The sequence below is a fragment of the Cupressus sempervirens genome, chromosome 6 (genome assembly GCF_028749045.1).
Source record: "Cupressus sempervirens isolate cs-2001-9-10 chromosome 6, ASM2874904v1, whole genome shotgun sequence".
NCBI lineage: Eukaryota > Viridiplantae > Streptophyta > Pinopsida > Cupressales > Cupressaceae > Cupressus > Cupressus sempervirens.
The window spans coordinates 24,205,189-24,277,277 of record NC_143123.1 but is presented as its reverse complement, the minus strand read 5'-3'; the positions used below and the strand labels follow the sequence as shown (position 1 = coordinate 24,277,277).

The 72,089-nt window shown below is 33.7% G+C and overlaps 2 protein-coding genes across 2 annotated transcripts; one reads left to right on the top strand and one right to left on the bottom strand.

The window, feature by feature from the left end:
* Window positions 1-38,733: 38,733 nt before the first annotated feature.
* LOC149550891 (phospholipase A(1) DAD1, chloroplastic-like) lies at window positions 38,734-41,074 on the top strand. Its single transcript, XM_089789591.1, has 2 exons — window positions 38,734-39,516; window positions 40,236-41,074. Exons 1-2 carry the CDS (start codon window positions 38,745-38,747, stop codon window positions 40,886-40,888), a joined length of 1,425 nt encoding a protein of 474 aa, XP_089645717.1. The 5' UTR covers window positions 38,734-38,744; the 3' UTR covers window positions 40,889-41,074.
* A 14,289-nt stretch (window positions 41,075-55,363) lies between these two features.
* LOC149550890 (phospholipase A(1) DAD1, chloroplastic-like) lies at window positions 55,364-60,323 on the bottom strand. Its single transcript, XM_089790015.1, has 4 exons — window positions 60,195-60,323; window positions 59,073-59,231; window positions 57,274-58,879; window positions 55,364-55,482 (listed from the first exon to the last, which is right to left on the bottom strand). Exons 1-4 carry the CDS (start codon window positions 60,321-60,323, stop codon window positions 55,364-55,366), a joined length of 2,013 nt encoding a protein of 670 aa, XP_089646141.1.
* Between the last annotated feature and the right edge of the window lie 11,766 nt (window positions 60,324-72,089).

Genomic DNA, 72,089 nt, shown 5'->3' with positions numbered 1-72,089 from the left:
TTAGGGTTCAAAAACTTGGTGACTACCATTCATCCAACATGAGTTCCACCCTCCACCATTGCTCGATTATCCCTACATTTCATATTCTAAAAATGACACTAATCTATGCCTAAGAACCACTCAATTGATGTTTAGTCAATGCAACATTTTCAGTTTCTCACTCAAATTTCTACTTGTCATCATATCACATATTTTCAACTGCCTTTATAGATAATTACAAATTTATTCCACCCATGCACCACCTTCCTTTCACTGTGTGAATGACCCCATTCTCCATTTGTATCTTTAATTCTAAAGAAGAAACTTTGGAGGGATTTCCTTGGCATTATAGTGGCCATTTCATGGGTAATATTTTTAAAATTAAGAAAACGAACTGTGTTATTTATAGAGCTATGTAAGTAGTTTCTTTGAATGATGTTTGGTTTTACAATTTTAGTTTTCTCAAATGTTTTGGTGCCTCTAAGTCATGATTTTAGGACCTTGTATGCTCATAATTTTTACATAATGCTCTCTTTTGGGTGGTTTCTTATAGATAGTGCTCTTGCAATGTCTAGATATTTTGGCAACGTGGGCAACCTATAAAAATTGACTAATCTAAAATTCTATAAACTATAATTTGTACTAAAATATATTGACAAACATCGCAATTCAATAAGATAATCTTGGAATAAAGGAATTTTAGAAGTTATTTAATGCATACAAAATTATTACAGCACCAATTTTATGTATATGTTTTCATGAGATTTCAAGGGTATTTTAGAATTAATGATCTCACATAAAGTTCCAAACATACGAATGATGTAACTAACACAAGTTGGTGTGATCAATCATCCCTATATCACCAACTTGGAAAATACTAAAAAACTCGATAAGGATAACATATTGCCCCACTGGCAATGAATTCGTCTATTGATCATTTATATGGGGTTATTCTTTAACTATGTTTTCATTAAAAAAATCTACATGGAATAAAAATGATTATATCTTAGGATTAATTCCTCCAAGTTATAGTAATGACACGTCTTGCTCTCTATCACCTATTTATTTGAGCATCTTCCTACTTTTTGGACCATAATATCAAAAACATATGGGCATCCTAATAAACTTTCATTTTCTAATGATCCTTTTATCAATATACTTATTCTCTTTGATGATTCTAATAATCAATTATATGATGATGATATTGAAAATGAAACTATACATATTAGGAGTAGGTCTAATGTTCTAATAACAAGAAAGATCCATGCTTGCATCTCTTTTTCCTATATGTCTAATATTAGCAATTGTTCTACTGACTCGGCCTACTTTACATTGATCACCAAATTGATTCTATATGTGATCTTGATGAGTACCTTGCGCATTTAGTTGCCTCACCACAAGTCTTCTTGTAGATGTATTTTAACTCTTGATCCTTCTTGTTACTTCAATCTATGCATCATCTTCAATAATCTTCTCTTTTCTTTTATTCATTAAATTTGAGCATTCATTGATAAACCATACTCCTTATTTATCCTTGTGAATTATCTAAATGACCAATAACTTATCTAGAATAGTAATATGCTCATACACTTATGCTTTTGATCTCAAATTCTTCGATTCCATTTATAGTTTCTTATTTTTTCCTAAATTCTTCTTTAGATTATTTTCATTCTTCCATTGTGCTCATTCATCTCTAGCTATTTTAGCACTCCATCTCTTATGCTTAAATCTATCAATGATAAATTTCTCAAATTTTGTCTTGATATTTAGTTATTTCTTTAGGTTTGCTACTTTTTCCTTTGAGTTCTTTAGTTCTTTTTCTAGATCTAAAAATTTATGTTTGTATTCCTTCAATTACTAACTAACTTCCTCATGTATTTCTTTGAGCTTCCTAATATGATATCTCAGCTTTGTTCAATACATGTATTTTCTTCCTTTGGGTTCTCCTCCAGCTCCTCATTTTTTTATTTGATATTATCAATGTCAATTGAATCATGATTTTACAATCTTCATAAGAGTAGGATCCTCCCTCCATCTTTTCAAACATCCAAGATCTCATCAAGTTCTCAAGCTTTATTTGCAAGGGACTAGGCTATGATACCCACTGTTGAATAGCATGAATAACTAATAGGGGGAGTGAATCAGTTAATCAACAACACTTTCTAAACCTTTTACTTTTTGGATAAATTTATATTAAAAATTAGCAATATCACCTTTTAATCTATTAATTAACCACATTAAAAATTCATAACCAAATGAAAACATGAAATATGTCATTACAAAGAACACCACAATTTATGTAGAAACTCGAACTAGGAAAAAATGTAGAGAAGTTAATTCTCATGAAATGGACACCAACTAATGTGGTTCCTACAAATGGTTTATTGTTGGTTTTTCCTACTTTTTGTGGCTAACTACCCTAAGATATGAATGTAGCTAGTTGCTAATACAAGTTTTACTGATAAAAGATGAATTAATAGAATGGCATCTAACTAGATGCATAAAATAGTTCCAATTAATAGCTCTTGGATCACTAGCAAGGTAGATCCAATATATATTCTCTATTTAAACTACTAAATGTGACTTAATATATCAGGCCTTATTTCTATAATATTCTACTTCAACCAGTTTACCACCAAACTTACAATGAGTCCTAAAAAAATAGTCCTCTAGCAATAAAAAAATGACTGTGAAGGATTATATTGAGGAGTTCTACAAGTTGACTATTCGGTCTAGTCATAGAGAATTGTCAAAGGAAAAGGTAGCTTGGTACATTAACAGTTTGAGATTCAATATTTAGGATGAGGTTGGTATACTGAATATTTCTTCACTTGAGGATGTTTATTAGTATGCCCTTAAGGCAGAAGATAAGTTGAAGAGGAAAAATCAAGGTAATGCTAGAGGGAAGGAGAAGTAGGATAACTCGGCACAAGCTAAACCAAGTGTAGAAGGTGAACCAAAACCTATTGATCAAAAAAGAAGGATAGGTGGAGGTGAGTTTCAAGGTAATTGTTTCAGATGTGATGAAGAAGGACATAGATATTTTGAATGTCTGCATGGTAGAAAATTTTTTGTTGTGAATGAGGTTGCAATCCAAGATAGTCAACCTAAGCAAGGAGAGAATTTGTTGGCTCGGTCAGTACTACTAGTTTGAAGACATTGGATTCTTGTCAGAGGACTATTTTGTTCAAGACTCATTGTAAGTTTGGTGGTAAAGTCTGCAAGGTAATTGTGGATGGTAGTAGTATGTATAACCTTGTTGTTGAGGAGATGGTTCAGAAACTTAGTTTGAAGAGAGTGAGATATCCTTATCCTTATAGGATTGGTTGGTTGCAAGGTGAGCATGCTTTGGAAGTGAGGGATCAATTCCTTGTTGATTCCTAGATTAGGCAATATAAGGATCAAGTGTTGTGTGACATTATGGACATGAATAGTTGTCATGCGTTGCTTGGTAGACCTTGGTAGTATGATTGTAGGGTTGTGCATGATTGTGCCAAGAATGTGTTTACTATTGAGAAAGATGTAAGGAAGTTTTTGTTGATTCCTTTGCAGAAGGAAGAGCTTGGTAGAAGATACATAGTATCACACCAGGTGGTATCATAGTGAAGGTTGTTCCTAAGTGTTTCTAGACCAAATGCCAAAGTTGTGGCAGTTTACACCAGGATCTTGGGTTGGAGGAGGTTGATCGTGTGGAGCTGATTGATATTTTGAATTGGTGGATCTATTGCTTAGGATTTACAAAAAATTTGGAAGATGCCTAAAAGAAGATTGGACCCTAGGGAAATAGATTATTTTAGTGATGTTTTGGAGTAAAGGATCTTAGAGAAGATTAGAGTAGAATTCATATCTGAGATTGCATTGATGAAGAGTGACATGATTGCCAAAATTATGAGTGCTTTAGATGGTGTACCTAGGCATGTGGGTATTGAAGGTTGTTATGAGGAAATTTTTGAAGACTTTGAAGTTTTTAGATCGAGTGATGAGGACAAAACTAATCATGTGGAGAAACCTATTGGAACTAGGGTTGGTCAGTTTGCTAGACCTGGATCTCAATTGAAGCTAAAGCACAAGATGGAGATTTCTAATTTCTTAGGTACTTTGACTCTCGAAGACTTGATTGATTGGATTGGTGAGTTAGAAGACTACTTTGAACTTGAGGATATTGAGGATCCACTCAATGTGAGGTTGGCACAAACTAAGTTGAAAGGACATGCTACTCTTTGGTGGAAATAATTGCAAAGAGAAAGAGAAGAAGAAGGTGAAATCAAGATCTCTAGATGGAGATTAATGGTGACTAAACTAAGGGCTAAGTTCATTCCTATTGATTATGAACTTGAGTTGTTTAAGAGGTTACAAAATTTGAAGAAGAAAAATATGACTGTGAAGGATTATACCGAGGAGTTCTACAAGTTGAATATTCAATCTAGTCATAGAGAATTTTCAAAGGAAAAGATAGCTTGATACATTAATGGTTTGAGATTCAATATTCAAGATAAGGTTGGTATGCTAAATATTTCTTCAATTGAGGATGCTTATCAGTATGCCCTGAAGGCAAAAGATAAGTTGAAGACGAAAAGTCAAGGTAATGTTATAGGGAAGGAGAAGTAGGATAACTCAACACAAGCTAAACCGAGTGTAGAAGGTGAACAAAAACCTGTTGATCAGAAAAAGAGGATATGTGGAGGTGTGTTTTGAGGTAATTGTTTCAGATGTGGTGAAGAAAATTTGTTGTTGTGAATGAGGTTGTAGTCCAAGACAGTCAAGTTGAGAAAGGAGAGAATTTACTAGCTCGTTGAATATCGGTTGGTTAAAAGACACTAGATTCTTGTCAAAGGATTAGTTTGTTCAGGACTCATTGTTAGTCTAGCTGTAAATTCCCCAAGGTGATTGTGGATGGTGGTAATACAGATAACCTTGTTGCTGAGGATATGGTTCATAAACTTGGTTTGAAGAGACTAAGACATCTGTATCCTTATAGTATTGGCTGGTTGCAAGGTGAGCATGCTTTGGAAGTGAGGGAGCAATTCCTTGTTGATTTCTAGATTGGGCAGTATAAGGATCAAGTGTTGTGTGATATTGTGGACATGAATAGTTGTCATGTGTTGCTTGGTAGACCTTGGTAGTATGATTGCAAGATTGTGCATGATTGTTGTAGACACCCAAAAATTGGCAAAGACCTAAATCATGCAATTCTGATCAATCAATGCAAACTAAATAGAAAATTAGAAGAAATACAACATACTTTCAAATCAAAAATCACATCAGGTCATTAATCACCTATCAAATCAACAAGATCTACATCAACTTTAAAGGATGAGAAAAACAATTCAAATTCATAAAATGAAATTCAAAAAAAGAGGAGGAAAAAGAAAAAAGCGTTGAAAATAAATAAGACATTTATTAAATCAATAAAATCATTTATCCTCACAAGATTGAAAATCTCCCTTTTTCATTTTAAAAGAATTAGAAATATCCTCAATTACCCTCAAAATCAAGTCTGTTGGACTCTTCCTCTTGGTCTCTTATGAGATATTTTCAGTTTCACTTTCACCCCCAATCAAAGATAAAAATATTGATTATTACCCCAACCCCTTCTGAAATCCTATAAATAGGAGGGAAATTTAAGAGGCAAGGGACCCAAGTTTTTATGCATCTACACTATAGGCACATTTGAACTCATCATTTTAGCATTTTCATTGTAGCAAGTTCATAGCATCTCAACATCATTTTGTGTTATTTAGCATCATTTATTTCATGTTAGTTCATGGCATGATCATTTCAAGAGCATTTCTAGGAGTTGTATTTCACATATAATCTACATTTTAGTCTTAGATCTTGCATGTTTTCATTGTAGATCTGCATTTTTAGCATACTCCCATTCTAGAACTATCACTAAGATGCTAGTCTAAGAGTTATTTTAGCAGTTGTAGTCAGGGAAACATGAGATGCTTGTAGAGATTACATTCTGATGATGATATCTTGGGTCTAGTATAGTTTTTCGTCAGTCTATTTGCATTCTACACTAAAGTTTCATGAATACGCGTTCTCACTGTGTACAATTGTGTCAAGAATGTGTTTACTATTGAGAAAGGTGGCAGGAATTTTTCCCTAATTCCTTTGCAAAATGAAGAGCTCGGTAGAAGAAACCTAAGTATCGACAGCCAAGTTGAGTTGGTAGATTCTAGGAAGATTGGAAATCGGTATGGAAAGAAAATTTGTAGCACACCGAGGATGGATGTGAAAAATAAGAAGTGGAACAAGGGATAGAATGTACAAGTTGAGGACTTGGAGGATATGTATGTGAGGAACTGATTTGGGATTTATGTGTTGAATCTCAAAAGATGTTCTTCTAGCTACTAAGAACATCTTTTCGAACCTAGGGTGTCTAATGTAGGAGCATCTTGAGCTTGCTTGCAATCCTACAAGGTTGGAAGTATTTTGGTTAAGTGTTGTGGACCTCAACATGGTCTTGGATCTTGGCATGGTTTGGGAACTCGACATACCCTATAGAGCTTAGCATGCTTTGGGAGCTCGACAATGCTTGGGAATTTACTAATGTGTAGCTTAGTTTTCCTGACACTTAGCTTAGTCTTGGTTCTTGTTGGTGTTGAATTGTCTATGAGCTGAATTTTGGCATTTAATTTATTTAGGGGCATTTAACTTATGTTATAGCCAACTTGTGGCTTAACATATATTTAATGTAAGGGATTTAATTTAGTTTTTAATGAATTGGGCCGACTTATGGCTTAGTTGGGTATAAGTAGGGGGTCTTGTAGAGTCTTTAGGCATTGTTAGGAGGATCTATCTTGGAGAAGAGGGTGTGAACTTTTAAGGGCTAGTAGTTGCAGCTTGAGGATCAAAGAATTGCTTGCTTGGTGGACCCGAGGGTACAAGTGTGGATTCTTCTTGGTATTCTTATCCAATTGTGGATATAGACTAGTTGGGATTGTGATTGTAAGTTGGATCTTGTGGGATCTTGTAGAATTGATATTGTAATTGTTGATTGTATTTGGCCCTAACCTAGAAGGCGTTACAACTTGGCATATTGCATGTAATTAGTTATTTTATGAATAAAGAGTTGTGTTTTGGTATTAGATATTGCATTCTTCTTAATTTTTATTGTGTTTCTGTTGTGTGGTTATATAATAGGGCTTTAGACATCTCCTTTGGGGATTCTCTTGCCTTGCACTGCTTCAGACTCCCACTATATCACCTTTAAATCATTGTTATATGTGTTCACATTATATTCCCCACACACACACCTTATAAACAATTTTTTTCCCTTTATTTATATAGTTATCTAAATGTACCTATGTCGATCACACCAAATATGTAATGGTCCCAATAAAAAAAAGATATTACAATCACAATTAATGCATTATCACTAATCCTAAATGCAGGATCGACTTAAGAAAACTTTACAACACACTACAACAAGACCCAAATAGGTCACACTTAAGATATGCAATGCATATTACATTTTGGTGAGAACATCAAAACACCACTTAACCAAGTCCAAAAGATGAATCCAAAAATAATTGGAGCAAGCAATAGATGAATCTCGATAGAATATGTCACGTGCATGATATAACTGATACACCAAAGCTAACTAATGAACTACACCATTATCCAGATATCAGAGATGCCTTGAGAAGCATTGTAATCATATCAATCACCAAGAATTGATAGGTAAGCTCATACAACACCATCAAAGCATAAAAGTGTACCAAAAAGTACAAGCTATTAGAAGAGCCATGTACACCTTTAGGCTTCCATAGAGTACCAAAATTGTATATACTAAACTTGTTGTGTACATTACTAAAACTCATTTGCATAACTAATAACCAATAAGTATATGTCTAAAATTGCCAACAACCAACCAATGCCACTAGGATGTTGGTATGAAGATTTTGACATCAATGATAACAAATGTCAACAAAATATCAATAAGTCTAACGAATAGTGAGTCTTATTTGATCACCAAAGTTTGAAATGTACTCTCACTAGAAACATTTGGAATTTTTTCTTTCATAGTGGCTTGTTATTCTTAGTTAATATCAATTATGAAAAAAGTGACTTACTATTGAGAATTTTTCAGATCACTCCATTGACACAATGATAATATTATTAATAAAATATCTCAATTTGGTGAAGTTAGTTTGTTGATGATAAATAATTAAGAGGAAAAATATGGCATAACACACAACTTTAGAGTAAGTGTCATGTAATTAATATTAAAAGGCACCAATAAAAGTGATCAACTGACGACTATGAATATCCTCCAAATTTCTAGGCTTGGCTTTGAGTTTAACATATGCTTTAATAGTGTTTCCTAGGGATTTTGATATATATCACTCTAATAAACTCTATAATGTTCTTTTAAAATCATTTCCTAGATTTATAAAATTCATAAGGAAATTGACCAAATCTAGGTATTTTGTCATTAAACATAGAGAAGATAGGCTCAAGATGACCTTTGTATATAAAAATGTTATTCACAAAAGAACTTTATGGATAGGGGAAACCTTATAGGGAACCACTCAAATGCATTGCTTCAAAAAAATTGATCATTCTAAATATAGCTCTTAAGCTTTGATAAATTAGATTTGTGGTTGTAATTGAATAAAGAAAAGTGATGTTTGGAGGCTCCTCAAAGACTTGATTTCCTTTTTTGAAAATTGATTATTTCAAAAGAATGACAAAGTCTTAAAAATAAGAAAATACATTACAAGCCGAAATATTTAATTTTTGAGCCCATATGACAATGATTGTCAACAATCTATTATTATTAATTCCTACTATGACAGGATACTATTGCATCTATTAGATGTCGTTATTAATTTTTAATTGACTAATCACATTGATTTACTTTTTAAGTACATAAATTTATTCTATGGTTTCAAACTTTTGACAAATTTGCAATTTTTGAATAATACTATCTATCTTTGTTCTCATTGGCTTAGAGGAATAAAAGCAAGATAAAAATTGTTTTTCAATAGTTTTAAATTACTAGAATGGGCTTTAGTTATTAGATAAGACAAAGTAGATCTATTAAATAAAAGTACTTGATAGGTGTCAGCCACATTAAATTATTAAAAAAATTATAAGCCATTTAATTATTTTATATAAATTGAATAGATCAAAGGTGTATTAAATACAATTGTACCATCACCAATTTGCAAGTGAATCAAATAATAATGGCATTCTACTAATGATATAGTAACATTCACGTGGTCTATAATATCTCATTTAATATTACTTTTACTTTTAATATTATCGTAATCTTAGTAAATTTTATTAATTGAAAAGGATTATTCATCAAAATATATATATATATATATCATATTTGAAAATGTCTAATTTCATAGCTATGCCTAACATGTAAATCTAAATGATTTGAAATAATATTATTGGTACTTTTAAAATGGTGGATTTTGTATTTATATTAATTTGAAATTTTTCTAATAACTGAATATATAATTATCATATATATAAAGAATTATATAAATTTTATACACATATATAATTTGTTGTAAGATGAAATTTTTTAATTTTAATAATATTTATAAAGTTATATAATATTTAAATGCATAATTTTTCAAAATAGTTGAAATTGAATGAATTTGTTTGATTTATTAAATGGTTTTTTTACATATTCATTTAAATTATAATAAAATAATAAAGTTATTTTATTTCAAGAATCAAAAAAATTAATTTTAATTCTAAAGTAAAAAACTAAAAGTTCTTAAATTTAGTCAAAGTCGAAGTTTAATATTTTCATGTTTTGTCATATAATTTAGAAATAATTAATTTTTATTTGTAGTCTATTTTTTTTAAAGAAAAAAGTGGAGAGAGCCACTAAATAAATATTATATATATAGCACCCTTTTTTCAAATAAATAATCACTAGTTTATATAGTTATATTTAATATTATATTTTATTATATTGTGTTATATAATGTAAACATTGAGTATATTGAATTTGAGATGATATTTATATATTTATTATTAATTTTTTTAACATCTTGTGTCAAATTATAATTAGATTTAATATATTAAAAATTATTTAATTTAAATATTATACAGTATTATGTAGACTAATATAAGACAAATAAATATTTTAAAAGGGTATAATTGATAATTGAACAAAATACAAAATTTACAAAAGAAAAGATGAAAAAGTTCCCTTCTAACATGTTTCATTTTATTATTCTATGCTTCTTTTTGTTTATTTGACAACAAATAAAGTAATTTGCAAACATTAATTTTAAGATTAAATATAGATTTACCTCTTTGAAGGCTTCTTAAAGAGAAATATAGCCACTGCATGTGTATAACCAGCCATTTGTCTGCAAGATCGTCATTGTTTTTGCATTACAAGTCATCTTTCAAAGTAGTTTCACTTCAAGATAAAGATACTTATTGGTTTACCCATACATGGTTTAAGGCATCCATATGCTATCTCTTCAAAATTAAGTCAGCGAAAACATGTTTCTCCTATTATACAATTATGTCAAACACAAGTTGTTTAAACACAAAAATAAAGTGTTCAACAATAAATATTTTATCGCATGCCTTGTATTTCTGTATAAACCTGGTTATAAGTGATTCTAATGAAATTTATACTTTTCCTCTCTTTCTTATTTAATTAATATGCTAAATATGTCCATCTCATAATAATATTATTCCATGTATTAGTTCAAAACCACTATTGCAAACACATTTTTCTCCAAACCACCTCCAACTTTGAGTTCAAAATACAATGCTTAACAACAACCCTTTTCGTCTCCACTCCACAAAAAAACAGCTACTACACATAAAGCAAGAACTATGACACTTTACATCTTTTCTTTAGAATTTGTTTCTATTCAAACAATTGTAATACCTTTCATATAATAAAATTTTGACAATTCTAACAACATTACTAATTATGCTTAACAGTTTGGTGTTTGATTGTTTTTCTTTTCTTGACGGTTAGGTTGTGTCTGTGGGAGTTGTCAATGATCTAGTTCCCCCTTCTTTATCTTTGTCTAGTTTTTTCCTTGCTCTCTTTCACATTGTAGAGCACATTGTATGTGGCCCCTTTGTTTTATCCTACTTTGTGCCCTTCAAAACTTATTTTCCTATCAAAAACATTACTAATTATACAAACCTAACATTATCCTCTAATAATATTAATAATAGTGTTAGTATTTGTAATTAAGATAAGAAATGTCAAATAATAATCACTCATAACACTATATATAAGTTTAATCCTATGTGGTTCTAAAAAGAGGAAGAAGTTTTTTAGTCAAAATCGAATGCCCCTTTAAGATTCAATCTAAGTGCACTCTGCAATATACTTGCACGAAGGACTTGATCGCAATAGGTGAAAGTCCCTGAAAGCGACCGCCGAAGATGAAGAAGACAAGTTAACAAAGTGACAAACCGCCCATGCATGGGCCGCTCGGAAAAGGAACAATACACTTGTGAAAAACGATACCACTTATCCTTTCATTTTTACTCCGTCTAAAAAGATTTACACTATCATTTTTATAATTGTATTATAATTTTTTTTAAATTAAATTATATAGATTTAAGTAGAGAAGTTGGAGAAGGATTATTAATTATTATTATTTTAATGTTGTTATTATAATTTGAGGTATTAAAAAGGTCATTGCTAAAATCTAATGATGAATATTTGCAGAATTTTGGTATAAGCTATGCAAATGATTAAGTGACTCACAAGAATAAAATATTATAGGGAATATAAATTTTTATTTATCAATTAGGCATCGTAAATTGTTAATTTGTTAGAATCATGAATTACAATTATACTACTTCTTAGAATATTGTTTGAGTTGTCTTGGATTGTGGGATGAAGTGGTGTTTTAATCACATTTCAACCCTTATGTTTATTCATATAACATGATTGTGGTTGATTTTTTAATATTTATCACACAAGACACTCAAAGTATCATATCTTATAATCTATATGGTCGTTGTGTCATACGATATTGTCCATTCTTCTATTAGCATGTTCTAAGTTGTACACATACATACTTCATCTACAAAATGTTTTCCTTTATTTATATGAGTATGTAAACATGCATATGTCAGCGACACCAAACATGTGATGGCCCCATTATAAAAATATATTATAATTACATTTAATGCATTACCACTGATCTTGAATCTAAGACTTAATTAAGAGCACTTCACAAAACACTACAATAGAAACCACAAATTGGTTGCACTTAAAATATATGCAATTCATATTCCATTTGTCGAGAACATCATAACGCCATAACGAAGTCCAGAAGATGAGCTGCAAAATAACTGAATTCGTCGATGGATGTATCTTGATAGATCTTGTTTAATACAAAATATAGTTGATACGTGAAAACCAACTGATGAACCATACCATTAATACTAGGAACTAATAGATAACTACATGCAACATAGATCACCAAAAGTATACAAGTGTACCAAAATATTAATCTATAAGAAGAACCATGTATACCTTTCAAAGAGTACCAATATTGTCCATATCAAACTTGTTTTAGACACAACCAAAACTCTTGTTACATAACTAATAGTCAACATGCACAAGATTGAAATTGCCAATTGCCAATAGCCAATCAATATTGTGAGGATGTTGGTATGAAGGTTTTGACGTCAATAACAAAAAAATCAGCAACAACTCAATAAGTCCAATACATATTGAGTCTTATTTGACCATCAAAGTTTGAAATGTGCTCTCATTAGACATATATGATTTACTTTTGAGAATTTTTAGCTCAGTCCATGTCTTAGACACGATGAAGATAACATTAATAAAATATCTCAATTTGAAGTGGCTTTTCATTATTAGTGACATATATGATTTACTTTTGAGAATTTTTAGCTCAGTCCATGTCTTAGACACAATGAAGATAACATTAATAAAATATCTCAATTTGACGAAGTTAGTTGGTTGAGAATAAAAGTTACTAAAAGGTAGAAGGTGACACAACTTTAGAGTAAGAGTCGTATAAATAAAGGAAAACATAAGCTGTTATGAAGTTATTTATGTATTAAAAAATTATAGAAAATACAATTTTTTGTTTGTCAATCATGCATTGTGAATTTGTTAATTTGTTAGGATCAATTTTAATTAGCCCACTTCTTAGGATATTGGAAACAATGAGAACAATCAAAATCTAGAAACAATGAGCAATGATACTTTGATGGATTGTATACCAAAATTCCAAATATATTTTTGTATTAAGGCCATCGCATGTTTGGTGTGGCTCACATATGTATAGATACTAGCATAAATAAAGGAAAATATTTTATATATGAGGTATGTATGTGTAGAATTTAGAACATGCTAATAGAATAATGAACAATATCATATGACACAACTGTCATATAGATTATAAGATATGATACGTGAGTGTCATGTGTGATAAATATTAGAAACTAGACCACAATCTTGTTATGCGAATAACTAATATTGTCCATACCAAACTTGTTTTATACACAACCAAAACTCTTGTTACATAACTAATAACCAACATGTACAAGATTGAAATTGCCAACAACCAATCAATATTGCAAGGATGTTGATATGAAGGTTTTGACATCAATAACAAAAAATCAGCAACAACTCAATAAGTCCAATACATACTGAGTCTTATTTGACCATCAAAGTTTGAAATGTACTCTCATCAGACATGTTTTGATATTTCCTCACTAGAAGTGGCTTTTCATTATTAGTGACATATATGATTTACATTTGAGAATTCTTAGCTCACTCCATGTCTTAGACACAATGACGATAGCATTAATAAAATATCTCAATTTGACAAAGATAGTTTGTTGAGGATAAAAGTTACTAAAAGGTAGAAGATGACACAACTTTAGAGTAAGAGTCGTATAAGTAAAGGAAAACATAAGCTATTATGAAGCTATTTATGGATTAAAAAATTATAGAAAATATAATTTTTTATTTGTCAATCATGCATCATGAATTTTTCAATTTGTCAGGATCAATTTTAATTAGCCCACTTCTTAGGATATTGGAAACAATAAGAATAATCAAACTCTAGAAACAATGAGGAACGATACTTTGATGGATTATATAACAAAATTCCAAATATATTTTTGTATTAGGGTCATCACATGTTTGGTGTGGCCAACATATGTATGTTTAGATACTAGCATAAATAAAGGAAATTTGTTTGTATAAGAGGTATGTATGTGTAGAATTTAGAACATGTTAATAGAAGAATGGACAATATCATATGACACAACCACCATATAGATTATAAGATATGATACATGAGTGTCATGTGTGATAAATATTAGACACTAGACCACAATCTTGTTATGTGAATAACTAATATTATCCATACCAGACTTGTTTTATACACAACCAAAACTCTTTTTACATAACTAATAGCCAACATGTATAAGATTGAAATTTCCAACAACCAATCAATATTGCAAGGATGTTGGTATGAAGGTTTTGACATCAATAACAAAAAATAAAAAACAACTCAATAAGTCTAGTACATATTGAGTCTTATTTGACCATGAAAGTTCAAAATGTGCTCTCATCAGACATATTTTGATATTTCCTCCCTAGAAGTGGCTTGTCATTATTAGTGACATATATAATTTACTTTTGAGAATTTTTAGCTCACTCCATGTCTTAGACACAATGAAGATAACATTAATAAAATATCTCAATTTGACAAAGCTAGCTTGTTGAGGATAAAAGTTACTAAAAGGTAGAAGATGACACAACTTTAGAGTAAGAGTCGTATAAGTAAAGCAAAACATAAGCTAGTATGAAGTTATTTGTGGATTAAAAAATTATAGAAAATATAATTTTTTATTTGTCAATCATGCATTGTGAATTTGTTAATTTGTCAGGATCAATTTTAATTAGCTCACTTCTTAGGATATTGGAAACAATGAGAATAATCAAAATCTAGAAACAATGAGGAACAATACTTTGATGGATTATATAAGAAAATTCCAAATGTATTTTTATATTAGGGTCATCACATGTTTGGTGTGGCCGACATATGTATGTTTGGATACTAGCATAAATAAGGGGGGGAAATGTGTATATGAGGTATATGTGTGTAGAATTTAGAACATGCTAATAGAAGAATGGACAATATCATATGGCACAACCGCCAGATAGATTATAAGATATGATACATCAGTGTCATATGTGATAAATATTAGAAACTAGACAACAATCTTGTTATGTGAATAGAAATAAGGGTCAAAATGAGAGTAAAACACCACTTCATCCCACAATCCAAGACAACTCAAACAATATTCTAAGGAGTATAATTGATAACTTAAGTTTTGATAACTTAGATTTGGGGTTGCAATTGAATAAAGAAAAGTGGTGTTTGGAAGCTCCAAGCAAAGAGTTGAGTTCCTTCTTTGACAACTTATTACTTCAAATGCATGATAAGGTCTTAAAAATGAGAAAAAAAATTATAGGCGAAAAGATTTAATTTCTGAGCCCATATAACAATGATTGTCAACAATTTTTTATTATTAGTTCCTGCTATGGAAAGATACTATTTTTTTTTTCAGTAAGAGGTTGAAGCCAAGCTTAAGTATTTATTATGTATTGTGATTAATTATTATTAATATTATTTATTAAGCTAAAGTAGAGTCAAACCAAAGAACTCCCAAATAAGAAGCTCACAATTTACCATTTTGTTGTAGGCTCTTTCCTTATGGTAGGATACTATTGCATATGTTAGGTACAACTATTAATTTTTAATTGACCAATCACATTGATTTATTTTTGAAATACATTAATTTATTCTATAGTTTGAAAATTTGATAGATTTATAGTTTTTTAATAATATTATATATCTTTGTTCTCATTGGCTTAAAGAAATAAAGGCAAGGTAAACATTAATTTTCAATAGTTTTATTATACTAAAATTGACTTTAGTTATAAGATGAGATAAAGTAGATCTATTAAATAAAAGTACTTGATAGATTTTAATTCTAAAGTAAAAATTAAGAGTTCTTAACTGATGGCGTGCAACGAGGGAGCAAGAGTAGGAGTAGGAATTATAGGAGAGATTAGATATTTGAATTCTGCCTCAAGCAGTTTTGTCCAGGACAGTGCAGAGAAGGGTTCAGGTGCCTTCCAGGAGGAGGATGACCAAGGGAATAATGTTCCCTATGGGAATGAGGGCCATGAGAATCAAGGAAGGTCCCAGGGAATGAGGCTTTGAAATTTGGTTGGACAAAGCTAGGCCCAGATACTAATCAGAATGTCCAAGACGTGGCTCTGAAAGGATGATGGTCTTCTCTCTTTGATATCAAGCCCAAGGTAAGTCTTCCTTCCTAAAGATAAAAGACATCTTGAACAAAGTAAAGGGGAAGTATGCAATAAAAATCTTGAATGAGCTTGTAGATCATAACATCGCTTCTATGGCATCCTCTCTGGTTAGGAAGTTCATAGGCCCAAGGTCGAATATTGACATTGTGAGGACCTATGTGAGAAACAAATGGGAGCTAAAAGGGCAGGTGGAGATTGTGGCTATGGAAAAGGGTTTCCTCTCCTTTGAGTTCTCATGCATGGAGGATCTCATGAGGATTCTATGTATTAGGTCCTAGTCCTTTGGACGTTCGAATCTAGCCTTGCAGAAATGGACTTCAAAGTTGGATCTCAATGACTCTTTCTTTGTTCAAGCTCATGTTTGGGTTCGTTTGCTTGAACTTCCAATGAATTTTTGGTATGAGGATTTTTTTGATGGCATATCAAATCATTTGGGGAGCTCTTATCCATAGACCCTATCATGTTGTCAAGGAGTCGGTTAACATATGCTAGAATATGCATTGGGGTTAGTAAGGGTAGAAATATGCCAAAGGTGGTGTATCTCCACTCTAAGATGGACACCCATATCCAGAAGCTAGATTTTGAAAGTTTCCCCTTCACTTTCTTTTGTTGCAAGAAGGTAGGCCATGTACCTAATATTTTCCCTAGGCTTGAAGAGGAAAAAGCCATGAAATAGATTCAGAGTAAACGTAAGGCCAAGGGAATAACAAAGGAAAAAATCAATAGTTTCAAAGAGGGAGAGAAAGTTTGGAGATAGAAGGAAAAAAACTAACCACGAACCTACTCTAGAGCAGCAATAGGAGGGAATGGTGGTTTCCCTAACATTGGTTGTTGATGGGGTCCCAGGGGTAGAGTCCGCTGGAATCGAAACTAAGGTTGATGAATCACAAAAGCTTATGGCTGAGAAGCAGCAGTTAGATTATAAACTAGAAGATTTGGATAACAAGTTGAAATCATGCCCTACGGGGGAAATCTTCCAAGGGGACCTCTCAAGGATAGCAAGTATAGACGCAGAAATAAAAGGGGAAATATCATATGTCCCCAATTCCTAAGATCTGGTAGTGAGTGCGGATGCAACTCAATCTTGCAGGCCTAACCCCATGGGAGTCGGTAGTCTCAGCTAGGGTATTGCCTCTCCTAAGAAGATCGCAAGAGTGGTGGAATTGGTTAGATCCTCTTCATTGGGTCAACTAAGTCGAATGGAGGCTCTATTTGTGAGTTGTATTGATGAAAGTCGGGGGAATGGACAACTATTACAAAGAAAAATAAGAGTTGTGACCCTTCACTGGTCTCCGCAGCTACAACTAGAAGTAGAGTGAAGGATGATGTTGGAGAAAAACCTAAGACTCTTGGGAGAAGTACTCATAGTCAAAATAGGAAAGAGGAGACTAGAAGGAATCTAGGGGATGGGAGCCAAAAGACCATCCAAGAGGCTTGCCTTGCAAAGAGGAAATGAAGGTCATATCCTGGAACATTTGTGGGCTAAATGGAGCCCACAAAGAAGAGGTAATAGGAAATATGTTAAGGGACCATAGACCAAGTTTCATCCTAACTCAAGAAACAAAATGAGAAAGGAGTCAGTGGAGAGAATCTCTTTCAGTAAAAGTTCGGAGGGTTTCGCTACGAATTCGGATGCGGCTTTGAGAGGTTTGCTTACTCTCTATAATTCTAATCTTTTCAAATCACATGTTTTATACAATGAAGGTAATATTCTCCTCATTCAAGTTAAAAATATTAAAAATAAAGAAATTTGGTATCTTTTGAATGTGTATGCTCCCAACACTAAGAATGGTAGGAGGAACTATTGGGGTAAAATAAAGAATATTTTATCTAGACTCCAAGTGGGAACTTGTATTATCATGGGGAACTTCAACACCCCTTTAAGGGATGATGAAAAATAGGGGGGCCTAGCATTAGATCTAGATAGTAGGCAGGACCTTTCTAACTTTATAAATAAACTGACTTCGCTAGATGTTGATCTTTAGGAAGGTCTCTTCACTTGGTCCAATAGGAGAGTAGGTAGGGATTGCATTCAATTTTGATTGGATAGGGCTCTTATTTATTTAGACAGGATGAATTCAAACTTTTGCAATCTATCTTTAATGGCCCAGATAGGATTGGATCACTCTCTTGTTTCTCTCATTTTAGGCCCCATTGCTATCAATCATAACTTCCCCTTTAAATTTGAGAGAATGTGGACTTCCCACCTAGATATTTCTCTTAGTATCTCAGAGTGATGGAACATCCACATAGAGGGTTCTACCATGTTCAAGGTGGCTAAGAAGCTGAAAAACAAAGAGGTTGGTGGAAGAAAAATCTATTCTAACAAAGCTTCACAACATAATTAGTCAAGAGGAGGCCTAGTAGAAATAGAGATCAAGGGTTGTCTAGTTAAAAGATGAGGACCGAAATACTAGATTCTTCCACACCCCGACTCTAAAACATAGAGTTCATAATAGAATTAGCAAAATCAAGCAGGATGGAAGTTGTTCTGGATGAGGAAAATGATATAGTTATTAACGCTATATCTTTCTTCTCTAATCTTCTTTTGAAAGATCCTAATTTGCTAGATCAAGATCAGCTAGAAATCATTTCAAATATCCTGGCTCTGATCCAACCTAAGGCGGATTGAGGCTATCCCTTCCCCTCTAGAAGTTGAGCAAGCTATCTTTTCTCTTGGAGCTGACAAGTCCCCAGGCCCAAATGGTTTCCCATCTTTTTTCTTTCAATTTTTTTGGAATGTGGTCCACCTAGATGTCACCAAAGCAGTTCAAGAGTTCTTTGGAGATGGGAGTCTACTCAAGGAGGTAAATGCCACTTTCCTTGTGCATATTTTGAAAGTGGTTGGGGTGGATTCAATGGACCAATTTAGACCTATTAGCCTTTGCAACTCATATTACAAGATTATTTCTAAAGTGTTGGCTTCAAGGATAATCAAGGTCCTCCCTTCCATTATAGCACCTCAACAATCTAGCTTTGTCCTGGGGCAAAAAATAATGGACTCAATTATGATTGTCCATGAAGTTATCCACTCTTTGGAAGAAGGTAAGAGAGAAGGTTTCCTCCTCAAGCTTGACATGTCCAAGGCTTATGATTGCATGGACTGGTCCTTTCTTTTCAAAGTTCTTCGAGCCTTCGGTTTTAATTTAAGGGTCATAAAACTTATAAACCAGTTGGTGACCACTACCTCTCTAGTTGTTCTAGTCAATGGCTCCTCCTCAGCCTTCTTCAAACCTTCTAGAGGGCTTAGGCAAGGAGATCTGATCCCACCCATTCTTTTCATTATTATGGCTAAATGTCTTGGAAGAATGATTTCTGCCAACATAAATTCTAGTGCTCTATCTAGAATCAAGCCTTCTTCTAGCCCCTTGTTTTTCTCTCACCAAAAATTTGTTGATGACACTATAATGAGAGAGAAATCCATGGTTGGTGAAGCTAGGGTGGTGAAAAAGATCTTGAGCTCTTACTCTGTGAATTGGGAAGCCTCCCTTATATATATTTGGGTCTCCCCATGGGCCTCAAACCCCCTGATTCTCTTTGGAATAGCCTAATTGATAGGTTTAATAAGAAATTGTTTGGCTGGAAAGGAGTCACTCTTAGCTAAGCTAGCAAGATTCAATTGGTCAAATCTATCTTTAGAATCTCCCAACTTATGCTCTGAGTCTCTATGGGATTCCCAACAAGTATGTTGATCATTTAGATAAGATCTAGAGGAATTTTCTTTGGTCAAGATCGGAAGACAACAAGAGATTTCCCCTGGTGTCATGGGAAAATATGTGACTCCAAAAATAGAATGGGGGGTTGGGTAAGAGAAAACTGAGACCTTTTAATAAAGCTCTCCAAGCTAAACAAATTTGGAGAATCTTTTCTAGCAAGGGGGACTAGAGGGACATCATGGAAGACAAATACCTTCGTAGACCTTCAATTAGACTTTTTTTCTTTGGAGGGTCAATTCTTAATGGATCAAATATATGGAATGACATTCTAAGAGCCAGAGAGATCACCAACACTAAGGCAAAATGAAGTGTTGGTAATGGGAAGGACACCCTATTATAGCATGAAAACTAACTGATCTAGGGGCTGCTTCACAATATTCCTGAATATGATAGATGGGCTTGTATTTGTATCCCAAGGTATGGCAGATATGTTAGTGATTATAGACAAGGCCAGGGTTGAAGGGATCTTTCTTCTATATCTGGGGATCTCAAACCTCTAATGACTATTCTCCACTCTGTGGTTTTCAATGAGGAGCAGGACCAACTAGTTTGGGAGAACACTTCTAATGGCATCTATTCGGTGGCTTTGAGGTACCAAGCTATTATGAGGCAAGATTCAAGATTAGACTAGGAAAAGGCTTGGTTCCTTGGTCTTATCCCTAAAATCAATATTTTATTGTAGCTTTTACTCTAGAATAGGATCTTGACTATAGACAATCTTAGTAAAAGGGGTCTTCTTATTCCTAATAGATGTGTCCTTTACAAAAACCAAGGTGATTCTATTGATCACCTATTTATACATTACTCCTTCACTAGAGAGGTGTGGTCTATTTTCACTCAATCTTTTGGGATGAGGTGGTGTGCTCCTATCTCAACTATTGAATTCTTCAGGCAGTGGGATGACTCTTGGAAGGGATCAGGGCTCCAAGAAATAAGTAAATGGTCTCTACCTCATTTTGGATGGGGTATTTGGAAGGAACACAATCTTCAGGGATGTCACCTTCCTGCTAATATTGTGGCTGGGAAAATTCAAAATGCAGTTTTGGAAAATTATATGTTTAATAAAGGATCTAACTCATTCGCAGGTGAAATTGGAAGCAGTTTTGATACTTAGAAAAGAAGAAAGGAATGTCACTAGTCTTTACCCCTAGAGGGCTAGCACAAAGCCAACTTTGATGGTACAGCCAAAGATAACCCGAAAGCTATGGGTAGTGGAGAGCTGATTAGAAATTGTCATGAGTATGGTAAAGCAACGGTTACTTTCCCCTTGGGACACCAAACTAATCACTGCATGAAGGCTTTTGCAGCCCTCCAAACACCCAAGTTGGCTAAAGAGATTGGGGTTAAAATCTTGTGGCTTGAGGGGGATTCAAATAATACCATCAAATGCCTAAGGGGTGAACACTCCCTATCCTGGAGTATAAATAATATGATGCAGGAAATGAAACAAATTTTACTTACTCTCGAGAGGGTCTATGTGTCACATGTTTATCATGAGGCTAATGTGGTTGCTGACCATATTGTCAATGAAGCGGTTAGTAGGAATATGTCACACAGATCACTAAGTGGTGAGGGGATTCTAGCGGCTGCTAAAATTTTAATTGAGATTGAGAGAATCTAGGGGAGGATGAGAAACATAAAGTGTAATAATGGAAGTTAATGTTGTCAATCACACTTTTAAAGTAATGAAAGCTTGGAATGGGCCGAAATAGAGTTATAATAATTGGGGGTTTTTGGTGTAGGAGCACCTCATAAAAAAAATTACTCTAAGGTCTTCTAGGCCTTTTCAATCTTTGATTCTAGCATATTTTCAGACTTTCTTGTTTAGTGACCCTATTGTGTGAACCCTTAAACAACTTTTGGTATTTGTATAAATTAGTTGTTTCATGAGGTCACATGGGTCTAGTAGTCTCCTAGGGTCTTGTTAGAAGTCTTAGGAGGTGTTAGAGTCTTTTAGAAGTTATGGTAAAGTCATAAAAGAAAAATAAGTTGCATAACAATAACAATAATGCAACATTTACACTATAACAATTATTTTTGTTTGTAATGATTCCCTCCAATGGTCACAACCTTCAAAATTTAGTTGGACCAGTTGGAGGAGGCTCTACATAATCTGTTACAGGTGGGTGGAAGAAACAAAATGTAATATTTTTCCTTGGAATCAATAAAACTACTATTTTTTCCTACAAAAATGTTGGTTTTATGTTCATTGTAAGGACTGTATAGATTAGGGTGGCTGGAGAGTCAGATTTTATTGAAGGTTGTTGAGTTACCATTCTAATGAGCCTACTCTAAGCTCTTGAATCATTAGGAGATAGGAGAAATATGGATTTTTGTTGAATTTGGTTTCAAACCCTAACTACCTAGGGTTTTGGAGGAAAATGGCAATATCTCCCATTTCTACCATTGGAAAAATCTAATTTTCAGTGGAATGGGAGATTTTCAAGTGTACTATAGGAATTTTGAGGTTTCAAGATAGGAGAAAATGGTGGCCATATTGTATAGGCAAGAATGAGTTGGTATCTTCATGTAACAACTCTGGTGCATTCTAAGACTTGCTGATTTGCATGCCTTGGGGTTTGAGCCAGTGGATGAAACCTTGGAATCCCTCTTTCCTTGTCCTAACCTAGATGTTCCATGCATTGGTTTGGTCCATTTCAATGAATTTTTGGTACTTCCTTTGTTAAAGTGACCTAATTGGGGCAATTAGGCATGTTAAGCATTGTTGTTTTAGGAGGCCAAAAGGTGACATCAGGACCTGCCTTTTTGGGAATATGAAAAAATCAATAAAGGGTGTCAGGAATGTTGATTTTTTCCTAGGGTCCTTTGGAGAAGTTTTCACTTATGGCACAAATTTCTTTGGGAAGGGCTACTAGGCTTGTTGTTGCATTATTAGGACATAATAGTGAAAATGGGATCAAATTGCTGATTGATTCTTTGTTCTTCTAAACACTTGTTCAACCCCTTAACATGTTGATGGATCCAAAATGTGTTAACCTACCATTTGAGGGTAAGATTCAAGTTTGCCAAGTTTGAAGTTGAATGGATTAGTCATGGTTCTTTAGTGTCATTGTTGTATAAAGGTGTAGAAGTTTGGGTGAGTTGTCAGTCCAATTGGATTGGTGTCAGTATAACTTGAGATTGTGCTTGTTAAACCCTTACCTCTGCATCAATTGGTATTAGAGCCTTAAGATCTCTAAGGCTTGAAGTTTTTCATCCTGTTAGAAGAAGAAGGAGATGGATTGTCATCAAGGATGACAAATGTTGAGATTGTGAAGTACTTAAGGGAAAAAAGAAAAAAGGAGATTGAGAAAAGAAGCAAGGATGATCTCAGAAATACTAAGATAATGCAAATGAGGGATGAGATAATCAGGCTTAAGGCAAAGCTTGGGAAGAGCAGTTTGAACTCTGGTGATCTTGAACAAGGGAGTGATGATAAACCCCTTTTGGAGGAAGAAGAAGAAGAATGCCCTCCATATCAGAGGCTACTTTTGAAGACTTTGAAGTCCATGAAAAGGAGATCCTTGGATGCTAAGTTTGATTTGCCCACTTATGATGGGAAGATGGATCTTGATGCTGCTATGGATCGGGTGAATGCCCTAACTAGTTTCTTTGATTATGAAACTATCCCTAAAAATCAAAAAGTGAAGATAGCCAAGTCAAGGCTAAGAGGGTTTTTGTTGGTATGGTGGAGCTTTATCCAAGATGATAGGGTAAAGATAGGAAAAAATCAGGTCTCAACATGGAAGAAAATGGTGGCCTTGCTCCGAGAAGCCTATGTACCTGTAGATTATGAAGTGCAACTTCGTAAAAGGAGGATGGGAGTGAGACAAAAGACATGGATGTCTCAACATATACTGAAGAATTCCACAATCTTGTGATGAAGTCTGGTATTGTAGAACCAGAGAACTTGAAGCTTGCAAGGTATTTGCAAGGGCTAAAATTGTCAATTCAAGATGAATTGAGCCTAACCACCATAACTACTATCCAACAATGTTTCATGTTGGCTTCCAAGGTAGAAGAGAGGTTCAAAAGGAGGAGTGAAAAAGGTGAAAGAGGCAGAGGAAGGAATGATAGATCAAGAACAAACTCTTGGAATAAAGGGAAATCAGATAAATCAAACAAGTCCTCTGATCAAGAGACTAAAGAGCAAGGAGAATCTAGTTCAAGGAGATATGCAAGAGGCAGAAGATTCTTTGGTAGGGGTAGAGGAAGATCAAATAGGCCTCCAAACTGTTACAATTGCAATCAAATAGGACATTACTCCAACAAATGCTTGGAGAAAGCAAACAAGAATGAAGGTGAAAGGAGAGCTCAACTTGTCCGTGAGGAAAGAGACCTTGAAGTAGAAAAAGGCATAGCATTGATGATGAGGCAAGCATTTTTGCAAATGCCACATACTCAAGAGCCTCCAAAAAGAAATTTTTTTTTTAGAACAAGGGTCAAATGCCAAGGGAAGGTATGTAATCTATTATTAGATTTTGGTTCCACTAAAAATTTAGTTTCTAAGGAAATGGTGCAAAAATTAGAATTAGTCAAGAATCCTCATCCTTTCCCCTATCATGTTTCATGGCTCACTAAAGGTCAACAAACCCTTGTGACTGAACAAACCATGGTGGAATTTTCCTTGGGTGACTTTAAGGATATTGTCCTATGTGATGTAGTGGAGATGGATGCTTGCCATCTGCTAATTGGCAGACCCTGGCAATATGACATGGATGCCACTTATAGTTGTAGGAAGAATACCTATACCATAACCAGGGATGGAAAAACTTACACCTTTAAACCCTTGCCTGATCAAAAACATGAAAAGGAGCTTTTAGTTGTTGTGGTGAATGAAAAGGAGACATTTGAAACCATTACGTAATCAAATCAGGGGTATGTGCTAATCCATAAGCCTAGGGAGGAAGCAAAGCCTAATAAAATTAAGCTAATCCCCAAAGAGGTGCAAAAACTTCTTGAGGAGTACCATGAGGTAGTACCAACTAATTTACCTTCTTCCTTGCCACCAATTAGGGATGTAAGTCATCAAATAGACTTTATTCACAGTGCTTCTTTGCCCAATAAAGCCCCTTACAAAATGACACCTACACAAAATGCTGAGATTGCTAAACAAGTTAGTGAATTGCTAGGAAAAGGTCTGATACAAAAAAGTCTGAGTCCTTGTGCAGTGCCTATTATTTTGGCTCCAAAGAAGGATGGAAAATGGAGATTTTGTACTAATAGCAGGGCAGTCAATAAGATCACTATTAAATATAGGTTTCCAAACCCAAGAATAGAGGATCTGCTTGACCAACTAGGGGGTACTTCATACTTCTCAAAATTGATTTAAAATTAGGTTATCATCAGATAAGGATAAAGCCAGGGGATGAATGGAAAACAATATTTAAAACAATAGAGGGTTTGTATGAATGGCTTGTTATGCCATTTGGATTAAGTAATGCGCCTTCAACCTTCATGACGTTAATGAATGAAATTTTTCAAGTCTACAATGGAAAGTTCTTGGTTATCTATCTTGATGATATACTAATATTTAGTTTTAGTTTGGAGGAGCACCTTAAACATTTAAGCATGGTATTCAAAAGGTTGCAGGAACATAAACTGGTTATCAACCTTGAAAAGTGTACCTTCTTGTAAAAGGAACTTACCTTCTTGGGATTTGTGATCTCTCAAGGCACCTTGAAAATGGATCCTTGAAAGGTTGAAGCAATAGTTAACTGGCATCCTCCTAAAACACAAAGTGATGTTAAAAGCTTCCATGGGTTAGACACATTTTATAGGAAGTTTGTGAAGAATTTTAGCCATGTGTGTGCTCAATTATTGGATACCATTAAAGGTGGAAGAAAGGCTAAGTTTGTGTGGACAAAACAAGCCAATGATGCCTTTGAACACCTTAAAATTTCAACAAGGTTTTCATAGTGAAAACAGATGCTAGCAACCTAGCTATTGGGGCAATCCTAAGTCAAGATGGCAAACCAGTAGCATTTTTCTCAGAAAAACTAAATGATGCCAAGAAGAAATATTCCACCTATGACTTAGAACTTTATGTTATGGTCCAAGCTCTTAGAAAATGGAGACATTATCTCTTTCCTAAAGGATTTGTAGTTTTCACTAATAACCATGCATTAAGCTACCTAAACTCACAAGACAAGTTGAATGTCAAGAACCTTAAATGGATGGAACAATCGCAGGCATATTCTTTTAGCATTAAACATAAGAAGGGTCAAGCCAACAAGGTGGATGATGCATTGAGCAAGAGGATCACCTTGGTGCAACAAATTCAACTCCAAAGCATTGGGATAAGTCCTCTCAAGGACCTTTACAAAGATGACACTAATTTTGGCAATATTTATCAAGTATGCACTACATTAGTGGGTAGGTATAACACTGACTTCTCTGAATATCTCATTCAAGATGGCTTACTTTTCAAGGGACATCAGTTATGTATCCCTAGGTTTTCAATGAGGGATAACATTATTAAAGAAAAGCATTATGGGGGAATGAGTGGTCATTTTGGTCTAGATAAAACATTGGAAGCAGTTAGAAGGTATGACCATTGGCCAAAGATGCAAAATGATGTCAAAAAATTTGTGGAGACTTGTGTTATATGCCAACAAGCCAAAGGAACATCTGCTAACCAAGCTCTTTACCAACCCCTTCCTATACCTTCTAGGCCATGGCAAGCTATCTCAATAGACTTTGTTATGGGACTTCCAAGGACAAATTAGGGCTATGATAATATTTTTGTGTTAGTGGACCGTTTTAGCAAAATGGCACACTTTGTACCCTGCAAGAGTACTCATGATGCATCACATATTGCACAATTATTCTTCAAGGAAATTATTAGAATCCATGGTTTTCTTGAGTCTATTATGTTAGCTAGGGATGCCAAGTTCCAAGGTCATTTTTGGAGAACCTTGCATAAGAAGTTGGGAACAAATTTGCAATATAGTTCTTTTTATCATCCTCAAATGGATGGGTAGACAGAGGTCATAAAAAAATCCCTTGGTAATCTCCTTAGGTGCTTGACAAAATAGTACACTCAAAGTTGGGATCTCTTGTTACCACAAGCTAAATTTTCCTTTAATTACTCCTTGAATAGATCCATAGGTAAAACACCCTTCCAAACAGTCTATGGCATGCATCCTAGGGGACCTATGGAGTTGAGGGAACTTCCAAATGATTTTAAAATCAGTGCTAAAGGGGAAGAATTGGCAGAGATGATAAAATAAGTGCAGGAATAGATCAAGGACAATTTGGAGCAATTAACACAAAAGTATAAAGCAATGGCAGATAAGAAGAGAAGGGAGGTTCATTTTAAGGTAGGTGACAAAGTATGGGCTTACCTAAGAAAGGAGAGGTTTCCTAAGGATCAGCACACCAAGCTTCAAATGAAGAAAATAGGACCATGCACAATACTACATAAGTTTGGTGAAAATGCTTATGAAATCACTGTCCCACTATCCCTTTCCATTTCTCCTATTTTTAACATTGCTAATCTAACTCCTTTTAAAGGAAATGCAGATATGATAGGTACCAATGATGAGGAAGAGTCACATGTTGATTGGTTGTAGGAACTCCCACCAAGCCAACCCCTTCATTTGGAGAAGATCCTTGACACTAGGATCTACAAGAAGACCAGGCACAAAACTTATTTGCAATACCTTGTCAAGTGGAAAGGTCTTCTTGATATTGATGCCACTTGGATGATAGAGCAGGACATCATCAAGCATGGTTACACTTTGGATCAACTAGCCTCAAGTGGGAACTTGAGTTTCAAATAGCACAGGCAGCATGGTGTAGGAGCACCTCATCAAATAAAGTAGTTTAAGGTCTTCTAGGCCTTTTCAATCTTTGATTCTAGCATATTTTCAAGCTTTCTTACTTAGTGACCCTATTGTGTGAACCCTTGCACAATTTTTCGTATTTGTATAAACCAGTTGTTTCATGAGGTCATAGGGGTCTAGTAGTCTCCTAGGGTCTTGTTAGAAGTCTTAGGAGGTGTTAGACTCTTTTAGAAGTTATGGTAAAGTCATTAAAGCAAAATAAGTTGCATAACAATAACAATAATGCAACATTTACACTATAATAATAATTTTTGTTTGTAATGGTTCCCTCCAACAGTCACAACCTTCAAAATTTGATTAGACCAGTTGGAGGAAGGTCTTCATAAACCCTTACAAGCAGGTGGAAGACACATAATGTAATATTTTGCCTTGGAATCAATAAAACTACTTTTTTTTCCTGCAAAAATGTTGGTTTTCTATTCATTGTACAGACTGTACGGATTAGGGTGGTTGGAGAGTTAGATTTTATTGAAGCTTGTTTAGTTACCTTTCTAATGAGCCTACTCTGAGCTCTTGAATCACCAGGAGATAGGAGAAATAAGGATTTTTTTTGAATTTGGTTTCAAACCCTAACTACCTAGGGTTTTGGAGGAAAATGGCAATATCTCCCATTTCCACCATTGGAAAAATATAATTTTCAATGGAATGGGAGATTGTCAAGTATACTATAGGATTTTGGATGTTTCAAGATAGGAGCAGATGGTGGCTATACTATACATGCAAGAATGAGTTGGCATCTTTATGTGACAACTCTGTTGCATTCTGAAATTTTTTGATTTACATGCCTTGGGTTTTGAGCCAATGGATGAAACCTTGGAATCCCTCTTTCCTTGTCCTAACCTAGATGTTCCATGCATTGGTTTGGTCCATTTCATTGAATGTTTGGTACTTCCTTTGTTAAAGTGACCTAATTGGGGCAATTAGGCCTGTTAAGCATTGTTGTTTTATGAGGTCAAAAGGTGACATCAAGACCTACTTTTTTGGGAATATGAAAAACTCAATAAAGGGCGTCAGGAATGCTAATTTTTTCCTAGGGTCCTTTGGAGAAGTTTTCCTTTATGGCACAAATTGCTTTGGGAAGGGCTACTAGGCTTGTTGCTGCATTATTAGGATAGAATAGTGAAAATGGGATTATATTGCTGATTGGCATTGATTCTTTGTTCTTCTAAAGACTTGTTCAACCCTTAACATGTTGATGGATCTAAAATGTGTGAACCTACCATTTGAGGCTAAGAGTCAAGTTTTCCAAGTTTGAAGTTGAATGGATTAGTCATGATTCTTTAGTGTCATTCTTGTATAAAGGTGTAGAAGTTTGGGTGAGTTGTCAGTCCAATTGGATTGGTGTCAGCATAATTTGGGATTGTGTTTTTTAAACCCTTACCTCTGCATCAATTTTGTAGCACATTTTCTGGATGATTAGTAATTGTTATTACTATTGCTTTATTGAGGATAGTGGCAAGTATAGTTTTTGTGTGAAAAACCAATGTTTGGATCTTTGCACTTGGAGAACACATAATTGTCGGTCTATTTTTTACAACAAAATGGTGGGGGAAGGCATCGTAGAGAGCTAGAGGGTGAAGTAGAGAAGTGGAAGAGGAGATTGAAGGTGTGGGAGAAGCTGAGGGAAGGCAGAATCACAACCTTCATTGAAAAAATTCATGGTTGGGATCCTAAGATAATTGACCTTATGGTTAAGTCCTAAAAAAATGGGAAGGTGAAGATAGATGGTATTGATTTCTAGGTCAATGAAGGGATCATAGCAGAGGTCATAGATTCTCCTAACTAGGGCATGAAATTCTATAAGGATAAGAAAATATCCCTAAATGTTGTGAGAGACTTTGTAGAGGATGCCAAGGAGTTGAAGGAATTAGTGAAGACTAGTGCCTACTATGAACCTACATCAATAAAGAAACTTTGAAGGTTTTTCCTAAGGGCGATTATCTCTTACAGTATGCTTAACACTAGGTATGATAGGATCTGTACCCACCACTTTAGGTATGGAACAAAAATCTCCATCCCCTTCTACCTTTTCTTCTCTACAAATAAGAGTATCATGGGTTTTAAGAAGAAAGTGTATGCTAACCCTACCTTCCATGAGGGTCTATTATTACTTATATATGAGCACTTTAAAGCTCAAACATGTGGAAGTGTTGTTGCCCATAAGGTGGAGTCCTCAGAGGATACATGAAGCTCTTTCCTTCCTTCTAATATAGAGGATAGTGCAGGGTTGCATTCGGATGACGATGAGGAGGTGGCCAAAATTATGAAGGACATGGGCAAGAAGAAGAATAAGTTTGGGAAAATAACAGAGTGAAGAATTAAGCATGAGGTCAACTCAGTAGAGGATTACAATGAAGAGAAAGGGGGGATGGAAATGGATGAGGAGGGAAATGTGAAAGAGGTGGGCACCAGTAAGGCTCGGGAAAGCAGGAAGGATGACAACCTAACTAAAAGGAGGGGTGGAGACAAGGAAGTAGAGACGGAAAATGGTAAATGTAAAGAGACCAAGCTCAAAGGTCAGGAAGAGAGTAGAGAGGAATATGGTTCAGAAAAAACCATTGTTACTCTTAGCGCAAAGGGAAAGAAACCGCATGGGGGAACTTTCAAACAAGCACAATGAAAATGGGTCTGGTTAGAGAGCATATTCATGCAGAGGTGGTGGAGGGAAGGGATGCTAGAATTTAGTTGGAGGAACTTATCGACCTGACTTTGGTGATATCAAGCAATAATATGAGGGAAATGGGGATGAACCTCCTAAACAACACCTACAACAGTATGGTGTATAATTTCCAGTCCATTAAATGGATTTTCCATGAAATAGAAGAGATAAAGTTTAGGATACAGGGATAGGAAGGGACAGAAAGGGGGGGATGGAAATGTCAGAATAAGAAGGCTAGATGTGAGGGTTACTGAAATTGAAAAAAGAGTGAAAATGATAGAGAGCTCTCTCCATAGATCGACTAACCATAGCGTCAACATGATCAAGGATTAAATGACAATATCATTTAGTTGCACTCAATAATGGAGGAAAGCAATAAGGGGAAGGAGGAAAAGGGCAAAGATGAATCTAGGGTCGTAGATGAAGATGACTTCTTGCAGGTTGGGAGCCTAAGCAAAAGAAGGATATTAGATAAGAGGAAGATGGAAGAGGAGGTGTCTCCGGATGATAGTCATTTGAAGATTGATGTGATAGAGACCATGGGAGAGCTAGAGCTCAAGAATGTGGAGCTAGTCAAAGAAACAATGCCTTGAATTGTGCTCTTGGTTTTTTGTTTGTCCCCTAGCTTTTGGTAGTTTTAATTTTGTTTAGTTTTGGTGGCCTCGAATGGCCTATTAATTTTTTTTGATTTGATGCTAGCACTAGACTTTATGTAGTATTTTGTTGTTAACTGGTGGGTTTCAAGAACCCCTATAAAAAACCTATTTTACTCAATCAAAAAACAGTTAAGAGTTCTTAAATTTACTCAAAGTCAATGTTAAATGTTTTCAAGTTTTTTTATATAATGTATAAATAATAAAATTTTATGTGTATTCTTTATAGTTATATTTAATATTATATTTTATTATATTGTCTTATATAATGTAAATATTGAGTATGTTGAATTTGAGATTATATCTATATATTTATTATTAATTTCTAACTACCTAATGTCATATTAAATTATAATTATTGTCATATGGTTTCTACCTTAATGAAAGATGCTTCAACAACTGTAGAAGTTGATGGGGAAGATCTAGAACATTCAGTCTATCTAGATCAATCAAGCAAGGATGTCCATTGGCTCATTCCCACTTTGTTATTGTTGCAGTCTCCTTGCATTTTTTGCATAGAGATCATGCTCTTTCCCTGAAAGTCAGAGGCCCCATTTTACCCAATGAAGATGAAATAGCAAACATACAATTCACTAATGATACTACAATTCTTTTTGTTCTTGAGGAAGAAAATATGGCTCATCTCATGACTAAGTTGGATATATTTTGTAAAGCGTCAGGGAACAAGATATCTATCAGTAAATCTATCCTGTTAGGTTGGGATGAGAATCCTCCAACCTGGTGTGGGAAATTTAATTTTGGTTGGGGGGACCAAATCACATAGTTAGATATCTTGGTATTCCTTTTGTAGTTAATCCTAATATTAATCATATGTGGAACTAGATAAAGGATAAGGTTACTGAGAAACTTAATAAGTGGAACATCACCTATTTAAGCATGGCTGGGAGGATTCAAGTCTACCAGAAAATTTTGTCATCATATACTGTGTATCTTTCATTTGCGTGGTTATTCAATGTGGGACAATTTTAGTATCTTCCAAGGGTTATTAGGAATTTCTTATGGTCAGATGGGAGAGGAGGTAAATCTAGACATGCAGTTAGATAGGACTGGTGTGCTATGAGTAAGGATAATGGTGGATTGGGTCTTAAAGATCTTAGACTTCAGGGTATTGCCTTAGAAAGCAAATAGATTGTGAAAGCCATTGAGGGTGATGAACCATGGAAGATCCTTGTCAGAAATAATATTTACAGTGGCTCTGCCAGTCGGGAAAAGTACTGGAAAGGACTGGATATACAAGATTTATTGGTTCTTGAGGTTAAATTTTCAGTCAAAGGTTCTAATGTCTTTAAATCCTTATGGAAGAATTGGAATACTATAAGACCCCTGTTGGGTCCTATTCAAAGAATGGAACTAGGCAAAAGATGGTGTGGGAGAGATTCCATATGGTGGAATTTTAAAAAAAGATGGTAAACCTTTGGCTCTTATGTAGGGATGTTCTACTAAAAAATGGCCACAAGAACACATTTGCAAGTTTTAGGATATCCTTTTGGATGACAGGATTATTCCTTGGAAAGATATTCAAAATAGGAACAACCTCCCTAATTCCCATTAGAGGACCTATTTCTCTACTAAGCTGACAATTGAGAGATCTTTGGCCTCATTCTTCTCCTGTTCCCTTTCTTTTGGTTCTTATCAGTTCAGATGGATTGACTCCACCCCCATCCTCCTTGTTAAGTCAAAGAAGATTTATTCTACCCTTACTACCAACCATTCCATCTTTGACCATCTTAACTCCTACTAGAACCTTTCTCTTGATCCGTTGACTTGGAAAAGATACTTAATGAAGCTCTGGTCGAACCTGACTGAACCTAAAATCTCTTGTTTTATTTGGAAACTGTGGTTTCACAAATTTCCTTTCAAGAAACTAGGAGGAGATCCTAACATTTGTCTTGTCAGCTAGCAATATGAATCTATCCTTCATGTATTTTTCTTTTGCCCTTTTTCTAAAGGTGTCTAGGATCTTTTTGTCTTCTCTTATGATGGAAACTTCAACATTCATAACATCCTTTCTAGGAAGATTTGCAACAATAAATTTTTCAATTTACTTTGGTCTATTTTATCTTTTCATATTCTCTGGTTAATTAGGAAAAGTTTAGGAATAACGATGTATTTTAGGGAAAAACTAGATTTCTTCCTGAGTCTGAAAAGAGACTCATAATTTTTGATGTTTTTTTATAGGTAACAACAATCTTCAAATTGAAAGAAGCTAATTTCCTAAAAATTCTAAGGGAAGGACAAGGGACTGTGGAACTAAAAGACTTGGCTCATGGATGTGCACTTCATTGTAAAAAGTTGAAGAAGTAAACATCCCCTTGCCACAACTAGTGAAGAAGCTGGAAGATGAAGCTAATTGGAAGCCAAAGAATTGGATTTCATCATTGCCTGGTTCACCTCTCATTTCTTCTCCGGTCAGATATGCCACTACAGATATTAGCAACGAGGAGGAGGAATGAATTCTACTTTACATCTGTTTTGATATATAGATATGATTGTAGTTATTGATACTATCTGATATCAATGTATCTCATGTAATAGGTTCTTTTTTGGATCTCTTTTTGGGGGTTGGAGAATGTTATTCTCTTATCTCTTGGGTGGATAGGAAGCTGATATTGTTTTCGATGTACTATTTTGTCTTTCTGATATGCAATAATTATAATTAAATTTGTCATCAATTTAATCTATTACAAATTATTTAATATAAATATTATATAGTATTATGTAAACTATATAAGACAAATAAATATTTAAAAATGGTATAATTGATAATTGAACGAAATACAAAATTTATAAAAGAAAAGATGAAAAAGTTCCCTTCTAACATATGTCTCATTTTATTATTCTATGCTTCTTTTTGTTTATTGGACAACAAAAAAAAGCAATTTGTGAACATTAAGTTTAAGATTAAATATAGATTTGCCTCTTTGGAGGCCTCTTAGAGAGCAATATAGCCACTACATGTATATTGTCAGACATTTGTTTGTAAGATTGCCACTGTTTTTGCATTACAAGCCATCTTTCAAAGTAGTTTCACTTCAAGATAAAGATACTTATTGGTTTACCCATACATGGTTTAAGATATCCTTATGCCATCTCTTCAAAATTAAACTGGGGAAAACATGTTTTCTCTGGTTGTACAATTATGTCAAACACAAGTTGTTTAAACACAAAAATAGAGCGTTCAATAATAAATATTTTATCTCATGTCTTATATTTCTCTATAAACTCGGTTATAAGTGATTCTAATGAAATTTTTACTTTTCATCTCTTTCCTGTTTAATTAATATGCAAAATATGTTCATCTCATTATAATATTACTCCATTTATTACTTCAACGACTATTACGAACACATTTTGCTCCAAACCAACTCTCATTTTAAGTTCACACTACAATGCTTAATTGACAACCCTTTTCATCTCCGCTTCACCAAAAAAACACCCACTACACACATGACATGGCAGGGACTATGACCTCTTACGTCTCTTATTTAGAATTTACTTCTATTCAAACAATTGTAATACCTTTCATATAATTAAATTTGACATTCTAACAACATTACTAATGTACTCTGCAATATACTTGCATGTTTATCGCAAAAGATAAAAGTCCCTGAAAGCGACCGCCGAAGATGAAAGAATTACAAAGAATTACACAGGTAAAGACAAATTTAAAATGTGACAAACCGCCCAAAAATGGTCCGCTTGGAAAAGGAACAGTACACTTGTGAAAAACGATGCTACTTATCCTTCCATTTTTACTACGTCTAAAAAGATTTATACTATATTTTTAAAATTGTATTATAATTACAAAAGTATATTATAATTACATTTAATGCATTACCGCTAATCTTGAATCCAAGACTTAATTAAGAGCACTTCACAACACACTACAATAGAACCCACAAATTGGTCACACTTAAAATATGTGCAATGCATGTTCCATTTGTCGAGAACATCAAAACACCACAACCTAGTCCAAAAGATGAGTTGCAAAATAACTAAAGTTGTTGATGGATGAATCCTAATAGAATTTGTTTAATACACAATATAGTTGATACATGAAAACAAACTGATGAACCACACCATTAATACCAAGAACTAATAGATAACTCCATGCAACACAGATCACCAAAAGCATACAAGTGTACCAAAATATTAATATGTTAGAAGAACCGTGTATAATTTTCAAAGAGTACCAATATTGTCTATACCAGACTTGTTTTATACACAACCAAAACTCACATTACATAACTAATAGCCAACATGTACAAGATTAAAATTGCCAACAACCACCAATCAATATTGCAAGGATGTTGATATGAAGGTTTTGACATCAATAACAAAAAAATCAGCAACGACTCAATAAGTCCAATACATACTGAGTCTTATTTGACTATCAAAGTTTGAAATGTGTTCTCATTGGACATATTTTGATATTTCCCCCCTAGAAGTGGCTTTTCATTATTAGTTATTATCATTATCACCAATATCATTTACTTTTGAGAATTTTTAGCTCACTCCATGTCTTAGACACAATGAAGATAACATTAATAAAATATCTCAATTTGATGAAGTTAGTTTGTTGAGGATAAACAACTGAAAGGTAGAAGATGACACAACTTTAGAGTAAGATTCGTATAAGTAAAGGAAGAAATAAGCTCACATGAAGTTATTTATGGATAAATTTTTTTATAGAAATACAATTTTTTATTTGTCAATCATAGGTCGTGAATTTGTTAATTTGTCAAGATCAATTTTATTTAGCCCACTTCTTAGGATATTGGAAACAATGAGAACAATCAAAATCTAGAAACAATGAGGAACAATACTTTGATGGATTGTAGAAACACACAATCAAAATCAAGAAACAATGAGAATGATACTTTGATAGATTGTGGAAACCTACTAGTAATTCTTAGGATATTATTTGAGTTGTGAATGAAGTGGCGTTTCATCTCATTCCAACCCTTATGTTCATTCATATAACAAGATTGTGGTCTAGTGTCTAATCTTTATCATATAGGGAACTCTCTCCTATCATATAATTTATACATTGACTTTGTTATTATATGATATTGTTAATTCTTATATTTTTGTATACATTGAACATCAACATTGCACACCTTGAGTTTCATTACGCTCCCCAATGTCATCTAAAATGCAAAAGCATACTGTATGTTGTCATAATTACATTGTAAGAATAAAACCATCAATAGATGTGACAATATGTCGTATTGCATATCTATAATACAAAATGTTGATGTGAAACTCCAACATAACCACTTCCATAAACTGATACTCATTACATGATAAATTGTAGAAAATTGACGTCTTTGATTTATCTATAATACTTTTTTTTTTAAAGAAACATAATACCAAAATAAATAAAAGTAAAATAACTTCAAACTAATATCTTAGAACAATCTCAAAATAAATATATTTAAAATATTTATTATTATTGTATCAATAACTTAAACAACTCCAAAACATAGATTTTACCCTTCACATTCATAGAAATGTTCCAACGCAAATATATAGGTATGTATATATATTTACAAAATAAATTCATACGCAATCAAATGACAAAAGCCTTACTCAAAAAAACAACAAGAGTTAAACGCATCAAGAAGTTGGGCTGCAAAATGCCCATTAAAAAAGATCCGAATCTTCAAAATATTAGATAGAAGATTCAATAATAATAATAAACAGCAATAAGAGTAGATTTTTCTGGAGAAAGGGACCCGAAATCCTCATAGTAAGATTTAAATAAAAAAGCAATAAAAGTAGACTTTCTGAGTAAAATGATAGATATGAAAGCAAATTAGTTCCAAACTAGGAAAAAACCCTCCAAATGTGGACAAAACTGCATCAGTTGCTTGGCCGTACAAATATCACATTACCGCCCCGCCAATATTGTAGACAAAAATGGCCAATAGCCTACCAACCTAAACTATTCTTGTCACGACGCGTCCCATCCTTATCTCGTGCTCTCTATTTTTTTTCCTCTTATTCTTGATTTGACCTCACCTTCTTTCCATCCATATCTTCCTCACAACCTCTCTTAGTTAAAATACAACTAGAATTTTTGGATTTGATTGTGAAGACGATATAAGGAAAATGAATAAACTTTTTATAAAATTAAATATATGTTCTTATGATCGTCTTAGTTATCTTAACTTTTTGCTTTGGGTATCAATAGATCATAAAAGTTATGCTAGATTTTGACACTTTATTTGTTGTCTTCTTGGATGAGCTAGATGCTAAAAGCTAAGGTTTCGACTTCTAGACCGTCCAACACCTAGTGTCATTTGGAAATAGACCCCTAGTTTGACAAGACCCACTTATTCAAAACTACCACTACTTTGGACAAATATTTGAATAGTAGTAGACATTATGGTCAACAAATCTTCAATAGTAGTGTACAAATGAACCAATCACAGAGCAAAAAAGTTAACAAAAGTCGACAATGATACATAAAATAAACCAATCGTTATTGGTACATGCGAGATATAATTAAGTCGACAAAAAATGAATAGTTATTAGAGGTCACTATGAGAGAAACAAAGTCATTATTGACTTCCTATATTGACCTCCTATCACTTATTGGGTCTCTTCTCATATTAAAATCTGACCATGAGTTATTGGGTCTCTTCTCCATGTGAGATTTAATTAAGTGAACAAAATATGAATAGTTATTGAAGGTCGCTATGACAAAAACATAACCTTTATTGACCTCTCCTATCATTTATTGAGTCTCTTCTCCTATTATAAATCTGACCTCCTATTAGTTATTGGATCTCTACATACTAATCCTATTATAAATCCATAAAGAAATTGCTAGAAAAAAAACCGCTCGTTGAAAAGCACCACCATTTGTAAACAAATGTTCCACTTGTAATACACAAAAATTTGATCGTGGTCCACAAATCTCTAACAATGGTGTACAAATGAACCAATCATAAATAATAAATAATAGAAAAAACTAGAAGTGATCATCCACCTACATAAAGAGAACAGTTATTAAAACGTATAAAATTATTTAAATGACGTCACAGTGACAAAAACATAAGGATTATTGACCCTTGTTGGGTGGAAAATGTGTACTCAACATTTCTGAAAACTCAAAAACTTTTAATGTTTTAGATTTGTATGAAAATTAAACAGGGCCAAAACGGACTTACTAATCTCCACTTACACGACGTTTGTACGCTGGCTTGTCAACATCACCGGCCAGTTTTGAAGCTGGCGGGAAAAATCAGAAAAATCTCCGGCGACAACGATCGCTCTGTGATTGGATTCCACAGAAATAAATCAGAGGAAGAACAGACCAAACTGTACATCGTCAAACTGCCCTGAAGCCTTGACTCCTGATTAATGATTAGGTGCGGCGGGAAGAAATAAGACCGGTTAAGCGCCGGCCACGGAAATATGACGTCACCCCCGAAAAGCTCTTATTTAAAATCGAATGGCTCAACGATCTGACTCAATCTGTTTATTAGGGTATAAAAATTTCATGTTTGAATGCAGGCCGCGAAATCCCCATTCTGCGCTGTTAAATCTTTCAGCGGCAAAGAAATCGATGGATTCAAATTCAAATTCAAAATGCCCGTTTTTTCAAAAAGGCCGCCGTTTAATATACAGCCGGTTTCTCTGAGCAAAAAAGATTCAGTCTTTAATGGACTTCAAGTGTTGAAGAACACAGCTGATAAATTCTCAAAGCATTGGTTTAGCGGCGACGAGAATTCACATTCCGGCAACTCGGTCGAACATTCCGGCGACGTTCCGAGCTCTCCGAAGCAAATGCTTGGGGCGAAATGGCCGGAATATGCCGGAAGGAACGACTGGAAAGGACTTCTCGACCCGTTAGACGGCAATTTAAGGAGAGAAATTGTAAAATACGGCGAGTTAGTTCAGGCGGCTTACACTGCCTGCGATTTTGACCCCCAGTCGAAAACGTATGGGCAGTGTAAATATTCCGAGGAATCTTTGCTGTCCGACGTGGGACTCCAAGGGACCGGGTACAGAGTGACTCAGCACATTCACTCCACGTCAGCCATCGAAGTTCCCCCATGGCTGACATCCATCGTGTCATCGTTGTCACATTGTGACGCCACGTGGATGTCGCGGAGGACGAGCTGGATTGGGTATGTGGCGGTCTGCGAGGATGACGTGGAAGCAGCGCGGCTCGGCCGGAGAGACATCGTGGTGGCGTTGAGAGGGACGGTGACTCCGCTAGAGTGGCTCGAGAATTTACGAGACCTTTTGACCCCGGTCATGTCGACTTCATGTACAGGTCAGCTAACTATGGAGATCATGAAGAACATATGTTGAAAATATTGTAAAAATCTGTTGTATATCTAGGATTTTGAAATTAGGTCAATGGTGCATTTTGTAGAGAGCTTAGCTACTAAGCTCTTTATAAAAAGTCCAAAAGATTTCAAAAAAATACGCTGAATTTGTTTTTTTGCAAATTTACCAAAACTTTGTGACTCTTTTTTGAAATATGGAGATCCTATTTATGCTTCAGGGTAAGATTGTGTATGATTTTTTAGCATCAACATTTTGGATTGTACTCGATGATCGAACATCAAGATTAGAGAGCTAAGAAGAATAAATAGAATGCCATGGATTGTGGAAATCTATTATCAATAATATGGAGATCATGAAAAATAAATGTAAATTTTTTTGCCAAAATATAGTGAGTTTTTTTATTGCAAAGTTTTTATTGTTTCCACCACAAAATATGAAGATTATAGAACAAATATTTGAAACTTTTGCCAAAAGTTGTGTTTTGAGATTTTGAAAATTTGGTCAATGATACATATTATTTTGTCTTTATAATGAAAAAAAATCAGTGTTTTATTTTGTACACAAAAAGACAAAATAAAACAATGATTTTTTTTCCAAAACCATAAAAATATAATGATCTGTTTGTAAATTTATTTATTTTTTTTCCACCACAAAATATAGAGATGAAGAACATATGTTGAAAATTTTGCAAACATTTTGCAGGGGGCTTACGAGCGTCGAAGGTCCAAACCGGTTTCTGGAATCTGTACACGTGTCGAGATCCCAACGGCAGGAGCGCCTCGGCTGACGTGTTAGATGAAGTGGAGAGACTGGTGAAATTATACGCGGGAGAAGAAATAAGCATCACGGTAACCGGTCACAGTCTCGGAGCAGCTCTGGCCCTTCTAACCGCCTATCAGGTCGGCGCAGCCGGTTTCCGTTGCAGAAATCACCGGCGCGTGCCGGTGTCAGTTTTCTCGTTCGGTGGGCCACGTGTCGGAAACGGGGCTTTCCGGCGGTGTTTGGAGGAAATGGGAGTCAAAATTCTCCGGCTCGTCAACACGCGGGACATTATAACGAAAGTTCCCGGCGTTGTCCTTGAATTTTCCGGTGCCTGGATTTCCCGGTACCTGGATTTTTGGTGTTACCGGCACGTCGGAACGGAGTTGAGAGTGAGTAATAAGAATTCTCCGTATCTGAAACGGGAGGCGGACATGGCGTGCTGTCATGATTTGGAAGCTTATTTGCATCTCATTGATGGATTTTTCAGCTCCTCCGTTCCGTTCCGTAAGAACGCAAAGAGAGATATTTTACGGTTGCTTGTGAATCAGAAATCCAACGTTTTGCTCAAAGCGGCCGCCGGAAAAAAGTCGTGAGAAAACAGACGACGAGAAGCCTCGATTGGACAGAGATTTTTTCATTTTCTCGTCTGTATTTCCTGTGTAAATTGTTTGCGGGATAAAAATTTTGATTTGTCACGCGAGAATTTTTTTCCCTTTTGTTCGTCGAGGGCGTATAATTATCATCGCCTTCAACAAACAAAGGTTGTCTGTGAATATATAATTAATGTTTCTGACCAAGACTGGACTCCAATTTGGATTCTTCTATAATCTTGCAATTTTCAAAAATGTTTCTTTAACGGCATGAATCTATCACAGTCGATGAATCTTTCACAGTCACGATATCAATGAGCATCGATTTTTAAATTTGATATTTAAAAGATGATTACAGAATCAAATTCAGAATTCGCAACGTTTATACAATTCACCGAAAATTTTACTATTTGCGTGAAATTTATTTTTAAATACATGGAAGATCTGTTCTTAATGTTAATTTAGTTGATTTATTTCTGTAAAAAATGCATCAGATGTTTTATAAGGTACGTAAAGCTAGGATTTTTTTAGCTCTGCCTTCTGTTAATTTCAGGGGTCGTGAACTTTCTGTTTAAAAAACTTTCTGGTTTGAGATGGAGAAAAGGAATACAGAAAATATGATCTAAATCTTCATTGTTTATTTTCAATTTACAACAATTTATTAGAGATCGTTGTATAGCTTTTCTGGTTATTTAAATTATTTTCAGTACTTCTAGAATCTTCTTTTCCTATTGAAGGATGAGAGTTTTTCAATAATTGCTGATTGTTGATTGAATATGACCCTCATCATTATCCAATAAAACTTCTTTAAAGTGTGAATATATTTTTATCTATGATTGATTTAGCGAATGTTTAGTAATTATTTTGTGTTAAAAAAATTATTGATTTGGATTATAAATTTTGTGGTTGAGCTTTCTAATAAGACCCTCATCATTATCTAATTAGTTCTTTATAATTAATTGAACGTATTCAATTTTCTTGATAGAATACAATTCTAATTATTCAATTAGTTACGTGAATTGTGTTATTTAATTAAAATTATTATTCATAAGTACCATTAAAAGTTATTTATCTTTATCTTCTATAGTCTATCTTAGGTAAATAAATCTAATTATGTATTTATCTAAGTCTTTTATTTTCATCCCAAAAATTAAATAAAATTTTATTTATTTAATTACCTATTTTCTACACTAGTCATCCTTATAGGTACTCCAAAGTACTTTTATTTTATGAACATAATCTTCCCAAATGAAATCCCCATCACTGATTTTTCTTTTTGTAATCCTACTTTCTCCTTCTTACCCAACTAAAAGAAGATAGTGTCCTCTCATCATCCCACATCTCTTTGCCATTCTAAAGCATTGATATCATCTTTTCATTCAAATCATCAAATTTTCAAATAAATAATAGATGTCATCTTAAACAATACAATAACATTTGAAAATACAACCCTATGCTACTAGTGAGAGCACTCACATATAACCATTCGTTCATCCATGAGTACAACTAACCCATCTAGGTGTACTAAGAATTAATTATGTTCTTGTACTTAATCATAAGGGCTTCTTTTATTTTGGTTGGAATATATTAATATCAATTAAGCTTGTTTTGGTTTTCCAGAAAAATATCATGTGTACACATCTTTGGTAGAGTTTTTTTTAAATTCTGACTACTATTTTTTATTTGCACACACAAACTACAAGGGACAATCAATTTATTGAGAACAAGTATCCATACCTTTCATATATTAGATAAATGAGGCTACTACAAACTTTAGCTTCATCTATTTATTTGATGAAACACAAGTCTTCAATGTGTAAACACTTCATTCAAACTCACAAGACTTCAAGATTATAAAATACAAGTCATAGGGGCCTCCAATGCAATTCAATTAACTCTATGTTCAAGATGTTTAAGGGCACACATGATAGTGTGACACGATGGCATCCTATAAGGACAAAGAATAAGGATTCTCAAGAAATAAAGGAGAAATATTTTGTAGGAGAATTGAAATTCATGGAATCTAAAATGCAACCGAATAAGAACTTCACTAAACTATGATAAACAAAGTAAAGATATGTTAAGAACAAATTATATTATGAAATGACAAGGAAAGCACATAAATCACCTAGGACACCATATGAACTTGAGACTCCAAAATTAAACTAGTGACCTTTATATAATGACAAAAAGAATCCAATATATCATTGTCTAAGAAATGAATGAAGAAATTGTGCGAAGAAACAGTTGTGCAGAGCCAAATGAAAATATTATTGTGAATGTGAGAGTGTAAGAAGTGCTATCTAATTTTGTGTATGCAAGAATGAAGTTTTCAATATGAAAGATTTAAGAAAGATGAACATCAAAGATAATGTGTATAATTATCGTAAGCTTAACGAGAAAGAAGAGTTATGCAATGTGGAATTGTATATAACATAATTTAGGACATGAAAAACATAGACCAATTTTATAAAATCCTTTAAAATTCTATGTCATTCTAAATATATAATTTCGTCAATGGGCCCTTGGCCTACCAATGAAGTTGAAAATTTCTTTAAGAGCCCACTAAGGATCAGGTCTCGCTAAGTGCGTGGCTCCAACGTTGAAAAGGATGAGGTCGGAAGTGTGCCTACAAATATTTTGTAAAGGACCTCTATAAATTTTTTGTATATAATTTCACACCCATGCTAATACATATGTCAACCATTTTACATTAATTATCACTAGACTTATCTATTTAAAACTCAACCAAAAAGGAAACAAATCCATCCCTAACAAGTTCTCTCTTAGTCTCAACCTAAATAGCTTTTAGAAATATGTATACTTATGTACTGAATACCACACCTTTATCAACAATTTCTTTGGTTTTTTATTATAGCTAATCAAGCCTAGATTATTTATTATTATTATTATTAGATTAATTTATTATTATTATGTGTTAATCTCAAATAGATTCGAACCCAAGTCCTCTCCGATGTATTATAAGCTCTTGTCTATCTTTGTGTAAAATCTTAAATGCTCATTTACTAGTAAATTTAGGTGGTATAGAGAAAATCAGACACTATATAGAAGCCGTCACCATCGTGAGCCGGAATGCGTAATTATTCATATTTACATCATAGGCGGCTTTCCCAACTGCGAAAGTAGCACCCAAAAATATAAAATTTTCCAAGGGGAAGAAATAGAATGGTCCCCACTTTCAACATCGCCAACAATGTAGGAAATGATTGTCCTGGCAATCTCATAGACTTCGACCCCAATAAAAACTTGCAATCAAAGTCTCCTGAAAAATAAGCTTAAAAATATGAGCCATCATTACTATTACAGCTTCCTTTTAATCCACATCTTTCCATCTTCTCCACAATCATACAGACGCTCATGACACGTGCCAAATGATGAGTAAGGTCACCACCTTTCATGTTTTAGTCAGCACGTGATCATTTTGAGGCCCCTTAATCTATCACAATTCTAAGTCCTCTCGGCAGATTGTACTTACTAAAGTTGTCAAAAAGTTCCAAGTTATCTTGTAATGGCCCTGTCACACCAACTTTGGAGAGCTTATCAACCAATGGATTAGCATCTCTCAGAACATGGGAGATTCTAAATTCATCCACTTCATCCAACAATGTGCAAATTTGTTTAATATATTTGTTTAGGTACCACATGTACATTCCCCCTTTGAGGATCCCATTGACCACAATATGAGAACTCCCTTTTAGATGAAGATTCTAGAACTCATGTTTGATACCTATTAAGACTTCTTCGGTTGGCATCAAACATTTTGTCTGATTGTTGGTTCCATCTACTACATGCTTCGCCCTTATTGTAGTAAGACTTCATTCTACATTTGTTACTACAGTTCCAATTATTGATGGGCCTAGGTTCCACTTTGATGTGCCATCAAAATCAATCTTGGTCCATCCTTTCATCTAGGGGACCCAACTGACTTTTACAATTTCCTTCGAATATTGAAGAGAATGATCCCTCTTAGGCCCATTATTGGGCCAGGCCAAGCCTAATTAACCTATTATTATGCAATAATCAAAAGTAATAATTGTTTTTTTTTTCTTTTTAATATAAGCTAGATGTGTGTGTGTGTAAAAATTGCACCTCCAGTCATAAACACAAGACCCCAATAATTCATTAGATTCATGGTTAGTAAAATTAGATAATTAGACAATGTGAAAGAAACCATGATAAAGTGACCTATCACCTTCTAGTCAATAGGAGTATGATGCTCTCAAATTTTGAAGCTTTTTCAATGACTATAGATGCTACTAAAATGAAGGATTTAATATTAATACAATGCAGTCCATTTTTTTGGATTTTTGTATGTAATAGTATGTATGAATCTAGACGATTGAAATAATGATACATGTAATCTATATGAACCCACTAAAAGCAATGATCTCAATAAAAGTGACGCACAATATCTCTAGAGATAACTCGACAAATTATAACTTTACTCTTCAACTGAACATAAGAATTGAAGGTTAGGAAGCCTCCTTTTATAGGACCCAATGATGAGTTCGAGTTGGGTTCACACATTGAACCTCCCATTGATCAAATACCTTAGGATGTGGAAGCACAAATTCCTTTCCTTGATTGGGAATGATAGGAGAGTTGACTATCAAGAGTTAGATTGCTTAGTTAACTAACTCTCTTTTTATAGAAATGATGCAATATTTCCATTGACTTGCTTTTAAAATTTATGCATGGCCAAGTTAACTCTTTTATTTAATTTTTAATTTCATGTTATAGAATTGAACTTAACTTTTCACTCAAACTGTATTTTTGTATTGTTTTCATCAATTTTAGAATTTTGGAGGAGATAACTAAATATTGTTATTTAATATGATTTACTCAATTATTGAATATTTACTTTAATAACAAATATTTTTAGAGTTTTAATTCAATTTAATCAAGTTTAATTAATCTTTCATGTGTAACTAGAAAATGGATTCAATTTAATTAATTTGCTAGAACATTGAATTATATTTATTGATTTAGGAGTATTCATTGTCAATTAATGTTGATGTTTAGGAATTGATTTATTTTTTGAGGATTATTGCAAGTTAAAGATTTTATGCAACTTGATACCCAAATTACATTAAGTAGTAGAAATAGACTACCTTTTAATTAGGACTTTTGATTATTTTCGATCAATAGTTGACATTTGAGATTAGGGGATTTGTTCAATTATACCATTTTTAGATTATTACACTAGATTAAGTTGGGATCTATATTGCTATTTTTGATGTTTTGGTCAAAGTCTCTTTAGGGATGTTGTAGTTTTGACAAGCTCATCAAAACTGGAATGACTTTTTTTTGTATGTTTTCATGTGATATATTCTTGATGCATTGGCAATTACTCCTCTTGATTATGGACCCATGTGTTCGCTTAATACTACATGCTTTTCCCTAATTGAAGTAATACTTCTTTTTGGATTCCTTGCTATAATTCTAATTCCTGATGGGCTTGGGTTCCCTTTGATACACCATCAAAATTAATCTTGATTCATCCTAGATCTAGGGGACCCAACTAACTTTTACAATTTCATTTGCAGATTGAAGAGGATGATCCCTCTAAGGCCCATTAATGGGCCAAGCCTAATTAATCTATTAAAATTATACACATATCAAAAGATTTTCTTTTTCTTTTTAATATAAGCTAGATAAAGTTGGGATATATATTGATGTTATTGATGATTTGGTTGAAGTCTCTTTAGGGATGTTGTAGTTTCAACAAGCTAATTGAAACTAGAATGATTTTTTTTTTGTATTTTTTCATGTGATATATTATTGATGCATTTGATAGTTGGTCAATACTGTGGATTATGGACTCCCTTTTGCTTAATTTGTTCAATGAAAATTAATTTTGTCTTGTTGTCTCATGCTTTGACATTTAACTTAGTTGACCAAGTTCTTAGTCTTGCAAATTTTTATGATGTAGCATTTTTTTTGTCGAAAGTTGAACATTTATACTCCTCCATTTTTAAATCACCTTTTGATTTTGATATTTTCTACACTCAAATTGTAGATTGGGGAGAGTAAACTAATATGAAGAATAATCAATCTTAATTTGAGAGAACAAAAGTTGAACGAAAAATAATTTGAATGAAAGTTGAAACTCACGAAATCTAGAATGCAACTAAGTGACAACTTTAACATAGAATAATAAACAAAGTAAAGATATCCTATATCAAATTACAATATGAAATGACAAGGGAAACACATAAATCACCAAAGACACCAAATGAACTTGAGTCTATAAAACTAGAGTGATGACTTTTATATAATGACAATAAAATTCCAAGATATCATTCTCTAAGAGAGGAATGGAGAAAATACAAAGAAATTGGTAATTAGAGCTAAATGAGAATGCCATTGTGAGTGTAAAAGTGCTAAGAGTGCTATATAAATGTAGAAACATTTATAAGATTCATAAAATTGTATGCCACTCATACTATATAATCATTCTCATGCTGCTACATATTTGTCAACTATCTATTTTGACAATAATTATCATGAGATCAATCTATTCAAAACTTGACCAAATGGAAAACAAATCCATGCCAAACAAGTTCTATCTTAATCTCACCCTAAAAGCTTCTAGAGATGTGCATATTTTTTACATCTTTGTTCACAAACTTAAATGTTCATTTATTATCATTTAATTGGTATAGAGGAAATCATACACTATTTAGAAGCCGTCAACATCATGAGCTAGAACGCGTAAATATCAAAAAAAAAATGGGAGGTGGCGAAATAAACATATTCACGTCATATGTGTCATTCATAACTGTGAGTCACTTTGTGGACAACTTGTTGAAGTAGTCCAAAATATTAATGTCTAAACAAATTTTCCAAGTTGGAAGGAATATAACTAAGCAAAAATAGAATGGCCCTAGTTTCAACGTCACTTGGAAGATTTCAGGACGATTTCAAGACGATTTCAAGACGTAGTACCTGTAATCTCATGTATTACAAATTTGCATTTTAGCTTCAGCATTTTAATAATAATAAATAATAAATCTATTATTTTACACCAATAAAAAAAATTATGTTTTTTTTTTTCCTTTTTTAATAAAATTTTGATATATGTTTCCTAATTTCATCTATTATACAAAGTTTTACATTATATAATTGTCTTCTCTTATTATTTTCTTATAAAAGATTTGTATGAGTGTCTTAGTTAATTTATATTCTTATAGTTAATTTATATTCTTATTGTGCAACTTTTATGTTATAGTTAATTTTCACATATACAAGATTTTCTTATTTATGGGGGAGTGTTTTTGTTTGACATTTTTAAATTTACTATAACTTAGTGATTCAAAATAGATCTTTAAATCAATCTAGATAACTCGATAAAATTTATAGCCAAGATCCTACAACATAATGATAACTTGCGAGTTTCTTATGTGAGAGGTCTTGGGTTTTAGTCCATTTAAGACTAATAGATAATAGTAATTAAATTTTATAATAAATAATAATTAATCTAAGCTTTCGTACATTATCTATCAAAATCAATAAAATCTCACATTTTTAAAACATTTGCAAACCTTTTATGATGAAATAATTGAACTATACATCTTTGTGAGGATACCATCTTAGTGATTTGTATATTCTACAAAATCTTCAATATTACCAAGTACTTTTACTAATATGATAATTCCATGAAAAGGATACAAAGATTAATTTCATTGTTTAAATTATTTCTTGTTGTAGCAAGGTGTAGTAGATAATTGCAGTCAATAGATATTCTTATCCACCAAGGCATATTTTTGACAAGTTGTACAACCAATTCCACCAATTTTTCATCACACTTTTATCATTTAGCAATATTGTACTATCTTGCTTCAATCTAGGTATGCATTTTTGGTTTAACTATGTTTGTAATCTAGTGAGAGACACCATAAATCTCACCATCAAAATAATTTTAGTAAGATCCCTATTAATTATCATAAATGACTTTTTTGCTAGAAAATAAGACATCAACTTTTATATTTTAGATTATTAAATGAATTGATTAGGTCGATTTGAAAACAAGACATTAATTTTTATAATTTAGATTATTAAATGAATTAATCAAGTTGGTTATTTGGGGATATAGATAGTTTTCATGTTAAAAAAAAAAGCTTCAAAAATTCATGACAACACAATAGATGATTATCATATTGAACCAATACAAATATCATTTTTGTTCTATGATATTATAATCAATAAAAAAATCATATTATCAAGATGACTCATGTTAATCTCGAAGCATGACTTCAAATGTGTTGTGCAATGTGGGGGTCATTTTCATGATTTTTTTTTCTTCATTTTTATTATTTTTATTTCATTTCATTCATATTTATATTGGACACTTGAAAACACTATAAATGGTGTTTCCACTAGTATTTTCTACCTTTGTGTCTCAAAAGCTTGCTTGAGCATCTGAGGAAGTGAGTTGTTATCCTATTTGTAGATTTTGGGCCATGTAGAACCAAGCAACTTAATGTTTTTTTTGTAGATGGAAATATAAATTTGTTTATTCTATTAAAATAGTTTTTCATCCCACATGCATTATATGACAAAAATGAAACGAAGAAGGGGACTACAAATAATGCTAAGGATGTTTCGTATCAAATTCATGTCATGTAATTCTATTCTCAGTTTAAATAAATAAATTTATGACATAATTACTTGAAAATAATATGATTTATGAAAATAACTTGTATTGAATAACAATTTTAAAAATTTGAACTTAAAATTTATTAGATATAATAATAAAAGTAAAGAATTTGTTGATACAATAAAACTGAAATAATGTATCTAATAATATTTTATTATTTTTTAATGTTTTGTTATATGACTACTGTCTTAAATAAGTCTATCGACTTAAATATATTTTTTATTAATAATTATTTGAACAATTAATGTATAGTATTCAATGGATGTATAGTGTTGAGTTGTGATTATTAGAAATAAAACCTATTAACTTTAGCTAGAAGAAATATAAAAATGGATATATTCAATAATTGAATCAATAGTGTTCAAGTAGAGTAATTCTCAACACTATTTTATTCTTTTAAAACATATGTGCCAATTAAAAACAAGTATGAAATTGATTGTATTATGGTACAATCTAAAAATTTGGTAACTAAGAAGTTGAAAGGCATATCTCATAAGAATTTTCAAAGAAAATTATAAGAAATCTTTTGAAGGTCTTTTAATTCATGAGATTTTAATTCTTTGAATTTATATTTATCAATATGAATTGAACAATATGACTTCTTTTTTTATTGAATAAAGCGAAAAGAATAATATAAAAAAAAGTCAATCAATTGCTCCAATAGCTCATACAGTAAATAGTAAGATCAACAACTAACTAGCTCCAAAGAGCTATAACCAAACAAAAAACATTACAGACTGAATTTTAACATTTGTTGAAGTTCCTTCGAGAAAAATACATATCTTTTGAAAAGCTACAACAGCTAGTATTTAATTTTGTCAAGCTGGTTACTAATCTTCAACTGGGCCTTAGGTCCTCCCTGCAAAAGGTTACATAAAAAGGTCATCTAGAAAATGATGTCAGAGTAAAACTAATTTTTTTTTCCTTCAAGATGCATCTTAGAATTAGAAAATAAAGCCCTACATGTACATTTCCAAATGTTAAGTAATATGATTTTATGCAAATAATCAACTGCAATATTACTTTTAAGATTAACTCCTAAAATAGCTTCCTTCCAACTTAAAGAGTGTTCGACGATAGCTAGAAGAAAAGTGAAGACAACAATCCACTTTTTCTTAGCCCATATACAATCCCAAAAGAGATGTTTTAGATCTTCCTCTCATAGACAAAATGGGCATTTAGCAGGTTGGATCATCAAACATCTCAGCCTACACCTATTGGCAATTTGAGATGTAAAACTTTCTAGGCCAAAAGTTGACCATTAGCCTCAACTTTAGAAAGCTAGCTCTGGGCACTCAAATTATGCCAAGTGCTTTCATTGAATTTGTAATTCCATTTATTATTAAGTCTTGGATTTAGAGGCATTGGTAGCACAAGATTTAAATAGACTTTTCTGAGGGGAAAGTGGCCAAATTGATGTGTAGACAGTCACCGCCAGTCCTTTGAAAAGTTGCATTCTAATGGAGTGCATATTTTCATAGCAAGCTCAATAGGGACCAATGATCTAACAAATATAATAAATTTTTTGAACCTGTTATGCAAAAGAAAACTATGTTTAATGGTTGTCCAAGATGCCCAATCTAGAGAATTAAAGTCCCACAAATCTTTGAACTGACAAACTCGTTTCTTAAAAAGATAATGAACATGTTTTTGAAAAGCTATAGCAAAAGGTTGTTCATGATATTGAACCAATTTGTTCCACCAAATAGAAGAATCGCTAAAATTGAAACCATGCTGCAAGGAAGGATTTCTCCAATTCAAAAACTTGCAAACTGACTGCCAAGCTTTCTAGATAGACTGCAAAGGGAAGGAAGCTTTAATTTGAAAGGAAGGGGCCAATAAAATTTTATCCACCCATCTGACCAATTGCCATCTTTTATAAGCAGATGCATGAGAAATACAGAACCAAACTAGCTTCTTCCAAGGTTCCTCCCAATCAATAATTCTAATTATCCACTTGGCAGCCAGGCAAACCCCTTGAGTTTGGGGGTCCAATAAGCCTAAGCCACCCTTAGATTTAGGTTTAATACAATGCAACCATGAAGTATATGTATAACCAGCATTATCGCTCCACTTAGACCATAGAAAGCATCGAACAAGTTTAGTAAGATCATTATAACATATTTTAGATGACATCCAACATGAGGAATAATAGACATGAGAAGCCAAAATAATACGATTCACCACTTGAATCTTGCTAGCTATAGATAAGTATTTATTTTCCCACACATATAATTTGGATTTGAATTTGTTAAGAAACCAATTCCACATATCAAATAAAGGGACACCTAGTCCAAAGGGAATGCCCAAATAATGAGAGATTTGGCCATGTTTTATTTGCTTCCATTATTTAGGAAGCCAAGAAGAGATTGCATCTATATGAGTCATGATAAATTCTATTTTATGATGTGCTAACTTAGATCTAGAGATTTCACAATAGAGATTGAGCACCTCCAAAGTATTAGATATCTTAGCTTCAAAATTTTGGAGGAAAAGCATACTATCATCATCAAAGTGAGAGTTTAATACCACCGAATTATCGGGGATGGAAATACCCTTAATAAGATTCATTTAGTTATACTTTTGGAGCAAATAATCTAGAGCATCAGTTGTAAGCACACAAAGGAAAGGGGATAACAGACAACCTTGTCTCATAAAGCGCTACAAAGGAAAGGGATTAAGTAATTCCTTATATTTATTATCAGTTGAGCATTGGCATCAAAAAAGAGCATTTCAACATGCTTGCACAGCTTAGGACCAAACCCCAACCACTGTAACATTTTAAGAATAAACCTCCAACGCATTCTATCATAAGCTTTGTCAAAATCCAACTTCATAAGGATAGTATTCTGGCATGAGTGTTGAGCCCAGTCTATTGTTTCCCATGCTAGAATCAGATTGTCAAGAATAAACCTCCCACCAAGGATACCTATTTGTTTTGGTCTAACAATGTTTTGAGCCACTAGTTTGATCCTGGTAGCCAAGGCTTTAGCAATAATTTTATATGAAGTGTTTAATAAGGAAATAGGTCACCACCCAGATATAGTGTCCTCATTTTTTCCTTTAGGAATGAGTTTAATAATGCCTTTATTGATATCAACTCCTAATGAGCCAACCTCCATAGCCTCTAAATAAAGAAGATACAAATCATCCTTGATATATTCCCATATTGTTTGGTAGAATTCTATTGGAAGGCCATCATCTCCCGGGCTTTTATTGCTTGGCATAGAAAAGACAACATGTTCCAATTCCTCTATGGTAATGTTTTGATCCAAATATTGGCTATAGTCCTTATCCACTTTCATAGGAATGTGATCTTTAACATTGTCTTCCAATATTGATTGGACATCTAGCCAATTATTATCCTCTTTAAAAAGAGCCTCATAATAATTTTGAAACATATTTTTAATCTCCTCAGGCCTCGAATGGAGAGTGCCATTATCATCTCGAATAGCACCAATATGTTCCTTTCTATACTTATAGTTAAGAAAATTAAAGAACTATTTAGAATCCCTATTCCCCTCCTTGGCCCAATGTAATCTTGCCCTGATTTTAGCACCTTGGCCCCTTTAATTTTCCATTTTATAAATTTGGGCTTCCAATGCCGCTATAGAATTTTGTAAGTTTATATCGCTAGGCCTGCCAATTAATAATTTTCTATCATGTTCAAGTTTTCCTTTTAGAGATTTTTCTTTGTGTTTAAATTGCCATGCTATCCTTCTACCAAAAGCATGAAGAAATTCAACACACTTGAGAATAGCCTAATTCCACCAATCTTGTTGAGAAACTTGCCTGTTGGCCTTAGGGATGGACTTCCATAATTTGATGAGAGTAGCAACACAGGAAGGATTCTTTAGGTGAGAGATATTGAGTTTGTAAGATAGCTTGGAAGTCTCAATATCCATAGGAGTACTTGAGACAGAAAAAATAATGGGAAAATGATTGGAGAGAGTGCGAGTGCAGTCTACTCTAATCGATAAACCAACAACATCCTGAACAATATGAAGATTGGGAGAAATATAAAATTGATCAAGCTTGTTGAGTTTTCTCTTGTCACTGAATTTGCAATTCGACCAAGTGAACCAATTATTGTCATGGGTAGAGCTTTTGTCATGGATAGGATCTATCACCCCAATGGAATTATGACATAGAAACCACTTATCAAATTCCTCAATACTAAGTTTAGAATGGTTGGGCCAACTATGATTGTTTTGGAATTCTACCATGTTAAAGTCCTCGCCTATTACCCAATCAACCTGGGGGAGGTTCCTAGCCATCTAGTCCCACAACTGACCTCTATCTTTGGAGAAATTTGGATCATAAACATAGCATAACCCAATAGGCTAACCATTAATGAAGGTGAGAACCCACACACAACTATGAGAAGGATCCTCACCATGGTTAATGACAAACTTACGGATCCAAGGAGCCAAACCAATAACAACACCACCCCTACCTTCACAGTGAGAAGTCTGAAAAAAGAAAGCATCTCTCCAAACATTAGAAAGGGAAGAAGAGAAATGGGGACCACTAATTCTAACCTCCTGGAGCAAAACAATATCAGGTTTCCATGGTACTATAGCATCTTTGACACCATATTTGTGGTGAGAAGAGAAATCCCTCTGACATTCCATGAAAAAAATTTGAAATTCATGTCAATGACAAAGTGGAAGGAACATCTTCTTGTGGCAAGGCCTCAAACTTATTCGCTAAAGCTACAAAGTGATTGGGAAATCTCGAATTAGGCATGGCATTAGGTAGGGACCTAGATCTAGGCCTCTCCAAAGGACCCGCTAAAGGAATGGTTGAGTCCTTAGGAGTAGGAGATTTAGATCTTTGCCTAGGAGAAGGGGAACCAAGAGAAGGGTGAACAGATGAACTAGAGGTATGATGGGATTTGTAAGCCACCTGTGTGGGATGACTTGTCTTCCTACTAGAAGGTTTAGGCTACTCAAGTTCCTTTATCAATTTTTTTTCCAGCCATCTACCTTAACAACATCTTTATAAGGGGATGCTGTAAGAACATCATCTTCCTCCATGTTAGTGACAAAAGGATCTCTAGTATGCTCTTTATCTTGGTTGGTACCTTTAGGCAAGGAGAAATAAATGATTGGTTCATAACTTGAGGTTGTCCAAGCTGTGATGAAACTTGGGTATGGCTCATTCAGAGCCTTCTGGTAGGACAATCCCTAATTAGATGCCCTTCTTGACGACAATAAAAGCATGCATTAGGCTTGTTCAAGTAAAATAATGGTTGTAGAAACTCAAAGCCTGGGCCAATGAGCTTAATGTTCTCTGGCAAAGGATTAGTTAAGTCCATTTCAATGCATACTCTTGGGTGCACCCTTAAGCTAGCAAATTTATCAGTACTATTCTTACACTAGATGACCCTACCAAGCTAGGCAACAATTTTGTTTAAGAAAAGTCTAAAGGTAAGATTTAAGAAAGGAAGCTCCACCCACATTGGATAACGTGACCTAGAGGGCCCTTCTGGATGAAAGTCCAAAGTCTAGGCTTGCAAATAGCATATTTGTCCACATATAACCCATGTCCCATATTGCAAAATGGCTTGGACATGTTCTATGTGTTTGAATTTACAAGAGACATAACCCTTACCCAAGCCTCTCAAAGCTTCAATCTCCCATCCCCTATTCTCCCAATTCATTTTGGCCCATTTATAGAAGTCAACTTCAGATGGAACCCCCCTTAAGAAAAATAAAATAAATGATTTCTCTTGGCAATCAACACTGCTATCGATAACATCATCTAGAAGGAAAAACTCGAGGGTTTTACGTGGATCAACACAGAAAGGTCCTTAGTTTGGGAAGGCTCTTTGTCACCATGTTCTCTTGGGACCTTAGGAAGCGAGCAATCATTAATGACACTTCTCGTTTCTTTATTTTCGAGTTCCTTGAGCATGTTAGGCTGAAACCCGTTAGGCTTGACGCATCCAAATTCGTTAGCAACAACCCCACAGTTCATGGAATCAGAACCAATGACAACTGAGGCATCCCCAACGTTTGCATGGCCGCCTCCCTGAGCTTCATTTTTAAGCCTCATCTCCCAGAGGAAAGGAAAATGCAGCCCCAAACAACCACAAAAATGCCCTAGAAGAGAAGACCAGAACAGTTGTCCTCGAACTTGACCTCCAGTTTAGGTTATCCTTCAAAGACTTAAAATATTACAAACATTGATAGTCAAGTTGTTGATTGTAAGTTTACACCATCACCTCATATAAGTATCACTCAATTGAATAGTTAAGAACATTAACCAATTTGTATTGATCATAATTTTACTTTAAATTATTAAATCAAATGACATTTAAATCTAAGAAAGAACAGTTATCTTATTTATACTGATCATATTTTTACTTTAAATCATTAAGCTAACATATTTCTAAAAATATTTCATAAAATATCCAACAATATCTTTGAGAACATAAAATATGCTTTAAAAAATTAAATGCTTCTCCCATCAATATTAATCATAGTTTTATACATATAAAGAAAAACTTTGAGAACAAAAATTTGCTCTTTATAATTTAGAAAAGAGTAAACAATCATCCCATAATATTATCATAATTATACATTTTATCATTAAATCAAACCATATTTAAAAATGTTCCCTAAAATTTACTCTTCATAAAACACTAAATAATATCACGAATGATTCATAAATAAATTTCAGTTTTCGTTAGAACAGTTTTTAAGACCAGTAAATTTGCTAATTTTCATCTTCGAAGTTACAGAATGATTTTTATTTATGAAAATCAGGATTGAGACTAAGAATAAGAACAAAGGGAAAGAAGAATATATATTTTATAGCTTAATAAACCACCCATTTGTTTTTATACATTTCTCTCTAAATAACGTAGTTTCTTACTGATATTTCTTGATTCTTAAGCTTTTAATTCTTACATAGTCCACAACTGCTTTTCACAAAAGCAGGAATTTGACTGACAAGAAAGGCAATCTGAATCTTTTATATATTTCCTACATTGTGCCATTGGACCGGGCAAAAATTCGATCCACGACACTTGGTTGAAGTAATCGTACTTACAAGTATAAATATAAACAAAGATTTGATTGGAAACATTTTTTTGATTGCTGGCTGTAGAAATCACTTAATCCTCTGAATCCTGCTGGACAACTTTTTAAATGTGGTTGATATTGTAGATATGAAATGTACTCGGGAAGACTAACTCTAGAAAGTTTTTCACAATTAGAATGAGACTAGACTAATTGGTGACTATTGGAAGCTATTGGGGAAACGATCTAGTGATTGTGCACCTTGACAATTGTGGGTGTCAAATTAGTAAGTGTAGATATCAACAAAGGAGTTCTATAGTTGTACATCTTAACAATTGTGGGTATCAAACTAACGAGTATGAATATGAGCAAGAGGATCTAGCAGTCGTGCATCCTGAAAATTGAGGGTATCAAATTAGCAATAGTAAAAAGAGGATCTAGAGGTTGTGCACCCTAACAATGATGAGTGTCAAGTGGATCTAACGGTTGTACATCTTAATAGTTGTGGGTATCAAATTAACAAAGTGTAGGTATCAAATCAACAAGAGGATCTAGTGGTTGTGCATCCTAACAGTTGTGGATATTGAATCAACAAGTATCGATCGACAACTCCTATCACAACCATTAGAATATGTTCAAATACTAGCTCCAATTTGATCAATCGTGATGACAACTACTCTTGGCCGCAGCAACCAAGACATTGGATTTCTGATTGACAAGCAATCGAAGAATGTCTCTCTTTGCAGACGAACGAAACGGGACGGAAGAGCTTAGGAAGCCATCGACAAGGTGGAGATAAGCCTCAAGATCATGACAACAGGCCATATCCGCATCGGGCTTCAAATACGGAGAATCCTTATTATTCAAACGGAGCTCCGTTCCAACATGACAATAACCCCCGTTCCGTTTCACTCTCTCCAAGACGCCCGGTACTCTGGTCACGACATCCTGGGTGTTAACCACTCGCAACACTTTAACACCCATCTCATCCACCTTCGACTGGAATGCCTGGTTACCAACCCGCGGCCCGCCGAACGAAAACACTGTCACCGGCACCTGCCGGTCATTTCCACAACGGAACCCGGCGGTGCCGACGTGGTAGCCGGTCACCAAGGCGAGAGCTGCTCCAAGACTGTGCCCAGCAATGGTCACACTCACTTCTTCCCCCTTGTACTTTTTCAAAACTCTCTCTATTTCACCCGCCACGTCAGACAACAGGCTCCGTCCACGTGGACTCTCACAAGTGCATAGATTCCAAAACCCACTTTGGACCCTCGCCTCCCTATCCACGTCAGCACGAGGGCTGTACACGTCACGGAGATTCTCGACCCATTCGAGAGGGGTCACAGTCCCTCTGAACGCCACGACGATGTCCCTTCTCCCGAGACGCTCAATCTCCCTCTCGTCCTCGCAAACAGCCACGAATCCCACCCAGCTCGTCCGACGTGTTAGCCGCGTGGCGTCACCGGAGACCCAGGAGGGGACTTCGACGGCCGACGTGGCGTGCACGTGGCGGGTGACTGTGTACCCGGATGTCTGGAGTCCCACGTGGCGCAGCAGCGATCTTTTGGGGTGTTTGCAAAGGGCGTAATCTGAGGAGCTCGGGTCGAATTCACAGGCGGTGTAAGTCGCCTGTACAAACTCCCCATATTTGATGATCTCTCGCCTTAAATTTGCATCCAACGGATCGAGAAGCCCGTTCCAATCGTTGCATCCTGCGTATTCCCTCCATTTCGATCCAAGCTTTTCTTTTGGACTTCCAACTGACTCAGAGACTTGTACAGGATTCAAAATTTGATTTTTGGGTGGCCAATCAAAACTTAAATCTTTGGAACATTCATCGCCAAATGTACTGACAGTATTTCGTGGGCGATCAAAACTCAAATCTTTGGTGAATTGATCAGTAAATGTACTGATGGGTTTTCGTGGGCGATCAAAACTCAAATCTTTGGCACATTGATCAGCAAATGTATTGATGGGATTTTGTGGGCAGCTAAAAATCAAATCTTTAGGCCGTTGATCAGCAAATGTATTGATGGGCTTCTGTGGGCAATGAAAACTCAAATCTTTGGCCCGTTGATCAGCAAATGTATTGATGGGTTTCGGTGGGCAATTGAAAATCAAATCTTTAGGCCATTGATCAGCAAATGTATTGATGGGTTTCATCTTAGGCATCTTAAGGGATATAATTGAATCGTGAGGATTCTTGGGCTTGAAATACTTGAACCCATCTGTCTTTAGTCCTGCTAGAGACATTGCAGGACAAATGGGAGATGAATGTATGGGCTGCATTCATACGTTGGCACTCTCAAAACATACAGAGCAGATAGATTGTTTTTTTGAGTCCAAGTTATGTAACTTAGAACAATTTATAAAGTGGAAGTTTGAAGAAGTGTGTAAAAGTGCGAAACAATGTAAGGGGGCTCAGCAGGGGGTGTGACTGTGCACTGTACTGACACATTTGTTTCATGATTCAAACCGGTTTTTTCGAAATGCAGTGTTGAGGCAATTTACGGAACAGCTTTTTGGACGGCTGGTTTACGTCGTACAACGGAGTTTTGGTAGGCGGAAGGGAGAATGAGAGACCATGCGTGGATTTCATTATTTTGACTTGGGAACACACAGACTGGTCGGTTAACTGCATATAAACGGAATTCCAGCTTAAAATGCTATCGTGGCTACGACAACTTCGGGTTCAACGTTGTTTTTTCCTTGTTTTTTCAAGGTACAAAAGCGTTAATCGCAATCTCCATGGTTTATGGTTCAATCCTAAACTTCTGCTCCGTTTTTTGAGGTTCTTTGAGGTTCTAGTACTACCTGATTGTCAATTTTGACTATTTAACATTTCTAATCTACAAATCAAGTCATCTGCCTGATTATCCCTTGAAACAAATCAAGGTGTTAATCTTGATTATAATGAAGAAACCCACCTTCCATTCAGCCCTAGTACTTAATGGTTGTATGGGGTTTTGACTTTAGTAATTTATGAGTTGGACTATTGCATTCTTGAAAGAGAGGTCACCAAGTTCAAATTCTATAAGGGCCCATTTGGTTGCTGGAATATAAATTAAGCATTGGCATTCATAATGCTGGCTTTGGGATTCTTGAATTTGGAATCTAGATTATAATTAGGGAATTCAATTTGGGACTATTTGGTTGACCAAGAATTCATTGTGATAATACAGATTTCCTCCGTTTGGTTGCACATTGTGGGGTTGGAATACTCACCAATATAACATGCAAAATATTATCATCTAGCTATAGCTTATGGATGCAGGAAGGTCCTAGATTCAAATTTACAACGATTGCTTACCGATATCTATCTGTAATGAAAATCAATCATTGAGACACGGAAGAACAAAAACTATAAATAAAAAATTGAATAGCTATACTTTGTCATTGCTTGTAACAAAAGATTTATTTGAACTGCTAACTAATGGCTTCAGATAACTATTTAATTTTACGTAAATCCCACGAATAAATTAATGCATTTAGAGGTAGTAACTCTTAAATAGATCGAAGGAGTGCTAAGATGGGCTTAGATGTGAGCAAACCAGTCAACAAATATAAATCTTGGTTCGATAGTTTCCTAGCTCTTTACAAACTCTTGTAGCAACAAGGAAAATGTGAAAGGCCTATAAAGCCGCTTGTTATCGTCATCCACAAGCTCAACTGGAGCCCATACTTCCTTGTCCTCGAGAAAGTGAATGAAAGAGCCACCGATATTCATTCTTTCCATCCATTGTGAACAACTCGATGCTCTGCACTATGGAATCTATCGTTAGTCCTGCACAACCCATATTCTCTCCACAATTACGCAAATCTCCTACTTTTATCTATACACATTATAAATGTTGAGTAAGAGGCATTCAATACACCATGAGACAGTCACCTATGAAGACAACAAATGAATTGGGCAAAGGCTTCAGATTCAACCATTTCCCTTCCTTGGATCTAATCTGGAGACATTCCCACAAAAAATTAAATTTAAAAAATTTGTGCGAAAATGGGTGCCCCCAAATGGGCATCCGGATGTCAAATCCAATTAAATTTTACTTTAGTTGAAATCCTCATTTACAAAAATTTGGGATTTAAAATGAGAATTCCAAATAACAAGTATTTTGAAGGAATTTAGAATTCTTGTTTTGGGGATCAAATGGGGATACCAAATTCTACTTTCTCCCAATTCCAATTCCGAATGTGTGGACCCAAACAATGGATTAGAATTTTTTTAGAATTTCGAATGCTAATCCCATTCTAATTTTAGCTACCAAATGGACCCTAAGAGAGAGTTTATGCACACATCTATTTAGGTGCCTCTTGCATAGAGTACAAGGTATCCCTATACTATTGTCAAGGTCACAAGTTCAAATCCTACATGAAAGCCTATGCATGCCTCGTTTGTAACATAGTTAGGTGTCTCTTGCTTGGAGTTCAGAGGAGTCCTATATTGTTGTCACCATGTGTAGACCCAAAAACACATGGCTAGTATAACATACTATAAAACGGTGTAGACCCAACGAAAAAACCATCAACCAAAACCAACAACTACAACTAAAACAAAGGAAAAGCTATGAATCGAACCAAGATTAGTTAAAACAAAATCCTAGCTAGCTAAAAGAGTTTTAAGATGAACAAAACCGCCACCAGCTAAAAGTAACATAATTTTAAGATGGACTAAACTGGCACTAGGTAAAAATATAGAAAGAAAAAACTTAATAATAGAAAGGACCATGGCACACCAAATCAGTAACCGCATCTGAGTACTGCACCACATGAACCAACAACCACCCAACATTAAAATTTTTAGAAACCAACACCAAAACACAAACTAGCTGCCTACTTTAGCAGTATCATGTAGACCCAAAAATACATGGCTAGTCTGTGAGATTGTGTAAGACATGATTGATAGATTGAATTTGTATAAAAATCGTCAATATGACACTAAAATTTATTAATAAACCATCAAAATCTATTATAGATAATATAGTATTTTATTTTATACTATAAATATTTTTAATTTTATTATTATTATTATTTAATATTTTATTTAATACTGTAAGTATATGTTAATTTTTAATTTTTAATTTTTAATTCTTTTTTAACACATGGAAATGTATATATGATTTATTATATATTATTATTGATTTTCTAAATAGAACACATGAATTTAGAAACTTAGAATTTACTTCTCTTTATTTTTTTTGGATATAGTACTAATTTATTCTCATTTCAAAATATATATTTATATTAAAAAAATCATATCTCCAAGAATTTTCACTTTTATCATTAATAGACAAATAATTAGTTAGTTCTAATTACATATAATAATACATGTTTTAAAATACTAATTAAATTATTTGCACTTTAAAAAAAAGAATAAAATACTTATTATATATTTAATATATGTATTACTAATTATAGTGATAGAATATTTAAATATAACAAATACCTCATTCTTCATACTTTAACATATTTGTGGCACTCTATGCTTATCTTGTAAAATAGAAGACATTAAAATGACTAAATCATCATGGAAATTCATATGAAAGGTAGGGGTGACTCCCAAATTCCAAGCTCCTTGATTACATCATTAATAATGCAAGCACTTAACCATCACATTATTTGACCAACCCCATTACTAAAATTTAAATTGAACTACTAATTTTCTTGTATTTAATATATAAATATTCTCTTAAACATATAAATCATTATCTCAACATTATTTTAGACCTAAAATAGACCAACTCAATCACAATCCCAAAGAAAAAAATTATATGCAAGAAAATTTTAAATGATAGAAATTTACACGATCTTTTATAAAGTCTTAAATGAAAAGTAAAACTCAAATTTATGTGTTAAGACATACCTATAATTAAATTAATTTCAAATAAATTTAACAAGTAATGGCAACTTGGCACATAATTGATATGTCAAAGAAGAGGTGTACAAATTCAATTAGAAAGAATGATGTCCTTTTATTATATACATTTATAGTATACTATGTTAGTTCATATGTTATTTAGAAAATGATGGTGTTTATGCAACAAATTTCTCAAGGGAGAAGTGATAGCTTCAAACCATTTCCCCCCTTACATGATCTAAACTAACTAAAAATAAGATTTGAATGAATGAAGATAATCAACACATTTTTTTTTATAATAATTATTTCTTATAAAATATAAAAGATATAAATTAGGTTTATTTTTGCGATGACTATATACGAGAGAATGGGTCCATAGAAATAAGAAGAGAGAGATAGAGATACATATAATGGAACAATATCATAATACCTAATTGAAAAAAAAAAAAAAAAAACATTAATTGAAAGTCAATTACAAACAAAGAGTTGATCTAAAAATTACAATAATCTTTATTGTCATACAATAACATGCAAGGAGGGACCCAATGGGACTAGACCACTGATCTGTAAACTCCTTGTTATGAATCACTTATAATTTTAAGATTCACTAGGATACATATTTAATAAAGATTGTTACTGACATTGCTTGTGAACTAAGCAAATAATACTTAGAAATGTAGAAAATAACTAAGAACTAGACAAAACATGCATCCGAAAGAACAAGAGACAAAGGATTTGATTTTGGAGTTCACCAAACTCTGGCTACATCTCAGATCTACAAAATCGCAAGATCAATGCCATTATTATGATGCAAAACTCATACATCACCATGGGCTACCATGGAGTTATAATCTGCTTCCCACTTCCACACTATGATGACAAAAACTTGCTAGCAACACGTTCATGCCTAGCTCCTTTGCCACTTTTTACAATAATAAGTAACAAAACTAAAACTCTCTCTCAATGGGCATTAAGCCTCTACAATAATGACATAAGGTCATGAAAAAGCCTCTCAAGAGAATTTCACTAAGTTCTTATCTTTTCATGAGACCACTTAGCTCTCTAATTCTTCACAAAAGAATTTAACTACAAAATTCTTCCCAAATGTCCTTTCGGGAAAACCATAAAGACTTATCCATGTCTTCTTCTCCCAAGGACTTATTGCCCTTACAAGAGAAGAACAAGTCCCCTTTTATACAAATTATTTTCCTTATTTGGTGTAAAATCAAATAACAACTTTTATAACTATCTCCCCCTTAAATAACAAATAAATCTTCCATATACCTCCCATGTAAATTCTTAATATTAATAGCCCTTATAATCTAACCGATTCAAGTTTTGGCTTTTATAATTCAAGCCTTACATAGAAATCTCAATTAGATTATGACCTCTTATTAAATTTTTAAATAAGAAAGTGAATCCTTATTAATAGGAAGGTTATAGTTCATTTTATATTTTAAAACAACATTAGTCATTTTAAAACAAAACACCTTCTTAAAAATCTTGAAAAATCATGGTAAATAATGGAAAATCATGACACCTTATCATAATGACATCATGCTAATGTCATCATACTTGGCTTTATCATCCAACTTCAAATGATCATAACTTTCACATATGAGCTCCATTTTCGATGAAACGAATGCCATTGGAAAGCTCTTGATGGGCTCTTTAATTTAAGACCCATTCTTGGCCACTTTTGAGATGGTCCAATTTCACCTTTTTGGTCAACCCTTTGTTCACTAGTTTGACCCAAACTTTGACTAAGCATATCTTTAGCAAACAGAGTCCTTTTTACACACTTCAAGTTGTGCCTGGAACATTTCACCATGCTCTATACGTTGATGCCAATTTTGGGAGATTTTGAGTGGGCTGAATTTTTTAGGTCTTGAAGATCCATTCTTCCCCACTAAAGGAACTTTTGGATCTCCAAAAGGTTCTTAATCAGACACTAAGTGAGAGAAACACTTTCCCACTTGTCCAATATCTGTCCACCTTATTTGTGCACCTACTTCACCAAACTGCTATACAATAGTTATGAAAACTGCAATCACATTACTACCCATTTGCATTTTCCCACATCTTTTTGTATTCAATACCCTAGCTACTATCCATGTACAACACATTAGCAACACTAACAGATAGAAAGATGATAATGACAATGAGCTAACAATACTCTTGATCCTCTTAATAGGTTTCCACAACAAATCCTCATGTTGTGGCATTGATGATCCCTGAAGCACATGATGGTTAGGCATACAAGCAACTACATCATTTTCATGCTTCAAATCATCTTGTTTTCCCAACTTTGCTAACATGAGTGAAGAAGTTTTTCTCACATAAATGAGCCTCTTCATTTTCCTAGTGTTCACCAACTGAGAATCAACTGCAATCTTCTTCATGTCCTTCTTTGGACAAAGCTTTGGACAGAGCTTCCAATAATGATCTTTTTGATGTCCACCTTGTTTGAAATAAGAAAAACGTATTCTCAACATCCAACCTTTCTTACCCTTCTCTTTCTTTAGATTTGGAGATGGGTCTTGATGCATTGTCTCTTTACTGGTTGACTTGACCTTCCTATATAAAGCCATTCTTTTCCAACACTTGGCAACACTATGGTTATTCAACCCACAAAATGTGCATGGTTTTCTAAACCATAAACTTTTTACATTGCCAACTTTCTTAAAATCAAAAGAAACATTGGATTTACCAGGCTTTCTATACCTTTCATGGTTACCCTTGGTGTATGCATGCCGAGAAGAATCTGTGTTCACTCTTCTCTTGGACATCTTGCATGTGTCACCACTTCCTGAAGATGATGTGCCATTTCCTCTCTTAGATTGTTCTTCATTTGGAGAATTATTTGCATCCACTACATGAGAGCATTCTCCTTCACCAACCCCCAATCTTGCATCAAGAGGTCTACCTTCCACCTTCACAAGTTCAAGCATACCTTGTTCATAAATTCTAGGGCCCTTTCCTTTGTTGCCCATCTTGGTTAACAACCTCAATCCACCATTTTGAGATTGTTTTTGAGAATCACCAAGAGAACAAGGAAGAGAATAAGAAGAATGCTCAGAGATCTCACTAAGTCTGCATCTTTAGCTTCATTAGAGAAGCCTTCTTTTTAAGACTTCCATTCTTCATACATCTCATCAACCTTGGCTTTCATCACCATGAATGCCTCATAAAGTTCTACATTAAAGAGAAAAGGAAACTAATTTTTCTTATGTGAAGCCATCTTGCCTCACCTTATTTGAATTTTTTCCAAGTATCTCACAACCTGCAACTTGTTAGACTAGCTCTGATACCAAACTTGATCTTTAACTCCTTGTTATGAATCACTTACAATTTTAAGATTCACTAGGATACATATTTAATAAATATTGTTAGTAACGTTGCTTGTGAACTGAGAAAATAATACTTAGAAATGTGGAAAATAACTAAGTAGAAAAAACATGCATCAGAAAGAACAAGAGACAAAGGATTTGATTTCGAAGTTCACTAGACTCTGACTACATCTCTAGATCTGCAAACTTGTAAGATCAATGCCATTATCATGATGCAAAACTCATACATCACCATGGTCTACCATGGAGTTACAATCTGCTTCCCACTTCCACATTGCGATGATAGGAACTTACTTGTAACACATTCATGTTTAGCTCCTTCACCACTTTTTACAATAATAAGCAATAAAACTGCAACTCTCTCTCAATGGGAATTAAGCCTCTACAATAACAACATAAGGTCATGAAAAATCCTCTGAAGAGAATTTCACTAAGTTCTTTTCTCATTCATGAGATCACTTAGCTCTCTAATTCTTCACCAAAAAATTTAACTACAAAATTCTCCCCAAATATCCTTTTTGGAAAATCACAAAGACTTATCCAAGTCTTCTTCTCCCAAGGACTAATTACCCTTACAAGAGAAGAATAAGTCCCCTTTTATACAAATTATTTTCCTTATTTGGTGTAAAACCAAATAGAAAATAAATCTTCCATATACCTTCCATGTAAATTCTTACTATTAATAGCCCTTATATTCTAACCGATTCAATTTAAAGCCTTACATAGAAATCTTGATTATATTATGACCTCTTATTAAATTTTTAAATAAGAAAGTGAATCCTTATTAATAAGAAGACCTTATACATTCATTTTATATTTTAAAACAACATTAGTCATTTTAAAACAAAATATCTTCTTAAAAATCTTGAAAAATCATGGAAAATCATGGAAAATCATGACACCTTATCATGATGACATCATGCTGATATCATCATACTTGGCTTTATCATCCAACTTCAAATGATCATAACTTTCACATATGAGCTCCATTTTTGATGAAACGAACACCATTGGAAAGCTCTTGATGGGCTCTTTAATTTAAGACCCATTGTTGGCCACTTTTGAGATGGTCTAATTTCACCTTTTTGGTCAATCCCCGATTCACTAGTTTGACGCAAACTTTGACCAAGCATATCTTGAGCAAACAGACTCCTTTTGACACACTTCAAGTTGTCCAAGAACATTTCACCATGTTCTATACATTGATGCCAATTTTGGAAGATTTTGAGTGGGCTAAATTTTTGAGGTCTTCAAGATCCACCTAGATCAACCACATCCCTACATGAAAATTTTAAAATAAAATAAAAAACTTAAATAATGTTATTTATTAATAATTTCTATTAAATAATTTTCTAAAAAATATTTTTACTTGTATATATGTACAAGAAAATTTCATTTTTTAATTAAATTAAAATACTATATTATATATAAAATTAAATGAAATGATAGACATTTAACTTTAGTTGCAAATGGTAGCTAGATTTTGGCAACATCTAGAGACCAATATTTCCTTGATAGTCATCGAGTAACAAATATGGTTGGAATATGTAGTGGCTTTTGGCTTTCCATTGACTTAGTAAGTTTTCATAGGAAAACTCCACAATGAGTTGTATGACCAAGGAAATAGAATAATTGGAAAGCCTTTGTGAACAACTTTTGAATAGAGCTAATTTATTTGAGATCAAAAATATTAATATCCATCCCTTCAAAATATTTACATCAAAGGCATATTTATCTAAGTTGGAAAAGATAATTTATCATCTACAACCCAATTTAAGTAAAGAAGGATGCAAGACAATTGGGATGTTTTTATCATCCATATTTTTAGCTATTTTTCTCTCCATGTTGACAACATTTCTTGATTATGTATGTTAAGCTTGTCATCATTTCTTCCAATTTCAAATTTCTTATTCCCATCATTGTCACATGATAGAGCCTAGCAATTTTGATCTTTCCACGAAGCTTTGTAACAAACTCAACCATTTTCCCCTTCTTTCTCAAGCTTGTACCATATTTGCACTTCATTTGCCTCTCAACATGGTTAAATAACTCTTCATAGTATCTAGAAAGTTCTATTAATAATATCTCATTAGTTTCAAGAAAACAAGGATTATCTTGTGAAACTTTGCACATCGTATAGTTTCTATTTTTTGCATCATGAGGATTCCAAGAAGTGACATACATGTTGAAAAATATCCTTTCTATTTTGATCTCTATCTTATTTTTCCAATCAAATGTTTCCATATCTAGTGCATTTTGGATCCAAATAAATTTTTAGAGATGTATGACGCCCCTATGTTGCCACTCATATTTATACCAATAGTCTTTTCTTTGAGGAGTTTTTCAATAACTTCTTCATCAAAGCTTTTGAATCATTGATGGGAACATAATGTTGTAGTGTATGGGGGTTGTAGATTACATTTTCTATTCTATGTTTCTTTGATCAATCACTGCATTTTAACAAGTAGACCTTTTTTCAACAATTTGTATAGATCTGGCCACTTCATTTTTGTTGCACTTAAGGTAAAGAATATTTTGGGTGTTACTAGATAGTTTATCACATTTTTAAATTCTTCTCGATGCATATTATAATATGGCAATGTCCCTTTAATTAAAAACCCAAAGTTCATGAGCTCTTCTGCAAGTTGTGAGTTTGGGGTATTCTTTACGTTTTCTTGAATTTTTTTTATGTTGGTTGGTCTGTTTTCTTCTACATTTGTTTGGATGAATATGTCTACTAGTTTTTGGGTCTAGTGCTACAACATAAGATTGTAGATAAAATATCTAAACTAAGGTTGCCTTCCAAATCTTTGGTCATAAAACCTCATCAAGTTCAACATGAACTCATGCATTTGTACTTCTCTGAACCTTGGTTTATTATTTTACACATATCCATTCAAGAAAATCATAGTAACATGGGGATGTGTCCCCACCCTTTTTCCCTAGTGTACTTGAGATAGAGACACACTTGAGATAGGGTTGGTATTCCTGCATCTCCAACAATTCAACCATTGGATTGTTGACTTGCAAGGGATGAGAGGAACTCCCTAAGTCCCTTGAGGAGATGCAAACAAGTCCCTTGAGAAGACAGAAGGGGGAGCAGGGGGGGGGGGGGGGGGGGGGGGTGCAAGTCCCCTAACCCCTCCATGGGATAGTTAGGTGTGCCCTATCAAACCAAAAAAAATAAAGTTTGTTTAAAAATAATATTTTTGTTTTAATATTCTATTAGGCATATTGAATATCATATTGTGCTGCTTAATGTAATCATCTCTATGATGAGATATTCATACTTTTAATTTCTATGGCTCTTAGTATTTAATATTTAAATATAATAGAAGTTAGAAATCTTTTATTTTCTCATTCAAGTATTTAAAATTTTAATAGTTATTGTTCAATGTCCAACGTTCCACTTTCATGTTCAATGTTCAAGATTCGCATATTTAAATTTTAGTAAATTAGTGTTTTACATCTTTGTGGGTTCTACATATTGTTATTACTAGCAATTTAGGTACCACATTTATAGTATATAGATTATACATGCCCCACCTCTTGTTGCCCATTATTGTGCCCCTATCATCCCCAAATTAAGGCCCCTTTGTCACACGAACCTAGAAACCTATCACCCCATCGCCCCGTCCCCTAGGGTGGTGTAACTATAGGGAAAAGTGTGGGATATGCCATGTCAAGCAAGCCTTCAGTATTGCATTTGTTGATTGGAGAGGAGTCTATTTTAGGGCTATTGATGATATACTTTGGGTTGTACTCAAGTTTCAATGTCCTCTTGATTATTTAGATAAGTAAAGTAAGTTACTACTCTAATACACAAAAAATAAGGTCAAGTTAGCTTTAATAATCTTCAAATAAATAAAAATAAATAATTTTTAAAAATAAATCTAAATTTAAAAGATATTATTAGTTTCGATATAAGAAATTTAAAATAAGTATTTAATTATGATTTGAGAACATGGGCTAATATTAATGAAAATGAAATGAATAAAGACAACACATTTGCTTTCAAAAAATTAAAATTCCAACTCATTGGGTAGCCCACCACAAATCAGATTTTAGAACTATCCCAAGTCCTAATTAAAGTAAGGAGGCTTAATATAAATTATAACCACTTTATAAATGCCTATATTTAAAAAGAAAAACATCTTCCACCAATGCTACCTATTCTAAAAATCATTCACTAAGGTTGGACAGAGCATATTAAAAATATGGAAAGAGCAAGTACATAGCTCATTGGCCTAGGCATTTGGGGTAGTGTAAATAAAATAGAGACAAAAATGTCAAATCCCTAAGTCTAGAGTGGTGAATGGGAGATATTGACAGCTAGTTGAAATCATACTCAAAAAATAGGGTAGACTACCCAAATACAATAGCAAATTAGTGCAAACTCCCCAAATATAGAATTATGAATTTTAACATGTATACTTTTACAAACATAATTTCAACATACTTTTACTAGCATAATTGAACAAAAATTATATGGAGCCCTCATTATTCGATTTTAGAGCTACAAATTTCAGATCAAATACACAACTTTTTTTTTCAAATAATTTCCTATTATAGAATTTATCTAGCTTAAACTTATTTAGAAGTAATCTATTCATTTCTCTCATCTCTTATAGATTATTGCTCACTCTCTGCTTTATCTAGTAAATTTGGGCAATGCTATCATATTCATTTTCATGTGACTATCTTACAATTTTACTATTAAGATTAATTAATATCCTATAATATTTAATTACATTAGTGAATAAGGAAATATGTGATATTTTCATAGCAGTTGCACCAACCATATGGGTCCATTCTAAAATTAGAATGAGAAATAATAAAATTTCTTCAATAGTTGGATAATGATCTATTATGATCGATACAAAGATTGTGATGATAAAAAAATTGAAATATTATAAGAATATCTCATGCTATTTTATTTATATTTCTTACATCATAAGATATAAGAAAATAACCTAGCCTAGAAAACACATTACCCCGACCCACCTTAATGTCTGTCCTCAACTATTTATTATTTCGATAGATTCTATCATTTATCCTTAATGTTCAATCTTTAATACCCTTGCTAATCAATTTACTATTTTTTTCATACATTTCAAGGGTGCATCTATGTGCTTCAAACCCTATTCCTTTCTCTAGCTAGGAGGGATCTAATTATCTATTTAGTATCAAATTAAAATTATTTACATTTGTAGAAATGCCCTTCAAATCTAATCTCGACCAATATGCACATTGTGTGTGTGCGTGCATGTGCATATGACATACTTACACATGCACATCTACAGGTATATGGGTGTGTACATACATACATACATGCATATACATAGATATATATATACATATATGTATGAATATGCATATGTATATGGATGTGCACATTTATATCTGCATGTACATGTGTATGTAATATATATGTACTTACATATTCGTATGTACAACCTATATTATAGTGAAGTCCATTATAAAAAAAATAGTTTAAATGAATATTTGAATAATAAACAATCTATTTTCTTTCTTTATCAAATATTTCTAAAACATTGTATACAATATTTAATTTTTCCACCTTCGGAATAATAATAAAATAAAAGATCAAGAAATATAATACAATTAATAATACTACAAACATAATGAAATATTGAAATAAACTCAAGAATATTTAAAACAATCTTGATCTAATTAACTTCACATAAACAATTCCCCCTCACACAGAGATACAAATATAAAAGTCAATATTAAGCACTTTGGAGTGAAGTAAACTGTCCACATGAGAGTTTTGGAAACATGAACATAGAAAAACCATGAAAAGAACGGAAGAGAGTATCATACAAAACTTCACTTTCATCTGCCACAATGAAAAGGCCAAAAATGGACGTTTGCAAAGCTTTCACGCCACATAATTCATTTTTTTCCCTGGCCTCTTAAACGTCGTTTTGTGCCAACCCTAACCGACCCATAACATGCAGGGAATGTGAATAGTCCCACCTTAATATATATGTTATGGTCTGTGATAAGAGATTTAACTTGTATGGCCAATATCATAGCCAAAGCAATAAAGTAACCCCACTGTAGAAAACACCACATCTGACATAAATGTCAAAATTGGTAAGTACTCCATGTTTCAAGCGATAAATGATCATAATATATAAAATATTCATAGAATGGGTTGTTATATTATGATCTTTTATGATCTACAAATCATGTGCACTGACTAGTTTAAGCCGTTCCCACTTTGCATGGATGTTTTGAAAACATGATAGATAAAAGC

What these genes read in the sequence shown, in the direction of transcription:
- LOC149550890 (XM_089790015.1), bottom strand. Translation starts at nt 60,323, where the DNA reads ATGAATATCGGTGGCTCTTTCATTCACTTTCTCGAGGACAAGGAAGTA. An exon ending in CCTTGTTGCTACAAGAGTTT is followed by an intron (nt 59,232 to 60,194) that starts GTAAAGAGCTAG and finishes GTTTATATGCAG; the next exon opens with TTAACCGACCAGTCTGTGTG. An exon ending in TGTCTTGGTTGCTGCGGCCA is followed by an intron (nt 55,483 to 57,273) that starts AGAGTAGTTGTC and finishes TCAGCCTAACAT; the next exon opens with GCTCAAGGAACTCGAAAATA.
- LOC149550891 (XM_089789591.1), top strand. Translation starts at nt 38,745, where the DNA reads ATGCAGGCCGCGAAATCCCCATTCTGCGCTGTTAAATCTTTCAGCGGC. An exon ending in CATGTCGACTTCATGTACAG is followed by an intron (nt 39,517 to 40,235) that starts GTCAGCTAACTA and finishes AACATTTTGCAG; the next exon opens with GGGGCTTACGAGCGTCGAAG.